Below are 72,089 nucleotides of genomic sequence, written 5' to 3'. Positions count from 1 at the left end.
TGTACTTTGAGTGAAGATCGAACGAGATTGAAGACCCCGGATCTAGTTTCATCCATCCGAGCTGCGATATATATTCAGGGAAATAAATACATTAAATGTACATCATTGCCGCACAGATAATCATCCACTCAAAAGGATGATGGCTCTATCAGAATCATCAGTCTACACTCAGACGATTGTCTGTCCTATGTACATGAAAATGAATTTATAAAGATGAGCATGGGAATGCTCGCCTCGGCTAGATCATGAAAATAGTATGAAGATAATGTATTGTATTGTATCTTATTACAGGTCTCCTCCCAGCATTGAAAGAACTTCAAATCCTCATAATAAAGCATTTCACCCGACACCAAAAGGTTAACGGCCTCATACTTTAGGGGGCAACTGTTATAGACATTTTTGTGCCCTACAACCCCAAGCATGAAATTTCCATAAACCAAGGGCTCCTAAGTCCCAAAAAGTGTTGTTCTAACCCCTAAGGGAACAAGGTCAACAGATTACAGCTTCTCCCAGAAGTTCTCCATGAAAAACTACTCAGAATTGGTCTAAACAGGATCATTGCAGCGGCTCCACTGGCTAAGTGCATTGCATCACACCTAAATACACTGTGAGGGTGTGTTGCATTTCAAAAGTCCCTTCTGTGGGGTGTGATGGGCGAGAAATGACAAATGGCAGTGTCATTCCTCGAGGTGGAGAGGAAATGGAAGCTTCCAGAATCTTCTCCTGTGACATTTGCCTCACTGAATTCGACCAAGGATGAGTAAGAGGTCGTTAGTCTCCAAGTGGAAGCAATAACTATCAGAGGGAAGACACTAATCAAATCACAAGCTGACTCATCCCCCTTACAGATATCTATATATGGATCCCTCATCCTAGAGATCCAGAGGCTAGAATTTTGCATATTGTGAGGAATTGTTGTTGGTTTCTAGAGACAAACATTAGATTGTTGGGTGATCTAAGCCTTGTTTGAGGTGAAGAGGGGCTTCTTTGCTGGGAGGTTGATGCTGGGTCAGAACAACCAGTTGTAACTCCTCCTGGATCTTTTCTTGTTTTATCAATAAAAGCTATTTGAGTTTTCCTCCATGCTTTTGTATCATTGATGCTTGTTACATTTGTATGGTCAATTTACATCTGATCCTAGATTGTTTATGATTATAGATCCATGTCTTTGTATAGTGCTATGCTTCTGTGATCTTACAGGTACTTTGTGAAGCTAGGCGTGCAAGGGAGCAGGTAGCTGGGGACTATCAATGAAGAGAGGGATCGAATCGAAGGACTAGCGCAAGACAGAGGTTGGTCTTTCTGTTCCTCTCTATCTATAATTCATAAAGGAAATACAAAAGTAGTTTTTCTCTGTTTGTTTCTAAGGCAAATGTCACACCTTAGTGGGATAGAGCAGTTCTAAATAGACACTTTTCCCTGTAACACACAAGACCCCCTATGTCTACTAAAATACAATGATATTATTGGGCTGAATGCTCCTGCATCACTTGGTCGTGTATTCATTATATTTTGAATATTTTAATTTTTAAGCCTTCCTGGGCCCTATTGGATCTTTGAGTGTCTCTAGAGAAACATGGATCACCAAAGATGGCCATGTCATTCTTGGAGATAACACACATGCAAAGGTGTTGGGACAAGGAAAGGCCAGTCTTAGTGATGAGAAGAATAATGTATTTGATGTATTGTTGGTTGAAGGATTGAAGCACAATATCTTGAGTGTGATTCATATGGTTTATGGAAGTAAGGAAGTGATGTTCAACTCCAAAGGGTGTTATATCATAAAAGAAAGGTCAAATAGAGTAGTTACAGGAGAAAACAGGACCCCAGATAATGTGTACATGTTGAAGGGAAGAGTGAGAAGAAGAAAGAGATTGAGGATAGTCTCTTCCTCTTTAAATTTTGAGTAGGCGAATATAGTCCCCACAGTAGTTTGTTGTTACTTGACATATCCATTCACAAGCAAGACTACAAACATTATGTGAGTCCTTCATAACCTCAGGTGGAGCACATGGAAGCAACATAAGAAGGAATTTGTATGATTTGTAGCAGCAACAATAAGGTGTGATTAATACCCTACTAGCATGATCAGGTCCACAAGATCAATGAGAATTTTGGATCAATAAGAAAGTATAAAGAGCTTAGGTGGATCTATGCATGCAACTAGGGATTCAAGGTTGTATGTCAATTTATCTTGCATTCACTCATTTTCATTTGTAGCAGCTTCATATTGTATTCATGATTGAAAAGGCATGTGAATCAGTCTCATTTTACTTTTTCATGATCATCATCTGTCAATATGGTTGAATAAACCTAGTATGAGTCATGTATGGGAAAGAGAGTCACTTGCATGCATGGTGGAAGCCATTTTGTTTCTTCCATGTAAACACTATTGAGTGCACTATATAGCCATGTATCATTCTTGTTTCATCATTGGGTCTATTGGTTAAGATTCATTTCTCTAGATCTACATACAAGGAAGAGTCACTTGGTGTAGGCATGCATTAAGTGAGTCATGTTTCAGCCATATATGGGTTGTTGAGTATCATTTTTATAGCCTTGTATTTCATTTTGAAGCTACCATGATCATCATTTCGTATTGGTATCTCATGGAGTCATTCATGTAGTGTGTAGGCTCTTGCATGTGCAAGGAGTCAATGGTAGCAAGAAAATTTATTATACAACAACATGAAGAAGTTGTTTGCAACCTAGCATATGTGCAGGGGGAGCGTGTTCATCAAGAGAAGTGCATGATGTTGGCCTAGAGGCATGTTGGTTGCAGTTAGCAATCATCTTCCTTGATTCTAATGACTATATTACAAGGATGTTATTGTTGATCTTTTTTCATTAGAAAAACAATTGGTATCAGCCTTGTCAGTGGTGTCAGCATGGTGTTTCAGCAAGATTAGACCACCCTTTCCCATTGATATCAAAGGGGAAGAGTGAGTCTGTCACCAGTAGAGAGTGAAGATCATCTCATCAGAGAAGATTGCAAATCATTATAGAAGATTAGTTTAGTGACATGGCTCAAGGTTGACTTAAATGCCAAAGGGGAGATTGTTGGCAACGTGGAGTTGGCATTGATGTTAACCATGGAGCCAATTATGTTGGCATTGATTTCAATAGTATGATGACCTTGTGCATGGTTCTGGTAAGTGGAAGTGTTCCTGGTGTTTGGAAAATGTGACTGGATGTTGTATAGGTCTTGGAGGTGTATGAGGAAGTAGGCTTGAAGTTGGAACCAATTCTAGGTATTGAGAAATTTGAGTTTTTTTCTAGTTTATTGAATTGGCATGGTCTTACTTGAGTCACAGAGTGGCATTGGATTATTGTTGCAGTCATGCAATGGCGTGAGCATCGAATTTGTTGCAATCTTGTATTTTATCCCTAGACACTCTCTTGTAGGTGTGCAAGCAAATACCACGAGACAATCCAAGGAATTGCCCAAGGTAAAGTGATGCAATGACTTGTTTGATTTTGTCTAAAAGAATTTTGTTGATTTGGTCATCAAGTTAATGGTTCAAGAGTATGAACACATTGAAAGTTGAGTGTGTTTGTCAATGGATCAATTTTGTTGAAGCCATAGTGGTTTTATTTGGTCCATGAGGTTAATGCATCGTTGATATGGTCCTAGTGGTTATGGAATTCATCGATCATCTTGATTTGGTCAATCTAGAAAATGTTGGGCTCATAATTGATATGTCAGCACTAGACGAAGTGTTAATTTTGCATAGTTGTTGTATGTTGGAAGGTTAGGTAGAGCCACATTTTTCTTCTTACCAATGTGTATGATAAAGAGATTTTTCAAATAGGGTGCATATGGAGTGAGGTTTAAATGATGATATAATGCACGTAGTGGGACTGGTGTGATGGTTGAAACATAGTACAGAGGTTAGATGATCATTGACATGGTGTGTGTTGATGTTTCTAGTAGAGGTTGAATGGCAGAGATCAACATACCTATAGTTGTGATTTGAACACCTGTAGAAGAGTGATTTGGTGAGAAGAATGCGCATGGATTTGCTGAGATTTTGATTGTGAATGTCGGGGGAAATGTGTATGACTGAGCAGAAGAGTTGGCGTTGGTGGGCTCATAGTGATCAGAGATACCTGTAGTAGAGTATCACTCATACATTGGCATAGACACTATTGCTTATGGTTAACAATGCTATTGTAGGGATCATTGTGCTATAAATTTTGTTTCCTTGCATCCAGATCAGTGATGTCCATGGTTAGAGCTCGAGCATGTTGATGTTGTTTTTGTAGTTTGTATATTATCATGTCATGAGGATTGAGTTTGTGAGTGAGTGAGTTGTATTGTTGGTGATTGTGCTTTAGTTTGCTGTTATATGTTGTATGTACTACCATGTATGATATGACCAATGTATTTTTTATGAGAGTTGAGCATGTATTCTTGTATATTGTGTATGAGTAAGAGTTGATGTTGCTAGGTTCTGAGACAAAGTGTATGTGATTTCAGATTGATTGTATGAGGATTTTTACTGTAGAGGTGTTTGTATTTAGTTGATGAGCTTAGGGTCATTAGTGGGTCCAATATGAAAATGGGATGAAAAGTGGTCTATAGTTTATTGAGTTGAATATTGGATCCTAGTTTGAAAATGTATGAAAATTGGTCCAATGAATCTTGAAGGTTGGGGTCTTCAACGGGCAAGTTGTGGATTGCCAGTAAGTGATGGCTTCCTGATTCATAGAGTGGCGGCTTCATTGGGTTGTGACATGAGAACTTGGAAGTGGTGACTGGAAAAAAATATTGGGTGTTGGGGAATCCAGGAGGTAGTATCCTACATAGTTGAGGGACTAGTGGCTTCCAACAAGTGGTGTTCTCTAAAGTACAAGTAGTGGCCTACAGTGAGTGCTTGTTCGCATGACTAGGAAATTGGGGCTTGCACACTAGTGGTGGCTAGTGAATATGTAAAATAAATTTCAATACTAAGAAAAAGAAAATGCAAAAACAAATGGTGGTTTTCTTCCAGAATGGTTTCCACCTTAGATCCTATGTTCTTTTGTGTGATGATGTTTTGATGTGCTTGTATCATGGTTATTTTCTCATGTGTATTGTTGCTCTTATGCATTGATCATATTTTTGTTTAGATTTGTTATTTATGTATGGCATTGTTAATGAATCAATCAATTTATCGGTCTTTTAGTGCCTTGGCACAGGGCAAATATCTAGGGTTTCAGGCATTTGCAGAGGTTGTTCTCCATGGAAGGTCGCAAAGGAGGGAGCTCCACCCCCTCCTATAAGAAGATTGTGGCCAGTAGGGGTAAAAAGCCAATGGAATATGATAGAGGCCCTTCAGAAGGAAGGAAAAGAAATAGTGAAGAGGAACAAGATGGTACTAAGTCAAGGGAGAATAATAGCACTAAGGAAAATGAGGAAGAAGACAAGGAACAGGGAACAAAAGACAAAGCACACATGGGACCATGTAAACCCAAAGCTGTGGTTACACCCAGATTCATTTTAAATGATCTTGCTCTACAGGCACAGGGACCACATGCAGACATATGCAATCATTTGTAAATTCATGGGTTTATGGCCCACTGAAAAAGCTTTACAAATGTGGATTAAATACCACTGGAAACCAAAAGAAATCATTGACCTACATCTTGGGTCAAAGGGTTTCTTCATTATGGTATTTGAAAAAATTAAAGATAAGGACAGAGTGTTTGAAGGAGGGCCCTACGTTTATGCTGCAACAGGCCTCTATATGCGACCATGGATTATGAATTTTGTTCCAGAGCGTGAGACCTTTACTTCAGTCCTGGTTTGGGTAAGACTCTATTCTCTACCTCTTGATTACTGGAAAACATAATCCTTATCTACCATAGGAAATAAGTTAGGACGTTTTGTCAAAGATTCTGAGGCCATTAGAAAGGGAAAGTATACTTCCTTTGCTAGAATATGTGTGGAGATGGATCTCTCTGGAGCTCTACCGGATGAGGTAATCTTGGAAGTATTTGATGAAGAATGGGTGAAAGCAGTAGATTATGAACATATTCCATTCAGATGTCGCAAATGCCATGAGCATGGGCACCTATTCAAAGACTTCCCTCTCAGTAAAATAGAGAATAAGAGTAAAGCTAACACAATGAAATATTCTGAAATCTTTCACAAAGTGACACATAAAGGAAGAGGAAGCAAAAGGGGGCCAAAGATAAAAAAATCAGAAGGGCAAAAAGCCAGTCATAATAGGTTCCAAGTTCTCGAAGAGGAAGAAGGGATAACAAATGCAGATCAGGCAAAAGGAGGAGGTCTAGTGGAGGAGGGGAAAGAAGAAGATAGGGAACAAACACATGATAATATTAAACAGAAAGAAACTATGACGAGTGATGCAGAACTGGAGATGGACCATTAAATGACCCAAAGTGAAATGGAAATGGAGAACCATGAACTACAAGAGATTCTTGAGAAAGAGAACCTAGATCTGGAAGGTTTCTTGAATCAAGGAACCAGGGAAGGGGTAGAATTGTTACCTCCAGAAGAGTTCAGCAGTTGTTTATATGGAAAACCCAAACCAAATGGCTAGAGAGACAAAGAAACAATGAAAGGTAGGGCAGCGAAGGTGTGAAAATGATGAAAACCACACCAGGATTAGCACCCAGAAACCCAGGAAAGAAAAGAGGCAGGAAAAATCAAAACGAGATCCTGATGGAATGTGGAAAGCTAATGATAGACTCAGGTAAGATGAAAAATCCTAACCAGCTACTCCTTTACAAATCTTTAAAAAGCAGCACCAGATGTGATCTTCATCCAAGATACTAAATGTTCCATTCAAAAAATAAAAGAGATTCATAGTAAATGGCTCAATCGATTTGAGCTTTTGGAATTCAAAGCAGAGAATATAGCAGGAGGCATGCTCACTCTTTGGAATCCCAAAAAAATTGGCATTTTAGATGCTGAGGCATCTAGGGAATATTTATTAGTGGTCATGCAGCCTGTGGGAGATAAGGAAACCTATCTTGTCACGAATGTGTATGGCCCCCAAAGAGTGGATGGAAAACTCAAGTTTCTAGATTCTCTGGAGGATCTCAAATACAGACATTCAGGCATACCATGGATCTTGGGGGGTGATTTCAACATGATCAAATCACTTTCAGAGAAAAAAGGGGGAACCAAAGTTCTCAGTAAATACTCTTTGGCATTTCAAACTTTTATAGATAATATGAAGCTAGTGGACATTGTAACGAGTAATGATATCTATACCTGGAACAATAAAAGAGGAGGAAAGTCTCAAGTGGCCTCAAAATTAGATAGATTCATAATCTCAGAGGACCTTATGTTGAATGACAAGGAAATAGTAGCAAGAGTTCTCCCCTTTGGAGGCTCAAATCATTGGCCGGTTCAACTGGAGGTTCAGGGCATTAGTACCCCTAGGAACAGACCTTTTCAATTTGAGAATATCTAGCTTTCCCACCAAGATTTCATCAGCAACATTGCCAAATCGTGGTCAAAATATTTGAACATGCAAGGTACAAGAATGTTCCTTCTTCAAAAAAGACTAAAACACATCAAGCTCGGGCTCAAATATTGGAACAAGAATGAATATGGCAATATTTTTGAAAAAAACAAATTGTTGAAGGTAAATGTAGGAACTCAACCAAGCCCTTATCACAGATGGCTTTGATGAAGTTAGAAGTGACCAAGCCACCAAATATCATCAAGACTGGGAGAATTTATGTAAACAAGAGGAAATATCTTGGAGACAAAAATCTAGAGTTCAATGGCTAAAAGAAGGAGAACGTAATACTAGATTTTTCCACAAATCCACTATGGCGAACAGAGCTCATAACAAAATTTCTTTGTTCAATGACGGGGAAGGTAATCTTCTCAATTCTCATGAAGAAATAGAAGCAGCACTTGTTCAGCACCTTCGAGGTATAGCAAAGCAAAGTTGTTATGACAGAGAACACTCCATCAGGGACTTCACTAGACATATACCTAGGCTGGTGTCTAGAGAGGAAAATTTCAACCTTAACAGGCCAGTGACTGAAGAGGAGGTTAGTGAGGTCCTCAAAGAAATGCAGAACGGTAAAGCGCCAGGCCCGGATGGTTTCAATGTAGATTTCTTTAAATCTTGCTGGAATATTGTCAAACAGGATATTCTGAATGTAGTAGAAGATTCCAGGATGAATAGAACTATTTTGAAGGCGCTGAATACCTCCTTCATCGCCCTGATCCCTAAACAGGAGTTAGCCCAAACTCCTGACAGGTTTAGACCAATAGCTTTGTGCAATGTGGTTTACAAGATAATATCAAAAGTTGTGGCCAATAGACTCAAACCTCTCCTTCCTACCCTAGTTTCTATGGAACAATCTAGATATGTGGAAGGAAGGCAAATTCTTAATAACATCATTCAAGCACATGAGGTGGTGCACTCTCTGACTAGCAACAGGAAGGCTGGAATGATCAAGCAATTGGATATAGCCAAGGCCTATGATAAGATGAATTGGACCCATATAAGGAAAGTTCTTATTGATTTTGGGCTTGATCACAACTAGGTGAGATGGGTCTTAGCCCTGGTTACTTCCTCTAACTTTTCCATTCTGGTCAATGGTTCTCCATCGGATACTTTTATTCCTTCTAGAGGCCTCAAACAGGGTGACCCACTCTCTCCCTTTCTCTTCATCCTCATGATGGAAGGACTGGTTCGGTCTATCAAGCATGCAAAAGAAGTGGGTAAGATCAAAGGTCTCCAACTTTCTGATAGTGGTCAGGCCTTGACTCATCAACAATTTGTTGATGATACCATGCTGCAAGGAATCCCCATAGTCAAAGAAGCTCTTGCTTATAAACAAATCCTAAGTGACTTTGCTATGGCTTCAAGTATGGAAGTTAATCTCTCCAAATCTAAGATTTGTTTCTTCAATACTAATATTGCTATTCAGAGGAATATCTCTAGAATTCTAGGATTTCAAAAGGAAATTCTCCCCTCAAAATATTTGGGAGCGCCTCTAACTACTAAACCATTACACAAGAGCATATGGGAGCCGGTGATTAATAAATTGCAAGATAAAAATCGAGAAATGGACCATGAGATCCTTAAACTTGGCTGGTAGGTTGGTGCTTACAAAGGTTGTTCTTAAATCAATCCCAGTCTTCATGCTATTAGCTCTCCCAACACCTAAAGGAGTCTTGCAACAATTCAGAACCATTCAAAGAGACTTTCTCTAGGGCAAGGGGGAAGAAAGGAAGAAATGGGCCTTGGTACCCTCGGAAAAAATCTGCAAACCTAAAAACCATGGGGGTCTTGGATTGGATGATCCTGAGATTCTTAACAAGGTTGTAGGGGCAAAATTATGGTGGTGCTGAGTAAAAGAACCAGAGGCTGAGTGGGCTATAATTTTGAAAGAAAAATACGTCAGCTCATGGCAAAATAATGATCACATAAGGATGAATGGAAAAATAAAGGGATCACACATTTCGAATAAGGCCTGGGAAAACAGGGGCTTAGTCCAAGATAACAGCTTCTGGGAAATTATAGAGGGAGACTTAGCTTTATTATGGGAGGATAGATAACAACAAGAACCTATTCTGTTAAAAGAGGACTTGGAGGACCTCAAGGTAGAGGCAAACACTAAAGGGCTATCCAAGGTAAAAGATTTTTGGGATCAAACCAAAAGTATAGGAAAATGGAGAACCTGGAGGAACTTTGATTTCAGGGATGACAACCCCCTGAAAACTAAATCTTAGACACTATTGAAAGAGTTAGAACAAAGGAAAATTTTAGTGTCAAGGGGACATGACCAGCTGAGATGGGGCAAAAACAATGAGGTTACCTTTAATCTTAAGGGAGCAAAACTCATTCTCCTTGAATTGGATTCCCATGCTCCGGATAGGGTTTGGCGAAACCTATGGAGGCATCAAGGTTGGATGAAAATTAAACTCTTCATGTGGTTGGTTCAACATTGGAAAATTTTGACCTTGGGATAAGATTCGGAAGAGGGGTGTCCTGGGGCCTTCCAGATGCCATCTCTGTGAAGCACACGAGGAAACAATGGAGCACCTTCTCAACAATTGCATTTTTACCTCCTGGTTGTGGGATTCTTTCGCCACCATTTTCAATAGTCTTAAAGGGACAAAGGAAGTGTTATCAACACCCTAAACAACTGGAGAAGAAACTTTTCAGATTATGAAGTTCTTGGCTCAGCTTGGTCTCTTATGCCAAGCATCATTATTTGGAATGTCTGGAAAGAAAGGAACAATATAATCTTCAAGAATGAAAAGAAGCCATCCCTTTGCCTTTTTGAACAGATCTTAAAATAGCTTAAGGAGACAATGGGAACTATAGTTCGAAATCTCTCTAAGAATCCACCTTCTGTAACAAAAGTGAGGATTCTCAGTCAGCTAGGGTTGCAGGGACTTATTCCTCAGGGCCTGGATAGGAAGGTTTTAATTTTGGATTCTGAGCTAGATTTCTGGCATCCTCCCCCTAATGATTTTTTGAAATTCAACCTTGATGGTGCTTCAAAAGGCAACCCAGACACGATTTGTCATGGAGGGGTTTTAAGGGATGAAAACGAAAGTATTCTTTTCATCTTCTATTTCCATTTAGGAAGAGCCACCAACAATATGGCGGAATTAATGGCTATGGAGCAATGTTTAGATTTCTTGGTTCAAGATAATCACCATAATGTGATTGTTGAAGCTAATTATGAGTTAATCATTAACTGGGTCAAGAGAATCAGTTGGGGCACAAAGCCGAAAAAAACCTCAAGAAACTGGAGGTTGATCCAAGTCTTTCAATGGATTCACAGTCACCTCTAGTGCCTTCGAACAGTCAGTTTTAAACATGTATGAAGAATGGCCAATAAATTGGCGAATCTTCTAGCCAATCAAGGAGTGATCTACACAGGAAATAAGGTTGCGATGAATTTGCAAGAGCTACCTCAAAACAGATTAAAGGTGAATTGTCACGACCAAGCAAATGAAGATAGGATGGTGTTTCGGAATAGAGCCATGGAGGTGGGGTTCAGATGACTCAACAACTTTATGATTAGCGGTTTGTTCACAGTCGAGTATTTAGAGGGTTGCAAGCAATGGTCAACCTTCACAACTTGGGTCAATACTTTCATAGAGGCTCCTAGAGGTAGCAGCCTGGGCGATTTGGTTTTTTGGATGATAGGCAGGATGGTGGGAGCTGCATCTCACAGTGGTTCAGGTAAAGTAGATGCAGTGAGAGGCCGAAAACCAGGAACTCTCAGCGGCCTCAAAACCCGGGGTTTTTCTTATTTGTTCGTAATACCGCGTTCAGGGCGGTTTTTCGGTGATCGCAAGCCTTGCAAGCGGGAAGTGGTTTTTCCTATTTGGGATCGATTCTGTTCAGCGAGCCCCACGTGGTAGTGGGGTCGGATGGAATACCACCCTCATCGCACGCTATTGTTCGGTGATGTAGACCGGTGCAATATGATCCTCAACCGTTGGATCTTGAATCGCAGATCTATGGATGGGATTGATCGAGCATGTTGGTGGGTCCATATGGGTCAACGTCGTGCTTCTAAGCACAACGATATTGGCCATAGACGTAGGATGGGGAGAGAAAATTCGACAGTTGAGATTAAAGATGCTATGGTTAAATTGAGGCTTTTGTGATCCATAACATTTATAAAAAAAAATCGGCGTAAATCACATGTAGAAAATATTTGTAGATGCTTTTCAAACCAACTAGTGTGGTTCATCATCAGGACAAGTTGAAGAAACATATCCAACTTAGCATGTTAAATAGTCTGAGTAGAGCCTCCAACGGCTAATTTTGACTTTAGGACCAAGATCATAAATTTATTTATTATTATTATTATTATTATTTATTTATTATTATTATTATTATTATTTATTTATTTTTAATTAAACTTTATGGAACTTAGTTATATTAGGTGACCAATAAAAATATATAAACATATAGAATAATTTTAATTGGTGTCAATGGTTAGTTAAAAAGGTATTGTTTAATAATTAAAAATTATAAGTTATTAAGTATTAAAATGGAAATTAGTTATATAAAGGACCTTACATGTAATATATGTATAAATTATATGTATATATAAATATATAAAGTAATATTAATAGGTTGTTAAGATAAAAGATAGTTAGAATTAATAAAAATACTGGAACGCGAAAAAAATAAAATAAATAAATAAATAAATAAAAATTAAACATAAAAATAATAATCATAATAATAATATATATAAATTAACTAAGAAAGTAGATGGTTATAACCATCTACTTTCTTAATTAATTTTTTATTATTATTATTATTATTATTATTATTATTATTTTGGCGTTCCAGTATTTTTATTAATTCTAACTATCTTTTATCTTAACAACCTATTAATATTATTTTAAAAACATACTATTCTTGGCATATATTCTTACTCTATATATTCTTCGCATATATTCTTCGGTGAAAGTGCTCTGAGGCTCGATGAAAAAGTTAAACACGTACTCTATAATTCTTTGGTGAAAGTGTTCTGAGGCTCGGTGAAAGAGTTAAAAACATACTCTATATATTCTTGGCATATATTCTTACTCTATCTGTTCTTTGCATATATTCTTCGGTGAAAGTGTTCTGAGGCTCGGTGAAAGAGTTAAAAACATACTCTATATATTCTTGGCATATATTCTTACTCTATATATTATTTTCATATATTCTTCGGTGAAAGAGTTCTGAGGCTCGGTGAAAGAGTTAAAAACATACTCTATATATTCTTCGGTGAAAGTGTTCTGAGGCTCGGTGAAAGAGTCTACGGGTTGCGGTGGGCACGGGCGATCCGCAGTCAGTTACCAAAGATTACCAAGGGCAGACGGGCGATCTGCAGTCAGGTTTTCTGATATCAGGTGCACACATTCCTTATCTTTTTCTTTTTCTAATACATATTTTCTCATATAACTTCAAGTATGAATATTTCACCACAATTACCAAAGATTACCAAGGGAAGACCTAGCACAGTTAATCTACAAGGCCTTTATGAGTATATAGAGACTTTAGAGAAATGTAGAGAAGATAGAGAAGCCAAGCTACAAAAAGAGTTAGAAGCCATGCTGGAAAATAAATTTGCATCTCTTGAAGACACGATCCAAAAACAAATAGAAAATAAAATAGAACTACTAGAGAATAAAATGGAGGCAATGGAGACTAGACTGCAGGTTATAGAAAAACTTAACCAAGATACTAACCAACCATCCCAGCAAGGAGATGTTGATACTTTAGAGAGTCTTAAAATGAAAGACATGATTAAAGAACTAGAAGAAAAAGTTAATAGCTGCCTCACCCTAAATAATGTGGTAGATAAGTTAGATATCAAACCAATTAAAGATGAAATGAAAAAATTAATAGAATTAGACCATGAACGTAACAAAAGGGCCTTAAACCTTATAATATTCGGTTTAAAAGAGGAAGTAGATGAGGATACTTTAGCCTTAGCCCAGACAAAACTACATAATAGATTACAAATTGAAACATTGTGTCTCATAGAAGCAACAAGGCTGGGGAAATTAACCGAGAATAAAGGAAGACTAATCTGCATAAAGGTGAGCTCCACTGATCATAAGCACGACATACTTAGTAAAACCTCAAGTCTAAAAGGAACGGGAATATTCATAAATGAAGATCTCATTCCAGAAGACCAAGCAGAATTAAGAAAGGAGGTTCAAAAGGTAAAAGAAGCTAGAAAGGAAGGAAAATGGGCAATAATCAGAAATAGAAAAGCCTTTATTCGAGATAGAAACCAAAAAGATAGTAATCAATAGCAATTAAACATGCTCGGGATCCTTTCTTGGAATTGTCAGGGCTTCCCATGGAACAAAGGCCCCAAGCTAAGTTGGATTTCAAATGATGTTAATATTATTTTGCTTGTTGAAACTTGGGAGCACGAAGAATCTAAGGTCCCTAACATAGATGGCTTTACGCTATGGTCTACCTGGAACAAGCGATACTCCCGTAGAGGCATTGGGGGAATAGCTTGTTACATTAAGAAGAACATCTCCCCCCATGTTAGGATTTATAAAAATGACCCTCACAACCAATATAGTTGGATAGAGATCAAAGACATTAACAATAAAAATTCCTACATAGCAATATGTTATTTCCCCCCCATTAATTCTAACTTCTATAAGAAGAAGAATCTAGATAAAACTAACCCTTACAATGGTTTAGAGAATGATATTTCTAGCCTAAGGAATGACGGTAATATCCTTTTAATAGGTGACTTTAATGCTCGAACTTCAAACAACCAAGTTATTATTCTAAGCAATCATTCCAACCCTAATCCTCTTTGGTTAGACGAAGACCCTACTCTGGCTAGCAGGTACAAAAGGAACTCTGAAGATCTCGGGGAAAATTTGTTTAGGTCGGAGCTAGTCAAGCTCTGTAGTGCTCAGGATCTCATAATTTGCAACGGTCTAAAGAAGTGGCCCAATTCTAGCAAGATGACCTGCATCCATGGACATGGTAGCAGCGTGGTAGACTACGTTATTTCTGATCTCCCATTATAGAACGAAATAATAAATTTTGACATCTTAAACGACCATGAACCTGACTCTGATCATAGGCCTTTACTTATAACTCTCAATTTTGTCATGCATAGAGTTCCCATAGAAAATAATACTTATAGCCAAAAGAACTTAATATTTGATAGAAATAAAAATGATCTCTTTCTAAATGAATTAAAAACTAATTTGCTTCCTTTATCTAATATAGACAACATATAATACCTCTATCATAATTTTACTACAACCCTTTCATATTCTATTAACAAGTTCTCAATTGAAGTTTCAAATAATAAAAGAAATAGCAAAACCAATCCATGGTATGACAAAGATTGTAAAAGTGCAAGGAGAGCAATTAAGGAAGCTGTTGATGAATCTCTTAAAATGGACAAGATAAAAATATACAAAGCCCTAACTAAAAGGAAAAAGAGGCAGTACATTCGTCAAAGATAGGAGGATCTATTACACCTCTCTAAGGTAGCTCCTAAGAAATTTTGGAGGCAGATTCTAACTAGGAAGACTAAGGATAATAATAAAATTGCTCTTCACGATTGGAATTCCTATCTTAAAAAGCTTTATGAATCTCCAAATGTCATGGATAATTTGGAAACCCTTCTCACAATGAAAGAAGTTTTCTCTCTAGAAGACATTAAGTTTGGGGTTAATCGCCTCGCTAATGGGAAAGCTAAGGACATTGAAGGTTACCAAGCGGAAATCTTAAAAATTGGAGGTCCTGTCCTCATCCCCCACATCCACAAGCTTTTCAATCAAGCAGTCAAGCAAGTGTTCCCTAAACCTTGGACTGAGAACCTCATTATCCCTATTTTTAAAAGTGGGGATACAAATAACCCCTCTAATTATCGAACAATTATGATCAGCCCTCTCTTAGACAAGTTATATGGTAGTATTTTGGAAAAGAAGTTAAGCATATGGCTTGAAAGAGAAGGTAAGCGGGCTAAAGGCCAAGCAGTTTTCAGAAGGCATCACTCAACAACAGACCACCTTGTTACGCTTAGGATCATTGTGGAGGAATGTCGTAATGATAAATCCAAATTATTTTGTTGCTTTGTGGACTTTAGAAAGGCTTTCAATACGGTTCCTAGATACAACCTTTGGAATAGATTAGAAGAGCTAAAGGTTCCTCTCGAGTTGAGAGCTGCCGCTATAAGGTTATACGAGAATTTAATTGCCAAGATAAAGAGCAATTAAGGGTGCTCGAAAGATATTAAGTGTAACATCGGAGTTAAACAAGGTTGCCCCCTCTCCCCTACCCTATTTGGCATTTACATCGATAAGCTCGAAGGCTATTTAGAGGAAGCAGGATGTGATGGCACGATCTTAGATGGGATAGTCATCATCCTTCTTCTTTATGTTGACGATATTGTTCTTTTGGCAAGGTGCCCATCTGATCTTAATAAGCAACTCAGGCTTCTTAAGTATTTTTACTCTACCATGGGTATGACTGTTAACACTGAGAAAACAAAAGTTATGATTATCAAATCCAAGAAGGACACTTACGCTAATTTTATGTATGACAATAATAACCTGGAGGAAGTGTATTCTTACAAGTACCTAGGAATTGATATTCATCACAAGCTCAACTGGAACCATAGCATTGAGAAAAGGATTAATGGGGGGTGGAAAGCTTACTTTGGTCTTGAAAATAATTGTAAAATCGCAAACCTTGTAATGTGGGATAAAAAGAAGTTCCTCTTTGAAACTTTAGTCACTCCTGTTATCTTATATGGCTGTGAGGTTTGGGGTTGCAGCATCTCCAAATTATCATGGAGAAATATTGAGCAAATCCAAAAGCGTTTTATAACTTATAACCTGAAAATTAAAAGTAATACACCCTATCCTATTCTCCTTATAGAAGCAGGTCTTTCCCCTATTGAGACCCTAGCTATGCTTAGGTTTCTGTTTTACAAGCACAAAATCAGCAACATAGACGATCATAGACTTCCTAAGCTAGATTTAAATTCTAGCCAAAACCACCTAAGGCTCAATCGAGAGTGGCATAAAGACACAAGGGCCTAGTTAAACTATTGGGAGATCAGCGAAAATGATGCTTTGCAAAACATAAATAACATTAAAGATATTGTTACTTCTAAGTTCAAAGAAAAAATGTGGTGTGAGAAAGACTTAGCGACTAAAAGAAAATTAAGTTATTGTAAGAAGGTCATCAACCCCACCCTAGAAGATCAAAAGTATATCTCTATTTTAACTAGCTCAAAGAAGAAAATTAATATAGCAAAGATTAGAACGAATTGTCATGAGCTCCATAGTGAAATAGGTCGTTGGGCAGTTCCTAAAATGCCATGGATGGAAAGGATCTGCCATATATGTGAGAATAGGAACATCGAGGATGAAAACCATTTCCTCTTAGAGTGCCCCACGCATAACCACATTAGATCTCAGTTTCACAATCTTTGTTACAATACTGACCTTCCTAGCCTTTTACAATGTCAAAATTATAGTGAGCTCGGGAGGCTTCTCTCCAAGCTTTTTGAGCATAGGAATAAAATCTTAAATCAAAATAGATAATTTGTTTCTTTAGGTCCGATAGACCATTATTTGGTCTCAGTGGACGTTAACCATCATCATCATCATCATCATCATTATATATACATATAATTTATACATATATTACATGTAAGGTCTTTTATATAACTAATTTCCATTTTAATACTTAATAAATTATAATTTTTAATTATTAAACAATACCTTTTTAACTAACCATTGACACCAATTAAAATTATTTTATATATTTATATATTTTTATTGGTCACCGAATATAACTAAGTTCCATAAAGTTTAAATAAAATAATAATAATAATAATAATAATAATAATAATAATAATAATAATAAATAAATAAATAAATAAATTTATGATGTCCTAAAGACAAAATTAGTCATTGGTCAAGATATCCGTTGGAGGCTCTGCTCAGACTATTTAACATGCTAAGCTGGATCTGTTTCTTCAACTTGTCTTGACGATGAACCACACTAGTTGGTTCGAAACACATCGACAGATATTTTCTACATGTGATTTACGCCGAATTTTTTTTTATAAATTAAAGATGCTAGTCAGGAAAATGGTGGGAGGAGTTAATGTTTAGTACTCTTGGCGGGAAGCAAATTTTTCTTGGCAGGAAGCGCCTTTCTTATCTGTTCCACAGATTCGTGAGTTGTGAGTTATGCGGACATGAAATCTTTACAGAATAGCACACTGTTTTGCTTCAAGTCCGACTCTAGATCTTGCTTGCTGGTTTCCAGAAAGTTTTGAGGTTTGGTTGCAGGGATCGAGGCCTTTGCCTCTAGCCCATTAACAGTTAGTGTTGGGTTTTCTCCTTGGTCCACAGAGTACCAAGGAATGTTGTATTTTATGTATTTTATTTACTAATTAATGAAGTAGAAGGTCCGACTCTTGCTTTAGCAAAAAAAAAAAGAATCAATCAATTAATCAATTGTAAAGAAAAGGGAAAAATTGGTATAAATTGATCAATTTGTACAATATTGATTCACCCCTCCTTTCTTAGTATTGTCAAGCCCCAACATTTGATATCATAACTTCCAACAATGACATAATTAACAACAATGTTAATGCAAACTTATCTAATACAACACCAAATACAATGCATTGTGATGCAAAAATGATGTGACTTGTTCCAATCCCTTTCTACCGATTATATTTAGAAATGTAGTATTATAGAAAATGTAATACAAGAAAATTATGCATGCCTGATAATGTCACTTAGACAACTTTAAATGGACATACGTGATGCAAATCAAAAACTCAAAATTCATATATTATAGGGGTGATGCTTAAAATAAGATTTTATTAGATAAGATTCATTCTATTAGACTAGATTCATTAGCTTAACCAAATTCATAGAGCTAAAATTTTTTTTTGTAACAATCCAAAAAAAATACCCCATTCAAACTTTGAATATATCAAAGTTGTCATCAAAGTTTGAATATATCAAAATTATATACATATATAGATTGATATCGACCCTAATAACATTTTCTAACAGTGGAAACCTATGGACCAACACAAGTTGTGGCCAGAGAACATAACAGAAACCTGCAACTATGGCCAGAGAACATACCATTTTCGTGAACACAATGGAAGTTGTTGTTCCATGCGAAACGCGTGATTTCATGTGTTGGCGTGGCTGAACATAACATTTTCATGAGAACCAAATAACAAATCTATTGGAAATAATACCGAGAGGGGGGGTGAATCAGTATTATCAAATTCTTTTCAATCTATCTTCCTTATTTATACTTTGAATAATTCATCAAATATTGATCATTACTTTGTATGTCAGTATCATAAAATAATGAGAAAGAACAAGAAAAGAAAATAGTCACACAAAAGAACACCAGATATAAGGTGGAAACCCAATGTGGGTGAAAACAACCTGCTGCAATATGTCTCTATCTTCTTTCAATTAGAAACTCTTTTTACAATGATTTTGTACTAGTGCAGTCCTTTACCAGTACGTAGGCTACAACCTGCAGAGAGCTACAACCCTCTCTCGTTCTCCAGCTTCTCCTGGAAGGGAGCTACAACCCCCTTAGCTCTTGTACTAGCCAAGATACTAGTACGTAGGTGCTGACCTACTGAAGGCTACAACCTTCTCTTTCTTCTAGGGACCACGTTTCATAAATTTTCAGACTGGATCCATGAACATCAATCAATCATCAAGTATATCTGCATCAAACAATATCCTTTTCCCAATTAGAACTGAATCAAGTAAACGCTTCTCTGACAGCTGTACCCAGAACACAGTAACAGTAACCACACACCAAATTCTGAACCCAGAATACTGCAGCAATAGACAGAGGCAGCTAGATCATAATTTAAAGATATACGCTACTTCAACAACCTGAAACCTGCATGCAGATCTATAAAGGATAATTCCTTCTTTCAAATATTCAGACACTAATTAACCCAGATTGTCAGTTTTATAGATCAAGCATGCGCCTCATATAACAGATCAAAATCATGCAAAGATACTATTATTCAAGCATAAAGATTATGACCCATCAATAGAACTTATCCTTCTTTATGCGCTAAGGTTCCTTCTTCATTCAGATCCAGATCTGCACCATAACCGAATCACAAATATTTTAGATCTAGCACTTATTAGATATTCAATTTATTCGATGATACTTTGCCAAATGATATCCTTCCTCTTTTATAGTCTTATGCCTTCCACAATACCACGGTCCAAAACCATAGGATCAAAAAAACTGTTGGACTAATACCATGAACCAACCATGAAAGTGCGTGAGATCAACACTTTTGGATGTAATACCATGGGCCAAAACCATAGGATCAAAAACTATAGGACTAATACCATGAACCAACCATGAAAGTGCGTGAGATCAACACTTTTGGATGCAATAGCTCGGACCAAAACCATAGGATCAAAAACTATCGGACTAATACCATGAGCCAACCATGAAAGTGCGTGAACTTTTCTCTTCATGAAAGGGACTTTTCTCTACATGAAAGTGCGTGAACTTTTCTCTACATGAAATAAACTTTTCTCTGCATAAAAGTGCGTGAACTTTCATCTACATGAAATAAACTTTTCTCTGCATAAAAGTGCGTGAACTTTTCTCGACATGAAATAAACTTTTCTATGCATAAAAGTGCATGAACTTTTCTCTGCATTAAAGTGCGTGAACTTTTCTCTACATGAAATAAACTTTTCTCTACATATAAGTGTGTGAACGTTTCTCTACATGAAAGAAACTTTTTATCTTCATGAAAGAAAATTTTATCTTCATGAAAGTGCATGAACTTTGCTACACTATAATTTATCATCTGAGATGAGTGGGTTGCCATCAAGTACAACATATGTATCATAATTCCAACAATCTCCCACTTTGGACTTGATGGAAACAACAACCAATCACTCTCCCCCTTTGACATCAAGGGCAAAGGGTTATGCTCCCCCTGACTATAAACCAGATCTGCAAAGAAGAACCATAATCCATCAAACACCATAAATGACCATGAAAGAGATAGAGACGTATTGCAGCAATATTCAAACCATCATCCATGATCTCCTTCTGTACTTCCTCCATAATGCCAACAATGCATGATATGCTCCCCCTGAACCTGTGCCATTCGATCTTTGACCAATCCGCAACCCAGCACATGTACGCATATACTTCAAATGAACCTTGCGTACAACCAACAATTAGAAGAGATTCAACAACAAGATGATGCATCAACAACCCCCAGCTTTTGCCTGAGGTATTCAAAGGTCTCCCTAGGCAATGGTTTGGTGAGTATATCAGCAACCTGTTACTTAGAAGGAACATACTCCAACTTGACCTTTTGTTCAAGCACTTGTTCCCGGAGAAAGTGATACTTGATTGGTATGTGCTTGGTTTTTGAATGCATGACTGGGTTCTTTGAAATGCTGATTGCACTTGTATTATCACATAAGAAGGAGATGGGTGTTGTACAAGTGATTTGAAAATCCTGCAAGGTCTGCATCATCCAAAGGAGTTGAGTGCAGCAAGATGCAACAGCAAAATATTCTGCTTCAGCTGTAGACAAGGAAATCGAACTCTGTTTCTTGCTTAACCAAGATACTAATCTGGAACCCATAAAGAATGCACCACCACTTTTGATCTTCCTGTCATCCACGATTCCGGCCCAATCTGCATCAGTATAAGCATGAAGTGTGAGATCTGTATCTCTAGGATACCATAAGCCATAATTTTGAGTCCCTTGAAGATATTTGAAGATTCTCTCTACTGCCTGAAGATGAGTTTCCTTTGGATTTGCCTGAAATCTTCCAACTATTCCCACTGCATGCATGATGTCTGGTCGGGTACCTGTCAAATAAAGTAGACTTCCAATCATAGATTTGTAGGTTGGTTGATGTACTGCTGCTGATTCATCATTTGCACTGAGGCTACATCTTGTGACCATGGGTGTACATACTAGTTTTGCATCTTCCATGCCATATTTCTTCAAAATCTGCTTGAGATACTTGGTTTGAGATAAGAAGATCCCTCCTTCCTTTTGTTGAATTTGCAGGCCAAGAAAATATGTCAATTCTCCAAGCAAGGACATTTTGAATTCTTTCTGCATCACCAAGGCAAAGCTTTGACTCATAGATTCTTCATTGCTGCCAAAGATAATGTCATCTACATACACAACAAGTATTAGCAATTTGTCATTTTCAATTTTTATATAAAGATTGCTATCTGCTGATCCTTTTGAAAAACCTTGCTGATGAAGATATTTGTCCAAATGATAGTACCAAGCCCTTGGAGCTTGTTTAAGACCATAGAGAGCCTTTTTCAGTCTGCATACAAGATTTGGACCATTTCCAAGAATGAAACCATCTGGCTACTCAATGTATACTTCTTCTTCTAAGTCTCCATTCAGAAAGGCTGATTTCACGTCCATTTGAAATACTTTGAACTTTTGAAAGCTTGAGAGAGCAAGGAACATTCGGATGGCCTCAAGTCTTGCAACAGGAGCAAAAGTTTCCTCAAAATCTATTCCTTCTTGCTGCGCATACCCTTTACAAACAAGTCTTGCCTTGTTTCTAATTACTTCCCCATTTTCATTCAACTTATTTTTGAAGACCCATTTTGTCCCTATAACATTCTTATCCTTTGGTCTAGGAACCAACTCCCAAGTGTTGTTCTTTTCGATCTGCTCAAGTTCTTCATCCATTGCTTTGACCCAACATTCACCTTTGCATGCCTCTTTTACATTTTGTGGTTCAGTGGAGGAGAGTAATTCCAAATAGCTTGAAGCTTCTGCAATTGTTCTTCTTGTTTGTACACCTGCTTCTTTCTGCCCCAAAATCTGAGATTCTCGATGATTCTTCTGAACGTACCAGGATGGAGTCTTCTCTTCTATCCTTATCTGTTCCTCTGGTGCTTCTTGAGGTTCTTCTTCTTCATCATTCTGTCTTTGAGGGTAGTCTTCATCTTCTTCGATATTTTCATGATTTACTTGCCTAGGAATGTATCCCTTTTCATCAACCACTACATCAATGCTGTGAACAATTCTTCCAAGTCTTTTATTGTAGCACTTATATGCTTTGCTGTGTGGAGAATAACCAAGAAGAATGCCTTCATCTGCTCTAGGTTCAAGTTTGCCAAGTTGCTCATCAATATTCTTAATATAGAATTTGCTCCCAAAGATTTTGAAGTGCTTTACCGAAGGAGTCTCACCATACCAGAGCTCATGAGGAGTTTGAGTGTTGTTCACTCGGACATTTGTTTTGTTGAGAATAACAACCGCAACATATGTGGCTTCACCCCAGAAAGTTGCCGGAGTTCCAGACTCATCCAGCATAGCACGAGCCATTTGTTGGACTGTTCTGTTCATCCTTTCCACCACTCCATTTTGCTGAGGAGTTCTAGCTGTAGAGAATTCTCTTCTTATCCCATGTTCTTCACAGAAATCGAAAAATTCATTTGAGGTAAACTCCCAACCTCTGTCAGACCTGAGGCACTTAATTTTGTAACCTGATTCATTTTCAACCAAGGCTTTGAATGATTTGAATTTCTCGAATGCTTCGTCTTTGTGCTTCATAAGTCCTAACCAAACAAACCTGGAGAAATGATCAATGAATAATATCAAGTATTCTTCTCCTCGAGGTGTCCTTTTTCTAAATGGACCACATACATCTGTATGGACTAGCTCAAGAGGCATGCTAGCTGATCCTTCCTTCTCTGGAAAGTTAGTTCTGGTTTGCTTTCCAAACTGACATGATTTGCATATGGTGGTCTGGAATTTTGATACCTGGAAGACCACAAATTGCCTGATATTTGCATGCTTTCCTTATTTCTGAAAAACTTAGATGCCCCAACCTCCGGTGCCATAACCAGTGTTCATCATCCTTGCTCAAATAGCATTGTTGTTGTCCTTCTTCAAATATGTATAGATTATTTGGAGTTCTTCTACCTTTGATCACTGTTTCACCTGTATCAAGATCACGAACACGACATCCGTTTGATCCAAATATCACCTCGGTTCCTTGATCACACATCTGTCTGACACTTAGAAGTTTATGCTTCAATCCATAAACATATAAAACATTTCCAGCTTTGACCTTTTCTTTAAACTGAGCGATGCCTTTTCCTTTTATAGCTGCAGGAGTATCATTTCCAAAAGAGACTTTCTTTCCCTTTTCTAAAGCAGAATATGATTCAAGTTTTTCTTTATCACCTGTCATATGTTTCAAACATCCACTGCCAACGTACCATAGATTTTCTTGTCCTTCTGCATAAAATGTTGTCCCACATCTTTCTGTTTGTGGTTCCTTTATTCTCCATGTTCTAGTGCTTAAGGCTTGTTCCTTTGTCTGCTGAACCCTGCTCCCGCATTTAGAATCTTCATGACCAAATTTATTGCAAATAGAACATTCAACTTCATTTTCAAGAGCCGAAAAGTTGTTATAGGTCCTTTTTGTAATCCTGATCATACTTCTTTGTTTTTGGGCTTCTCTAGTCATGATTGTTTTATATGCAACACATTGAGCTGCTTTGTGACCAAAGTTATGGCAAGAGAAACATTGCCCATTGAAGAAACTTTTGCGATTATCAAATCTACTGGCCAAATGATTGTAATCTCTATTGTCATCCATTCTTGAAGCAAATTGAGAAGATTTTACCTGTGGCTGGTTGTAGCTTTTGTTCATCCGTAAGACAGATTTCCCCTGGTTTAACTGATAGTCTTTGTTCGTTCTTGATGTAATTCGTCCATGCTTTACCTGGTGATCTCCATTGTGCTTTTTCTCATTCCTTCTTGCTGCATCAAGATAACTCTTTGAGGTGTACGCTTAAGATGTTTCTCCATTATACCCCAGACCTGTCTTGTTTAGCGGAGAACGTTGTACATTGATGACCTCATCCAGAGTTTCAGATCCTTTGACAAACTTAAGATTAATAGCCTTTGTTTTCTCAATTTCTTTTCTAAGGCCAACAATTTCACCTTCTAACTTTTCAAGATATTTTTCTTTTTCATCAATTTGAAATTGTAGAGTATCAATGATCATATTCTTTTCTTCTATACATGTCTTATGTCTAGAAATCTCTTCATAAAAACTATCCACATCTATAGCATCCATGTAATCATCATCTTCAAATTCCATTAAAAGTTTATAGTCATTACCTCTTTCATCTTCATCACTATTTGATAGACCATCACTGTCTTCATGAGTGTAGTAGCTTTTCTTATTTGCATTCTGTTTATTATTCCATCTGGCAGGTTCCTTTCCTTTGTCAAACTTATCCTTATGAGGACATTTGGCAGCAAAATGACCTACTCTTCCACAAGCAAAGCATTTAAAAGGTAGCTTACCTCTGAACCTTCCAGCACCCCATTGAAGATTTCTGACAAAATTTGATTCTTCTTCTTCTTATGGCACATGACTTGATTCATAGTAGTATCCTTTGCCTGAAGCCTTAAAAGTAGCTTCTCTCCTGTCTGATGGACCTCCTTTTCTCATTTCATAAGCAGTTATAATTCCGTGTAGCTGAGACATAGTAAGAGTTCGTAGATTTTCCTTTTCTTCTATTGCAGACACTTTAGATTCAAACTTGGGGGACAATGATCTTAGGACTTTTTCAACCACAACAACCTCTTTTATTTCTTCACCCAAGTTTTTCATACAATTAACAATCTCATCTACCCGAAGGAAATAGTTAGCCACACTTTCATCATTATACATTCTGAGATTCTCATACTGAATCCTGAGGGTTTGAAGTTTTGCATGTTTTACCTGTTCATCTCCTTCGTAGCTCAAAACAATCTTGTCCCATATTTCTTTTGCGGATTTATATTGCATAACCTTCATGAATTCAGATTGAGATAGACATCCTAGAAGAGTATTAACCACCTTTGCATTTGTTTCATATTTCTTCTTCTCAGCTGAATCTGTAGGAGTCGCTGATGGAAAAGTATACCCTGTTTCTATAATGTCCCATACTTATGTACCCAAAGATTGAAGATATGCATTAACTCTTACCTTCCAATATACAAAGTTTGTTCCATCAAAAATCGGTGGCCTGATTGATGCTTTCCTCTCGTAGTTGCTCATGATGTTAGATCTTCCTTCAAGCGATCAAGCTTCTTTAGAAGAACCTGCTCTGATACTAATTGTTGGAAATAATACAGAGAGGGTGGGGTGAATCAGTATTATCAAATTCTTTTCAATCTATTTTCCTTATTTATACTTTGAATAATTCTTCAAATATTGATCATTACTTTGTATGTCAGTATCATAAAATAATGAGCAGGAACAAGAAAAGCAAATAGTCACACAAAAGAACACCGGATATAAGGTGGAAACCCAATGTGGGTGAAAACCACCTACTGCAATATGTCTCTATCTTCTTTCAATTAGAAACTCTTTTTACAATGATTTTGTACTGGTGCAGTCCTTTACCAGTACGCAGGCTACAACCCGTAGAGAGCTACAACCCTCTCTCGTTATCCAGCTTCTCCTGGAAGGGAGCTACAACCCCCTTAGCTCTTGTACTAGCCAAGATACTAGTACGTAGGTGCTGGCCTACTGAAGGCTACAACCTTCTCTTTCTTCCAGGGACCACGTTTCATAAATTTTCTGACTGGATCCATGAACATCAATCAATCATCAAGTATATCTGCATCAAACAATCTCCTTTTCCCAATTAGCACTGAATCAAGTAAACACTTCTCTAACCGTTGTACCCAGAACACAGTAACAGTAACCACACCAAATTCTAAACCCAGAATACTGCAGTAATAGACAGAGGCAGCTAGATCATAATTTAAATATATACGCTACTTCAACAACCTAAAACCTGCGTGCAGATCTATAAAGGATAATTCCTTCTTTCAAATATTCAGATACTAATTAACCCAATTTGTCAGATTTATAGATCAAGCATGCACCTCATATAACCAATCAAAATCATGCAAAGATACTATTATTCAAGCATAAAGATTATGACCCATCAATAGAACTTATCCTTCTTTATGCGCTAAGGTTCCTTCTTCATTCAGATCCAGATCTGCACCATAACCCAATCACAAATATTTCAGATCTAGCACTTATTAGATATTCAATTTATTCGATGATACTTTGCCAAATGATCTCCTTCCTCTTTTATAGTCTTAGGCCTTCCACAATACCACGGTCCAAAACCATAGGATCAAAAAAATTGTTGGACTAATACCATGAACCAACCATGAAAGTGCGTGAGATCAACACTTTTGGATGTAATACCACGGTCCAAAACCATAGGATCAAAAACTATAGGACTAATACCATGAACCAACCATGAAAGTGTGTGAGATAAACACTTTTGGATGCAATACCGCGGACCAAAACCATAGGATCAAAAATTGTCGGACTAATACCATGAGCCAACCATGAAAGTGCGTGAACTTTGTTGCACTATAATTTATCATCTGAGATGAGTGGGTAGCCATCAAGTACAACATATGTATTATAATGCCAACAAAATTGACACTCTGATGTATATTATATAACACCTGAATGGTGCTCCTATGATTCGAAGTTTCATTTAGTGAGTGGATCTGTAGCCTAAGTTTATAGGGTCTTAATGCCTTTAATAACCGTTTAATTGTCATTATTTTGATTGAGCAGCATGTAAAGAAGTATATATATATATATATATATATATATATATATATATATATATATATATATATATATATATATATATATATATATATATATATATATATATATATATATATATCTGTGTGTGTGTGTGTGTGTGTGTGTGTGGGATTAATTGCATCACCAAACTCCGTAAATCCGAGTACACTAAAACTCCATACATCATATTTAGTGATAAGATTTACTTTCATATTTCTTGTTTATTTTTATGCTAGCGTATAAGTGATGCCTCCAAAAGCCAGAGTTGATATGTTCTTATGAAAAAATTATAACATGATTGGAGTGGGTATGACCAGAAAGAATTAAATTAAACTCTACATAAGGTGCACCAGTATTCTTGGCAAATGGGAATAGGCACTGGGAAATAGAGGCATTGGTAGTGTGCAAGAGTTTATTGGAAAATGGTAACATGCAATAGGAGATGGCAATAGTCGAGAGAACTGAAAAGGAGGTGAAGAGGTACAAAAAAGGCTGGCTTATCATATAACTCTCACATTATAAATCAGTTGAGTTAACAAGTAGGAAGAGAATTATAGAACTTTTGTAAGAGAAAGAAAAGATTAATAATCTACAAGACTATCATGGACAATTACATTATTGGTATTTCATACTGAAGTTTCTTTTAATTATTTCAGAAATATCAACAGCGACAACAACTACTGTGCTGAAGGGCATAGTTACCAAATTTGAATTCAAATTTGATTCATTAAAATAAATAAATATATAAATAATATATATATATATATATATATATATATATATATATATATATATTGACTATCTAAAAGTCAATACGGAAAATATTTGAGAGTATGCATCATAGAGACATTTTTTCATAATTTTAAAAATTGAAAGGATGAATACTTATATTCAAATCATTAAAGAAAAGTTACTAAAATCGTTTCTCACAAGAATAGTCATGTTTACTTATCTCTAACAATGACCTCTCTTGTCTAAGGTGTTACAACCCCTCTTATTTAGGATGATAAAAAACAAATGAGGGGCAAACTAAAACATGTAAAGTAAAATCTAGGAATAAAAACTCAAACTAAATCCTAAATAAAAGATGGAATACTAAATATTAAAAATAGGCTTAAGTGATCTCCACATACTAGTAAATTTATGTCTCTATCATTAAACAAATCCATATAAACTTTGAAAATGTAAAAAACATCCTCATTTCTGAAAAGAGAATGCATGCATTAGTTCAAAGTTTCAAATAGCCCTAAGTTTAATAGATGAAAGCTAAATTATCAACTAATAAATCATGTTCTAAATACAATGAAATATAAGAATATTAAATTCAAAGTTTAGATAATTACCTAAAAAATTGATACTAAAGTTATTAGATTTTCTAAAAAAATTTAAAATTTCAACTTCATTTAAGTAATCTTTATCAAAACCAAATTTATTCAACAATAATGAACAATAATATTAGCAAAATAATTTTTTATTATAAATTGTATAAAAGAACCTCTATTTGAATTCCATAACAGTAATTGTTCAGTTATATTTTTTTAAATATAGAATTTACCTTATTTCAAATTCTGTAATATAGAAATTTCTATTTTTTTCTACGTGTTTTACATATTTTTAATTTTTTTTAAATATAAATTTACTTTGGTCACTGTAATATACAAATTTTTGTTTTTTACCATATAGATCACTTTCTTTTTGGGTGGGACATCCTCAAAAGAAAGAGAGGATAAATATTGTTCATAGGGTAAGATACCTCCTCCCTAACTGATCCTTAACCCCTGGTTGGTAGTTGGTTTGGAAGAATTGCAAAAAGCAGCAAATCCAATCCTTTCAAGGTTCTCTTGATTCAATCCTTAATTGGTGGACCAAGAGGAATATTTGACCACTAAATCCTTATTTCCAAGATTGACAAAACTGAGGGATAGTGATCGGGTTTAGAACGATAGTGAGAGGAAGCTAAACTCGTACGAACTAGCAGATGAATCGAACCGAACCCACGAATATTTGGATTTTTTGGGCAATTCGCCCGAATTTGGTAACTATGGTGAAGGGGGAATTGAGTGGGGAGGGGAATTGTTATGAAACCAGCTCATAAAAAGATAGAAAAGCGAGATCCACGCCTTAGAATTCAGCCTCTTCGAGGGGGCAACCTCCTTTACATTACATAAATGAACAATTCTTGGATGATACAAATGACAAAACCTCCTTTCTATATATAGGAGTCTAAGGAGTCACAATATAATCCAACTGACCTAACAATAATAATATAAAGCCACAAAAATAACAATAGAGGGATTCTATGGGGCACAGAAATAACAATATGGGGGTAATAGGGGCACAACAATATAAATAAGGGGTATAACTACAATAGTAATGGGGTAATCACTAGTATTATAGGGACCCAACATGCCCCTCTCCTTTAAAAAAGTGTTGTCCTCAACGCTTGAGTAGTTCTGGATACTTCTGCATAAAATTCTCATCCTCCCATGTGGAATCTTCAGCGGATAAGTTCTTCCACTTGATAAGATACTCTGAAATTGATCGATTTCGTAGCTGTCGAGTTCTTGTTTCTGTGACTGCTTCCGGTTCCAATATAATTTTTCCTTCCTCGTCAATTTCTGGCAATATTATTTGAATTGGGATCTTGTCACCTATAACCTTCTTTAAACATGAAACATGGAAAACTGGATGCAATCGAGAAGCTGCAGGAAGCTCCAATTTGTATGCCATAGTACCAATCTTTTGCAACACCTTGTACGAACCATAATACTTTGGTGATAATTTATTATCCTTCTTAGCTTGCTTTAGGGACATTTGCCTATATGGTTGTAGCCGTAGGAATACCCAATCACCTACATCAAAACTTCTTTCACTGTGATGTTGATGTGCCTGTTGTTTCATTCTATTTTGTGCCAACACGAGGTTATCCTTTAAGAGTTGGAGGACTTGTTGTTGATGTTCGATGTGATGTTCCACTGCCTGAACCTTAGAATTTTCTCTTAAATATGATATGATGGATGGTGGTTGATACCCATAAAGTGCCATAAATGGGGTCATTTTTGTTGTTGTATGGAAGGAAGTGTTATACCACCATTCAGCCAGAGGCAACCATTTGACCCATTGTGTCTGTTTATCAGATACAAAGCAACGAATATATCCTTCCAAACATTTGTTTACTATCTCAGTTTGCATATCAGATTGAGGATGATAAGATGAGCTATGAGCTAACTGAGTACCAAGACAAGAAAATAATTATGTCCAAAAATTTCCAATGAAAATGGGATCTCTGTCACTTACAATAATCTTTGGGTTTCCATGCAGCTTTTGAACTGTTTCCATAAATGCAGTAGAAACTGTACTGGCTTTACATGGATGTGATAATGCACAAAAGTGTGCATACTTGGTAAGTCTGTCAACTACCACCATGATGACACTCTTTCCCTCAGACTTGGGTAAACCTGTGATAAAATCCATTGAAACCTCCTCCCAACGTTGGCTTTGAATGGATAAAGGTTGTAATAGACCCGGTGTCTTAATTGTTTCAACTTTATTTTGCTGGAAAACTAAACATTCTGCCACAAACTTTTGAATATCTGATTTAAGGCCATCCCAAAAAAATTCCTTCTTAACCCTGTGGTAAGTTTTTAAAAATCCTAAGTGCCCTCGTAAGGGAGAAGTGTGCAATTCCATAAGAATTTTTTGTTTTAGTTGGGAATTCTTACAGAGGTATAAGCGATATTTGTACCATAACGAATCATTTTGCCAGCTAAATGTATTAGAAGTACTGGAATCTTGTTGTAGATTTCGAATAAGTGCCCACACTTCTTCGTCATTCTTCCATTCCTCCCTTGCTTCGTTTATCCAATCTGGTTGGATAATAGAAATGGCACACAACAATGCTTCCACATCCTCATCCTTTCTTGAGAGTGCATCTGCCACCACATTTTGTTTCCCTTTTTTGTAGATGATTTCAAAGTCATAACCCAACATCTTTGTGACCCACTTTTGTTGCTCTTCAGAGGATAATCTTTGTTCTAAAAAGTATTTAAGGCTATCATGATCCGTTTTTACCTTGAAGTGTCTTCCCATTAGGTAGGGTCACCATTTCTTAAGTGCATGGAGTATTGCCAACATTTCCTTCTCATAAATAGCTTTGCTTAAAAACTTTCCCTTGATTGGACGACTTTCAAAAGCAATGGGTCTTTCATCTTGCATTAGAACAACACCAATTCCATTTCCTGAAGCATCACATTCCACAATAAAGGTTTTTGTGAAGTCCGGCGTAGCTAAGACCGGTGCTTGGCACATTGCCTCTTTAAGATGTTCAAAGGCCTTGTTGCTTCCGGAGTCCATGAAAATGAATCTTTCTTCAATAATGTTGTTAGAGGTGCTGCTATTCTCCCATAATTCTTAACAAACTTGCGATAATACCCTGTGAACCCAAGAAATCCTCGCAGGTGCTTTATGGATGTGGGGATTTTCCATTCCTTAATGGCTTTAATTTTTCTAGGGTCTACCTTAACTCCTTCATGAGATACAATATGACCCAAATATTCCACCTCCTGGACTCCAAAGAAACATTTGGATCTTTTTGCATATAATTGTTTCTCCTCCAATAGTTGTAGCACCCTGTCAACATGTTCAGCATGATCCTTCCAAGACTTGCTGTAGATTAGTATATCGTCAAAAAATACTAACACAAATTTTCTAAGGAATGGTTTGAAAATTGAATTCATCAAACCTTGAAATGTTGAAGGTGCATTGGTAAGGCCAAAAGGCATGACCAAAAAATCATAATGACCCTCATGAGTTCTAAATGTCATTTTTGGAATGTCTTCAATCTTCATTCTGATTTGATGATATCCTGAATGAAGATCGAACTTGGTGAAGTAAATTGATCCATGCAATTCATCCAATAATTCATCAATAACAGGAATGGGGAACTTATCCTTAATAGTGAGCTTGTTGAGCTCCCTATAATCCGGACACATGCACCATGATCCATCCTTCTTGTGCACCAATACTACTGGAGCTGAGAAAGAACTTTGACTTGGTTGAATTATACCAGCCTCTAGCATTTCTGCAACCATACGTTCAATTTCACTTTTTTGGGCATAGGGATATCTGTACGGCCTGATGTTTGGAGGAACACTTCCTGGAATCAGATGAATAGCATGATCATGATCACGCATAGGTGGGAGACCTTTGGGAGTCTCAAATACCTTGGAATGATTGTCCAGGACATTTTGGAGATCTGGAGAAATAGATGATTCCAATGTGGAAACATCTAGCGAACATAATTGTGCAATTACACTTCTTTGCTCCTTTTTAAAAAGCTTAGTCATGCCATTAGAGTTGATTATCTTTCCTGGTTTCCCTGCAATACCCCTTAATTCAACTTCCTTTCCTTCCGTAGAAAATTTGATGAAAAGTTCTTGAAAATTAAAAGCTATTGTACCCAAGGATTGTAACCATTGGACTCCTAGTACAACATCAGCACCTCCCATTGGAATGGAGAGCATTTGGCTAGTCAATACATATTCTCCCATGGATAGCTTGATATTATGGCACTTTCCAGAGCAATTTATTGTTCCTCCATTTGCAATCATCACTTGACACTCTGGTGCTGGATATAGGAAGAAATTTAATTCTTTTACTACCCTACAATGAATAAAATTGTGGGTGCTTCCTGAATCAATCAACACTATTACCTTTTTCTTCTTGATTTGTCCTTCTATCTTGATGGTTTGAGGAGTGGTAATTGCCGCCAATGCATTACAAGATATGGTCGGATTTATTTGTTCTTCATCTAGGCTTTGTTCCTGGAGTATATCTTCTTCTTTTGACCTTTCTTGCTCCGTTTCTTCTTCCTCTTCACAATCTATGTAGAATAATTTCTTCTCAGCACACTTATGACCTTTAGTGTATTTGCCATCACAACTGTAACAAAGCCCTTTTGCTCTTTTTTCTTACAATTGTTCTGGTGTCAACCTTATAGGTTGTGGAAGACTAGGGGAAACAACACTTCCGTCTTTATAGTTGTGAGTGGTATGCTTCCTGGTTGCCATAATTTTGCTTTCCATTTTTCTTGCTAACCTGAATGCCTTCTCTAATGAATCAGGTTCCCAAAGGCGAACATCATGTTGGATATTATCCTTTAAATACCCTATGAACACACCAATCCTATGCTCCTCTGGAATATCTTTTACCCTTATGTTCAATTTTTGGAACTCCTCAATGTGCTCCATTACTAAACCCTTTTGTTTGAGACTTATCAATTGGCTAAAAAAAGTGTTGCTTTTTATATCTTCATAATGTGCTATCAATTCTTCCGTAAAAATTGCCCAAGTGATAAATTGTTTACGAGAGCAAAGCCATTGATACAATACAAACTGATTTGGTTCCAAATATACAGTTATCATACGTACCTTTTGTGCGTTTTGCACATTATTGAGATCGAAGAATTGCTCCATCTGTAATATCCATGTGGCAGGATCCTTGCCATCAAACTTCCTCATATCGATTTTTGGAATATGGTGATTCTTTGATCCAACATTAGCGTCTATGGAATCATGATTAACATTTCTTTTGTTCTCATCATGAGTTTCCTTTACTACCTTTTCACCATTAGTGACCCTTTCTTGTAGCAACTTCTTCAATTCTTCCATGTCTGTCTTCAAATCTGTCTTCAAATCTGCCATCGAATCCTCCATCTTAGCTTCCATGCCCTTTATCTTAGATTCCACGCCATTTATCTTAGATTCCACGCCACTTATCTTAGCTTCTGTTAGCTTTTGTGAGCGTGACATTTGTTGCACTTGTTCTTGTAATTTTGATATATCATGTAGCATTTCTTCCTCTTCTTCATGAGTCATGCTAGAGCTTTCAGGTTCCTTACTAGGTGTTTGCATTTTCTTTCCTCAGGGCATCAGTTACCGATAATAATACTTTAGTATGCCCTTTGAATTCCGTTAAACCAAGCTTACACAAAAATTTAAAAAAAAACTACACACCTTTTTTCACTTTATAGAAGCCTGATATTGAATTTCATGTATCTCTGTAATTTTGAATCATCCAATTCTGAAATTACTACCTGTAGTAGCCTTCTGCGTCCTCTTTCCAATGCCACAAGTCTGAGCCAAATTGGATTCTCCAAGGAAGAGTTATGTGAAATATCCCACAGTGACTTGCTTTTAGATTGGTTCAGTAGAGCGAACTTGTACGACGTGCCACGAGTCACTGTTTCAACCTTTGAATCTAAAACATAGAGAAAAAAAACTAAAGTCCGTCCTCTTTCTGTACCTTCTTAGGTAATTTCAATCCGATCCTCAGAGAGAAAGTTATGATGATTTTCCCCAGGTCACCTGTTTTGAATGTAATTCAGGAGTCTGCAAAAAGACCCACTTCCTCAGATCATATCTCCGCAAGTATCGCACGAAAAACTCTGAAATTTGGACCCAAGGTTCAAAGCAATTTCTTCTCAAATGGGTTTTTGTTGCGACTTCTGAAACATCACAGAAAAAAATTTATAGCTAAAATTCCACGATGACCTGTTTGGAGCAGCGAAACCCTAGAATCCAAAGCTCTGATACCAAATGTTATGAAACCAGCTCACAAAAAGATAGAAAAGAGAGATCCACGCCTTAGAATTCAGCCTCTTCGAGGGGGCAACCTCATTTACATTACATAAATGAAAAATTCTTGGATGATACAAATGACAAAACCTCCTTTCTATATATAGGAGTCTAAGGAGTCACAATAGAATCCAGCCGACCTAACAATAATAATATAAAGCCACAAAAATAACAATAGAGGGATTCTATGGGGCACAGAAATAAAAATATGGGGGTAATAGGGGCAAACCAATATAAATAAGGGGTATAACTACAATAGTAATGGGGTAATCACTAGTATTATAGGGACCCAACAGGAATTAACAACTGGGAACCCTAGTCGTCGTTGCCCTATGTTTTGTGTTGCCCTTCCAATCTACCATGATCTTGATGAATTGTCCAGTTGCCTTCGCCTTTGTTGTCAATATCGAGCTCTCGTTGAGGTGCTTGTGTGACTCATTTTCGGGGGGGTTTGGTGGAATTTTACCATCAATGATCCCTGTCCCTAGCTCTCATTCTTGGATGCGTCTTTGTTGAGGGTTTCTCTCATTGGCTTGGTGCTGACCTTGTCTATTTTCCATCGTCGATGTCTTTTATGTTGGTCTGCACAGTACCTAAGGGTTTTCTTCGGAGGCATTTATTGTTCAACTATTTTCCAGGTTGTTTTTTGGTGATTGTTTTTGAATGATGTCGTCTTCCCATATACTTTACCTTGTTTGTTTGTTTGGCCTTGGTTGTTTGAGCTCCAGGATTTTGTTTGCAAAGTTTTCCTATTTCAAATGTGGGGTCAAATGATACTAATCTCGGCAGATCTTACTTAAATACATATTTAGTTTGTGCATTTATTTGGAGCTAGCTTTCTGTAGAGAGAAAAGATTCTTATTGCTCAATTAAGAACTAACTCACATAAACTTTGATGTGAAACGGGAGGGTGGAAGAGACCTAAAGAAGCTTGGGAAGAATGAGTGTGTGCTTTATGCACTTCTGGGGCAGTGGAATCAGAAAAGAATTTCATTTTAGAATGTGATCCTTTCATAGACATCAGGGAAAGTGATGGGAGTATGCTAGCATTAATTCCTTGGCTTTGTCTTTTCAAGAGTGGACTATTAGAAGGTTGGGTCAGCTCATCATCAATTTCAGTAAGAAAAGGATTGAATTGCAAAAAGAGTCCCATATACTATTTTTAGTCTCGTGGATACACACTTATTTTGTGCATTTACAAATTTTTTTTTTCTTATTTCTATAAATAAAATTACAATTTTTTACGAGGAAAAAAAGAAACAACATAATCATGGTGGAAGTTTTATATAAAAATAGTAAATGTATTAAATTTAAATGTGTAACAATACAATTTGCTAGAAGTTTCATGTGCCTCAAATTGTTGTATGAGATTCTCCTATTTACCAAATAAGGTACTCACTTATGCATAGCCATTTAACCTTTAAAATCTCTAAAGACATACATAAGTTTGTATGTATATATTATCCCTATCACTTTGAACATATGAATTTTCAAAAAGATATACATATGTTTATCCATTAAACCCATTCAAACTATATTAATGTTAAAAAAATACAATATAAACAATGAAATTACCTATTAAAAATTTATTCTACTCTAATTCAAACATAAATGAAAATCATTATGGATCAAAAATTTATTGGGATCAGAGAAGGGATGCAATTAGTTTGATTGTGGGAATGATGCTTAGATAGTAGGATTTATATAATGAAATAAAAAGAGAGTCATATTTTTTCTCAATCAGCAACATGTAAGTTCATGAGTTTGTTGCATCACTGTAAATAATATTGTGGGTGGAAATTTTATCTATTTTCTAAATATAAATACAGTAATCTCACAAGCATGTGAGGCATGGAAAATTTTAGGGGCTAATGTTCGCCCAGTGGGCTAATTTTCCATGATTTTTCCACAAAAAAGATTCGCCAATTTCCAATTTTATTAAAGACGATTCGCCCAAATTTTAGAATATAAAATTATTTTACCTTAAAAATCGCCAACATTATATAGAGACTATATATAAAATAATTATAAATTTGATTAATTTTACAAATATATCAATAAGCATTTATAATTTGCATATTAGGGATTAGTGAGATTCGCCAATGTTTTAAACTTCAAGAAAATTTTCCATCCTTAAAATTTTCCTTGATGTGAGGTGTATATATTTCGTAGAAAAACAAAAATATAAAGTTAATAAGGAATTGAAATCTTTGACCACAAAAATTAAGAATAATTAATTATAATGATAAATTTAAATTAAATCTTTGATAATATAAATTAAGAATAATTAACTATAATAATAAATTTAAACTCTTACCAATCAAAATAGAATTAGAAAAAAGAGTTTTCAGAATAAAAAATAATTTCTTAATTTTTAAACATTTAAAAATTTGAATAAAAGATAATGTTTTACATCATCACATTTACTGGGTTAATTATCAGCTTTATCATCTGAACTTGTTGTAACTCATTTTGTTAATTACATTGACGAACTTATGTTCATTTCGTTGACCACAATAATAAATTATTTAGTGGGCATTGTCATGAACTTTCCTCCACTATAGCTATCACAATTGGGTTCTTTTATTAGCATATTGTGCTGGAGTCAGATCTTTGAGGATTTGATTTAATGTGTATTAATGGATCAATCCACAAATTCACAAGATAAACCTATAGTTAACGAATATCACAAATACTAAACTAAATGGTAAATATAAAAATAGTTGCCCGGTATTTGGTGATTAACTTATTTCCATGAACCTTGGGTTTTCACTCAAGGATGACTAGAAGTTTTTTTTTACTAGATTTTAGGTGAGGTGAGGAACTATGGAATGAATGAATGAATGAAATTTTAATTTCCACGAGACTAAAAAAATAAACTATGGCATCACTAGCCTCTCTACTCTTCTCTTTTTGTAATTCAATCATTTTCTTACTCAAATTAATTATGAGATGACTCAACCTTCTGACAGTCCCCTCACTGAAAAGACAATCCCAAGGAATTGATGTTAACATATTGTTGTAACTGCCTCTGATGCTCTGACAGCATCACATTCCAAAATGAAATGTTTTTCTAATTGCACTACCCCATAATTGCAAAAAGAACACACCCATTCTTCCCAATCTTATTTAGGTCTTTTCTACCGACAGATTTTGCATTGAACTTGATGTGAGTTAGCTCTTAATTGAGAAATAATAATCTTTTCTCTCTATCGAATTCTAGATCCAATGTACTCTTTTTGTTGGATATCACAAGTGGGGTTGAATTCCTAGACATAGTACTTCTTCTTTCTACTCAACATTTTTCCCCATATATGCTTACGGAGCTTCTCCATAACAAAATTCTTTAACTCCTTGTTTTTTGTGGGACGGGAATTAAGGTACATATTCCATTTTTGCATCCTTTTGTTGTTTTGTCTCATACATGATTTGTTTCTTTCACTCATGCCTTCATTGTAAATAACTTTAGGCCATCTACCTACTCTCATTTGCTCAATTCTTTTTAAGTACCTTATGAGACGCACCATAGCAATTTCTTCGATGGGATCTACTCATTTTTCACTCAACATTTTCTCATAAGGAACCAAACTTTTTATTTTGAATTTGCCCATGATCAAGCATTTTTGGATTTTCCCAATTTGCTTCCATTTTGAGACAAGGATATTTCTAGCCCACAGTTTAACCCATATAATATCACTAGAAAAACTAGGAGCCCAAAGAGCACTTTGATAGTTTTCCAATCCCATAAATATGTCTCTTAGAGCATATAATGCTTTCCACCCTCCTAAATTGTTCTTCTTTTTGCAATCCTCCCAATTAAGATTGTGGATTATATCGAGGAAATATATGACCTCTAACTACTTTTTTTAAATATATTTTAATCTTATTTACAATTTCTCCTTAGTGTTATCATTGACCTATTAATTGTTCCATATTCTTTTTCTATTAAAATTTGTAATTTGATTTTTGACTTTTCATAATATTTCTGAACTATTTTAATTTTATTTACAATTTATTCCTAATTTAACCATTGGCCTATTAATTGTGTTGGCTACTTTGTGTCCTCATCTATTTAAGGCTCTCAAAACTTGTGTGATAATCATTAGACTTTCTAGTCTCTCATGATGAGTAAGGTGTTACCTGAAAAGTTAGACAAGCCAAATTTCTTACACAGTTTTATTCATAAATTTTCAAATAACAAAATTTAAGCCTCAACAATGACGACCATTCAAATTCAATAACCTTAATTTGATATTCAATCACTGAATTTCTAAAGCTACTTCTCATAATTTCCAATAAGATTTTACACATTAATTTACACTTACTTCAACAATTACGGCCATTGAAATTTAATAATCATTATCTAACATCAATTATGGGAACTGGCCATCATAATTTTAGAAATTTTAGAGCGTGTAAGACCTAAGACCTAAGATATAACATAGGAATGTTGCCATCAATGGGAAGAGGGGGTGCCATGATTCTCCTCAACCCCTCTCTAACTTTTCATTTCTATTGGTTTCGAGGCAAAAGCACTAACATGAGAGCGGAGTTCTTGGCCATTTGGAGCATTTTAGATTGTGCCTCTTAGCTCACCTTGGATGAGATTCACATTGATGGTGACTCAAAGGTGTTTATCGATTGGGCCTTGGGGAATATTTCCATTTCAGTGCCCTCCTTAGTCCACTGGATGGAGAAGATCTCTTACGTGAAGAATTGTTTTACTTGAATCACCTTTGATCACATTTTCGGGGAATAGAATAGTTAGGCTAGCCTAATTTCCAAATGCAGAGTCTCTACCACATCTGGATGGATACTTTTAAAGCTTCTTGCAGGGTAGGGTGATCTGATTTGGCTCCTTTTCCATCTCGTGAAGCATCCTTTGTGTCATTGTTTAATCCTTGTTTTGTTGTTGTACATGATATGGTTCCTAATGGATTCATTTTAGAGGCTTCTCCTATCCTCTCCTTAGTTTGCAAGATTTTTCTATTTATCAATTTTGAACATATTATGGTGGCTACACATGCAAAAGATGGAAACCTCCTATCTAGAATCATTATCTTAACGCTTTATTCCTTTTGGTGCATAGACGTTTCTGATATTTTTGAACTCTGATGAATGTAACCTCTTTTATTTTTTTATTAAATCTTACACAGGGCGAATCCGAAGTTTCATGATCGAAGCAAACATATTAATACCAAATACCACTTGATTCGACATTATGTAGAGGCCAAAGTTATTTATCTAACACATTGTCCTACTTTAGAGCATATTGCAAACATATTTACTAAGGAACTGGGATGTGAAAAGTTTGAAAAGTTATAAATGTTACTTGGCATGTCAAATGTTCCTTCGGATTAAGGGGGGAATGTTAACTAAACCTTTGGGATTATGTTTGTAAAATATTAATTAGTTTTTAGTTTTTTCTTTCAGCTAATAAGTTAACAAGACATAATTGTCTCGTACCTACCATATGTTTGTATAAATGAATGTATTCACAATCAATGCAATTTCTTTTTCATTATGGAGTTTATTCTGCCATGGAGTTGAAGCCTTTTGTTTCTTCTGCAAGTCTTCAAGTACTTTGCAAATCCAAATGATTTATTTTGTAGCTTGATTTGATGCAACATATTTGACTTTAGTGGTATAATCAACAGGAACATATTACTTGTGTTATCTCCAACTCATAGTTTTTGATCCAATATTCATCAAATAACCAGAAGTAGAGACCCCATTCTCCTTATCTCCGTCAAAATCACAATTTGAATAGCCAATGAGATGGAAATTTGAAACTTTGGAATATTTGATGCCCTATGTTCGTTCGATTTCCTTTCAAACACTTGACCACTCACTTTGTTGCATTCCAACGACCTTCACATTGCTAATGCATGAACCTATAAAGTATCCCTCTAGAAAAAGCTATGCCAGGTCGAGTAGTAGTTAAAAAATTCAAACTTCCAACAAATATTTTGTACTTTGTTGGATCTTCAAACATACTTCCTTTAGTGGAAGTAAGATTCAAATTTTTATCCATTGGAGTAGCAATGGGGTTACATTCCTACATCCCAAATATGTCCAATAGTTGTCAAATATGGTTCTTCTGAGAAATAAAAATATATTTTGGTTTATGATCAGCTTCAATCCCTAAATAATAATGTAATAAACCCAAATCTATCATGTTGAAAACTTCCAATAATTCTCTTTTAACATATGCTATATAGTCATCATTATTTCTTGTGATCATCAAATCATCTACATAGACAACCAAATATACAACTGAATTTCCAACTAGATCAAATAACTTATAATTCAACTAGAGAAGTTGTTCTGTTAATTTTTCATACCATGCGCAAGATGTCTATTTCAGTACATACAAGGCCTTCACCACCTTACATACCTTTTGTTCTTCTCCTTTGACAGAAAAACCTTATGGCTGAAACATTTTAACATCCTCCTTCAAATCGCCATTCAAAAAAGGTTTTTTTTTTCATCCATATGGTGTATCTTCCATCAATTTTGAGCTGCAAGAGAAAATAGAGTTCTAATTGTGCCCCATTTTTTTGTAGGAGAAAATGTCTTTGTGTAGTTTGCACCTTCCTTCTAAGCATAGTATTTTAAGTGAACCATCTACCTTATACTTGATCTTATACATCCATTTGTCACCAATAGGTTTGATACCAACATGAGGATCCATTAACCTCCAAGTTCCATTCTTAATAAGTTTTAATTTTTCTTAGGGTCATTAGGGAAATTTTTAGGTCTAAAATGGGCCTCCTATGAAAAATGTACAACCAAATAAACTTTATAAGAACCAATAGAATTCTATATGATGATGTCAACCATGGGAGATGATTCGCCATTTTTGGAGTAAAAAAGTAAAAAGATTAAAAAATAATAAAATAATAAATCTAATTTTTCAACCCATATTTTCAACTTATCTTCATAAGATTTTACTAAAATTTCGATTCGAGCAGGAGTACAAGTTGGACGTAAAATTTAATTCCTCATTCCAAGAGTAACCATGTTTCATACTTTAGATGGACCCTATTATACGAGCAATGAGAAATACATGAAAAAGCGTGATTGCAATCTCGTTTTTCATGTATTTCTCATTTTTCGCGTGGTAGGGTCCATTGAAAGTATGCAACATGGGTACTCCTTGGACGAGGAATAAAATTTTGCATCCAATGAGTGTTTCCTCTTGAAATTTGAGTAAAAACATAGGGAGATAATTGAAAATACGAGTTGAAAAAACAGTTTGTTCTTTTATCCCTCTAAACTTTAATGATGTAATCTAACATTATTTTATTTTTTCCACTATTATCTTATAATTTCCTTAGGAGGCCCATTTTAGACCTCAAAATTCCCCTAATGTATATTGTTCTTTGCTTTGATAATTGAATTTCTTTATTTACACATTAAATTCACCCCATAACAGCATAGAATTATTTAGATTTACAACATTGTTTAGTAGCATGTGCAACTATACAGAAAGAACAATATCATCATCATCAATGCAGTGGAACATAAAGAAAGAATAGAAGAAGATCATTCACACATAGAGACACCGGGATTGGTCGAAGACCAGGGAAAAACCTACTATAGCGAAAACCCTTTCAAATTCTTCTTTTTATTGTATTCTCATTCAATGGTTTAGCAAAAGAGAGTACAAACACTACGGTCAATGAGCGAAAACTTTGGATAATTGAAAAACCAACATTTAGTTGTCAATCGCATGGAGGAGGAATCATGCATGCAACTCGAGAGGTCCAGTCACTCCCTTGAGCTTGTAAGATAGTGATTGTGGTCGAATTCAACCTTTGGAGAGCTTGCGACTATGATTCTGAAACCCTAGATGCTAGTCGCATGGAGGGTGATTTGTGCATGTGACTGAGATGCTTTGGTCGCATGGATGAGCTACTCAACGAGTGACTATGGTGAAGTTATTCCTATGTCATGCCTACGACTAAGGTCCAAAACCCTAAAAAAAAGCTGCGAGCTTCGGACCCTACAATTTCATCTTCAAGCAAACTTGTTCCTCTGTGGACGTGCCTCAGACTTGTGTGAGCCAAAACAGAGAAAGAGAAATAGAAGAGTGTCTCACGATAATGTCCAAATGAGGTAGAGGTCACTTGTACTTATAGCCTTCCAAGGGTTTCCACTTTGCTTTAGGGTTGACCTGATCAAATATGCACATGTGGGCTTATAATTCAAAAATACAATTTCTCTTATCCAAATTAGATGACCGTTATATTGATTTTGGTCCTCTAGAAAAGAGGAATTTAATACAATTGTCGTCTCCATAAAATGAGCTATCCAAAGTGGAATTTGACCATAGTTGCATATTTTAACACTCTGTCTCAACTAGGGATAATTCCATTTGTATCATGTCATATGTATCTTGTCATTAAATCATATCAAATCTCAAGTATATCATCGTCACGTATCATCATTGTTCATCTTGGTTCATCTCTTTCTTATTTCTACTTTCCTCTTTATTTTCTCTACTCATATTTTGAACATTCTCGAATCTAACATAAGAATAATTTGACATTTAAGAGGAGTCTAAGCTATCACCCTCTATCCATCTGGGATCCATTGCTACCACCTAGAATCACTGTCAGCATGGAGCTCAATGCTACCACCTGAGAAACATTAGCGAGGAGCCAAATCTACGGTTTGCATCTACATCAAAGAGCACATCTCAAAATCACATCGAGGAGCATATCTCAACTTAGAATATAATGGGGGAGCTAAACATCTATGACCCCATATTGAGCAATAGGTGATATAGGGGAGCACATCTCAGCCCATCTTATTGCCTACCGATCTTCCCATCAATGACCCTCAAGGGTCATGTGGTAGAACACCTGCATCATAATCCAAGCTTGGGTTAGATACTCGACTTACCAAAAGGTAATGATAGCATCCCCTAAGCCTCCTCAACCTATTGGCCAGATGGGGAAGGACAATCTCAAAAAGCCCAGCTTGTGAGTATGATGCCAACTGGGGTATACTCTGTAAAGACCAAGATAGGGGAGCAACATCTCCAGCCCCATGTGTAACAAATAGGGGTGATACCCTATTTTCCAAATATCCCTCAACCCTAGGATCTCTCCATCTCAATTCTACACCCTGAGAGATCAAACAGAGGGGAAGAGTTGGCTCAATGTCCTCAACCAATGATGCTCTCTGTAGGTTAGCAGCATATCATCATGCTCATATCTAGTAATCATCATGTCACAATAGAAGTTGTCTCTCGTTCATACAGGTCATAAAAATCAAATTTCATATTACAACAAAAATATATATATATCACAAAAAGGATACCATAGTCATCCTCCCTCTCAAGGAGGTTCCAACCACAATCCTAAGCTCTCCTCGTACAACAACATTATCTTAATGAAGGTGTCCCAGCCCTAGCTATATGTGGGATTAGATTCCAATCGGTTCCCACTCTTTGTAATCACAATGTATCCATGTCATATCTATATCTTGCTCAAACAACTCTTCATAGATCTTCTTCATCCTACCTCACAGCTAGCCATGCTAGCAACATTGTACTCAACCATGGTCGTGCTATAGACCTCTCATCCAAGATATCATGGCAGATATCATACTAAGACTCACCTAGATGCACTCATCAATAATAATCCCAAAAATCATTAGTACATCCATGTAGTCATATATCAGAGGAAGACTTTCTGAGAACAAAAATATCTTGAAGGGTGCTCGATGGCAACACAATGTATATGAGGCAGATCAATCATGAATTCACTCAGGTTCTATGCATAACATATATGTATACAGATGAGCGTTCGAATGGAGCATTAATGCTTCAATCAATTATCAGTTGCCAAGTCAAGTTCAACAATATCTATTCACAACTTCTTGAAATTCAATCGGAGTGTCCAACAATTTTCATTTCCACATTCCAAAAAATTCTTCAATAGCTTCATGATATAGATTTTCTTTTCCCAACTTTAGGACATGATTCATCATGCCATGATTCATTATTTTGAGTTTTATAAGCCAGCTTCCACTTACTTTGATCATAAGAGGCTCATTACTTTTCAAGAATAGATTGTCAACATATAAAACCAAAATCAAAGTCATACCTTGAACCATTTTCGAAGGTGCAGTGGTTTTATTTGGTCTCTGAGGTTAATGCATCATTGATATGGTCCTAGTGGTTATGGAATGCATTGGTCATCTTGATTTGGTTGATCTGGAGGATGCTAGGCTCATAATTAAATATGAAAGTGCTACACAAAGTGTTAAGTTTTCATAGTTGGTGTGTGTTGGAAGATTAGACATAGTGCATTTTTCTTCTTACGAGTGTGTATGACAAAGAGAGTTTACAGAGAGGGTTTTTATGGACTGAGTGTTGAACGATGATCTAATGCAGATAGTGAGACTAGTGTGATGATTGAAGCATAGTGCAAAGGTTAGATTATCATTTACATGGTGTGTGCTAATGTTCTAGTAGAGGTAAAATGACAGAGATTAACATACCTATAGTTGTGATTTGCACACCTGTAGAAGAGTGATTTGGTGAGAAGAATGTGCATGGATTTGGTGAGTGTTTGATTGTGAATGTTAGGGGCAATGCATATCAATGAGCAGAAGAGTTGGTGTTGGTGGGCTCACAGTGATCAGATATACACGTAGTAGAATGGGGCTTTGACATTGGCATAGCTACTATTTTTTATGGATAGCATTGTTATTGTAAGGATTATTGTTATATAGATGTTGTTGCCTTGTATTTAGATGAGTGATGTGCATGGTTAGAGCTTGAGCATGATGATGTTGTTGTTGTAGTTTCTATATTGTCATGTCATGAGGACTAAGTTTGTGAGTGAGAAAGTTATATTGTTGGTGATTGTGCTTTAGTTTGTTTTCTTGTATTGTATGTACAACCATGTATGACATGGCTGATGTATTTTTCATGGGAGTTGAGCATGTCTCGGTTTAGATTGCGTATGAGTAAGAGTTGATGCTGTTATGGTTTGAGACAAAGTGTATGTGATGGTGGATTGATTGTATGAGTAGAGAGTTATATTACAGAGGTGCTTGTATTTAGTTGATGAGGTTAGAGTCATTAGTGGGCCCAGTATGAAAATGGGATGAAAAGTGGCCTATTATTTATTGAGTTGAGTAGTGGATCCTAGTTTGAAAATGTATGAAAACTAGTCCACAAGAGCTTAAAGGTTGGGACCTTCAATGGGTGAGTTGTGGCTTGTTGGCAAGTAGTGGATTGTTCATTCGAGTGGTGGCTTCCTTTAGGTTGTAGCTTGATAATTTGGGAGTGTTGGCCGGAAAAATTATTGGGTGTTGGGGCATCTAGTGGGTAGTGGCTTGCATAGTTGAGGGACTAGTCGCTTCTAACAAGTGGTTCCCTACAAAGTACAAGAAGTGGTGTATTTCGTCGAGTAGTGGCCTTGAACAAGTGTTTGCTCGCATGAATAGAAAATTGGAGCTTGCACACTATTGGTGGCTAGTGCATATGTAAAAGAAATATTTTCAATAATAAAAAGAAGAACAAAGTAGAAGCAAATGGTGGTTGTTCTCCCGGAAAAGGTTTGACCTTATATCCCATGTTCTCATGTGTGATAATGTTTTGATGTGTTGCGCTCATGGTTATTTGTTCATGTGTATTGTTGCTTATATGCATTGATCATATTTGTGTTTAGATCTACTATGTATGTATGGTGTTGCTAATGAGTGAATTAATTAGTTAATTGTAAAGAAAAATGACCAAATTTGATATAATTTTATCCATGTGTACAATATTGATTCACTTCCCCTCCCTTCTCAATATTGTCAAACTCCTAACATTTAATCTTAGAGCTTCCAACAATGACCTAATTAACAACAATGTTAATACAAACTTATCTATTAGCACAACTTCGGTAAAATACAACACCAAATACAATGCAAAAATTATGTGACTTGTTCCAATCCCCTTTTGCGCATTATATTTAGAAATGCAATATGATAGAAAATGTGATGCAAGGAGATGATGCATGCCTAAACATGTGCCACTTAAATATCTTTAAACAAACATGTGTGATGCAAATCAACAACTCAAAAGCCATATATTATAGTAAGGATGTTTAAAATAGGATTTTTTTAGATATGATTACTTAAATATCTTTAAACGAATATGTGTGATGCAAATCAACAACTCAAAAGCCATATATTGTAGTAAGGATGTTTAAAATAAGATTTTCTTAAATATGATTACTTAAATATCTTTAAACGATCATGTGTGATGCAAATCAACAACTCAAAAGCCATATATTGTAGTAAGAATGTTTTAAATAAAATTTTCTTAGATATATTCATTCTATTAGACAAGATTAGTCACTTTAACCAAACTCATAAGCTCAAGATTCATTAACTTAACCAAATTGATAAATCTCAAAATAAGTTTTTTTTTAAATCCAAAAATAAGTTCCCCATTCAAAGTTTGAATACATCAAAATTGTCACATTTTAAGCTATCATATTTATTTTAAAAAGTAGTTTCAACTTCTTAGTAAACCTTTTGTGATTAAACATAGCAAACACGAGAGATAAAGCACTACTATTTTATAACCAATAAATTAATACTATGCTTTAAAAAATGAGCTACCGCTATTTATAAGAAATAATTTACCAATCTGTCTCATAAAAAATTAAAATTAAAATTAAAGAGATGGCTTAGCAGAGATTTAAATTATATAAGATTCTCGTAGCTATCGACCCCCATTAAATTTTACTAACAGTGGCAACCTATGGACCAACACAAACCGTTTCAAAAACCGCTGTCCGTCCACACAGTCATGACTCCTTGGGAAACCTGCAACTGTGGCCAGAGAGCATGCCATTTTCGTGAACACAACGGAAGTTGTTGTTCCATGCGAAACGCGTGATTTGATGGGTTGGCGTGGCTGAACATAAGGTTTTCATGAGCACCAAATAGCAAACCGGCACTCCCATGTATATTATATAACACCTGAATGCTGCTCCTATGACTCGAAGCTTCATTTGGCGAGTAGATCTGTCGCCTAAGTTTACAGAGTAATAACCGCTTAACTGTCACTATGAGAATTATATTTTATGGACCATGCCAGATCTTACAAAAAGTTTGTAACATGAATGGAGTGGGTAGGACTGGAAAGAATTAGAAAAAACTCTGCATAATTGGTGCACTAGGAGCTAGAGGCACTAGGAGCTAGAGGCATTGGTAGTGCGCAGCAATATTATTGGCAAATGGGAACATGCAATAGGAGATGGCATTAGTCGACACAGCTGAAATGGAAGTGAAGAGTGGAAGTAAAGAGTTACCAACCAGGCTGGGTTATCATGTAACTCTCACATTATAAATGAGTCGAATTAACAAATAGGAAGAGAATTTTAGCATTGTTGTAATAGAAAAAAAGGATTAATAATCCACAAGAGTGTCATGGACAATGATAGTTGGTTGTGTCTCATTCAGAAATATCAACAGCAACAACACTAGCGTGGTGAAGGGGGAATTGAGGGAGGAGAGGAATCGACGGCTGGGAACCCTAGCCGCAGCTGCACTCTGTTTTGTGTTACTCTTCCCATCTGCGAAGATGTTGATGCATAGTCCAGTTGCATTCGCTTTTGTTTGTCATTGCCGAGCTGATGAGGCTGTCGTTGGGGGCGTTTGTGTGATTCATTTTGGAGAGTTTTTGGTGGTGTTTTACCATCATCCCTGTCCCGGTCTCTGACTCTCTCATTCTTGGGTGCTTCTTTGCTAGAGGGTTTCTCTGGTTGGCTTGGTGCTCACTTTGTCTACATCGCTCATGTCTTTTGTGTTGTTGATCACAGTACTTAACAGTTTTCTCCCAAGGCAATTTTTGTGGCAACTATTTGCCAGGTTGCTGTTTGGTTATTGTTTTCGAATGAAGTGGTCTTCCCATCTACTTTTCCTTGTTTGCTTGTTTGGCCTTGGTTGTTTGTGCTCCAGGTTTTTGTTTGCAGAGTTTTTCTGTTTCAAACGTGAATAGGTTTTTGTTTGCAGAGTTTTTCTGTACCTATTTGGGTAGAGCTTACTTGAATAGGTATTTAATTTGTGCATTTAATTGGAGAGCAAATATTTTTATTGTTTAATTAACAAGTGGAAGAGATTTTTTTGTATTTTTTGTGTAGCAGAATCGGAAAAGCATTTCATTTTTTTAATGTGATGCTTTCAGAGACATCCCAGCCAGTTATGGGACTGTTAAAAGGTTGAGTCAGCTCATCATCAATTTGAGTATGAAAATGATTATATTGCAAAAAGCAAAAAAAACAGAAAGACAAATAATCCTATAGACTATTTTTAATCTCATAAACTTTAAAATATCATTCAATTCAATTTATTCAAAATATGATTTTATTTATTTCTATAAATTACTAGCACTTAGTTCATACATGTATTTTTATTTATTTATATAAATAAAATTACAATTTTTTATACGAAAAAAAATAAACATGATTATGGTGGAAGTTTTATATACAAATAGTAAATATATTAAATTTAAATGTGTAACAGTATAATTTGCTAGCAGTTTTATGTACATTAAATTGTTGTATAAGATCTTGCTCACTTTTACATAGTTATTTAACCGTTAAAATCTTGAAAAACATACATAAATATATATATATATATATATATATATATATAATCTCTATCACTTTAAACTAGTCTTTTTTTTAAAACACATTTTTAATTATTAAACACATTTAAACTGTAAAATTTTAATGAAAATCGTTATCGCTCACAAATTTATTATGCGGCACATTTTAACAAAAAAATTTACATGTTTCCCTTTTGGCATCAGAGAAGGGATGCAATTTCGTTATGGCTCACAAATTTATTATGTCGCACATTTTAACAAAAATTTACATATTTCCCTTTTGGGATCAGAGAAGGGATGCAATTAGTTTAGATATTTGGATTTATATAATGAAAGAAAAAGAGGGTTACTATTTTATGTGAGTTCATGAATTCGCTGCATCACTGTAAATAATTTTGTGGGTGGAAATTTTATTTATTTTTTAAAGATAAATATAATAATTTTATAAGTATAGTGAAATTTTTTGATAATATAAATTAAAAATAATTAGTTATATAAATAAATTTAAATCTAATTTTTATTAATATAAATTAAAAATAATCAATTATAATAATAAATTTAAATTTTTATAAATAGAAATAAAAATAGAAATAGAAAAAGAAAATAAAAAAAAAATTCTGACTTTTTAAACATTAAAAAAATTATATAAAAAATAATGTTTTGCATCATCCCATTTACTTTATCAGCTTTATCATCTAAATATTGAGTTACTTATTAGCTTTGTCATCTAAACTTGTTGCAATTCATTTTGTTAATTACATTGAGGAGCTTATGTTAAACTCATTTCGTTCACCTCAATAATACATTTTTTAGCGTTCACCTCAATAATAAATTATTTAGTGGGCAATGTAGCTATGGCAACTCATGATGCGAGGTTCTTTTATTGGAAGATTGTGCTAGAGTTAGATTTTTGAGAATTTAATTTAATGTGTATGAGTGAATCAATCCACAAATTGATAAGATAAATTTGTGGTTAACGAAGATGATAAATACCAAATTCGTATTTGGTGATTAACTTACGTTCATGCATTTTGGGTTGTATTTTGGGTTTTGATTAGAGGATTACTAAAAGTAGGTGAGGCCAGGAATTATGGAATGAATGAATGAATGAAATTCTAATGTCTATGAGACTAAAAATAGTCTATGAGACCATGAGTCTCCGTACTTTTAGCCTTTTGCAATTCAATCTTTTTCTTATTCAAATTAATAATGAGCTGACCCAACCTTCTAACATTCCCCTTATTGAAAAGACAATGCCAAGCAAGTGATGTTAACATACGGTTGTAACTTTCTCTAGTGTATTTGAAAGCATCACATTCCAAAATGGAATGTTTTTTCAATTCCACTCACCCATAAGTGCAAAAAGTACACACTCTTTCTCCTTAAGCTTCTTTAGGTCTTTTCCATTGACACGTTTCCCACCAAATTTGATGCGAGTTAGTTCTTAATTGAGCAATAATAATCTTTGCTCTCCATGCAATGCTAGCTCCAATGTACTCTTTTTGATGGAGATCACAAGTGGGGTTGAATTCATGAACATAGTGATTCTTCTTTGTACCCAACTCTTTTCTCCATATACGCTTATGGAGCTTCTCCATAACAAAATTCTTTAACTCATTATTTGTGGTACATACATTGAGGTAAATATTCCATTTTTGCATTCATTTGTTGTTTTGTATCATCCATGATTTATTTCTTTCACTCATTCCTTCATTGTAAATAACTTTAGGCAATCTACCTACTTCCATTTTCTCAATTCTTTTTAAATAGCTTATGAGATGCACCATGGCAAGTACGTCAATGGGATCTGCTCTTGTTTCACTCAACATTATCTCATAAGGAACTAAACTTTTTATTTTGAACTTGCTCATCATCAAGCGTTTTTGGATTTTCTCAATTTGCTTCCATTTTAAGACAAGGATGTTGCCAACCCACACTTCACACTCATATAATATCACTTGACAAACTAGGACCCCAAAAACACTTTGATCATTTTCCAATCCCATAACTCTCCCTCTCTACATCTGTTTTGAAGAGCATATAATTCTTTCCACCCTTCCAAAATTCTCTTATTTCTGAAGTCCTCCCAATAAAGCTTGTGGATTATATCGAGGAAATATATGACCTCTAACTACTAATTTTTAATATATTTTAATTTTATTTACAATTTCTCCTTAGTGTTACCATTGACCTATTAATTGTACAGTAGACTTACATCTGTTTTGAAGAGCATATAATGCTTTCCACCCACCCAAAATTCTCTTCTTTCTGTAGTCCTCCCAATTAAGCTTGTGGATTATATCGAGGAAATATATGACCTCTAACTGCTAATTTTTAATATATTTTAACTTTATTTACAATTTCTCCTTAGTATTACCTATTAATTGTCCCATACTCTTTTTTTATTAAAAATTGTAACTTGATTTTTGACTTTTCACAAAATTTATGAACTATTCTAATTTTATTTACAATTTCTTCCTAATTTAACCATTGACTTATTAATTGTGTTTCTTACTTTGTTTCCTCATATATTTAAGGATCTCAAAACTTGTGTGATAATCATCAAACTTTATACTATCTCATGATGAGTAAGGTGTCACTTGAAAAGTTAGACAAGCCAAACTTCTTACACAGTTTTCTTCTTAAAGTTTCCATAATAAAATTTAAACTTCAACAATGACAACCATTCAACTTCAATAACCTTCGATTTGACATTCAATTACTAAATTTCTAAAGCTATTCGTCATAATTTCCAATCATATTTTACACACTAATTTACACTTCAACAATTAGAGCCATTGAAATTTAATAACCATTACTCTGACATTCAATTATTGGAACTAGCCATCAAAATTTTAGAAAGTTTAGAGTGTGTAAGAACTAATCCCTGATATATAACATAGGAATGTTTCCATCAATGGGCAGAGGGGGTGCCATGATTCTCCTCAACCCCTCTCCAGCTTTTCATTTCTATTGGTTTGGGGGCAGAGGCACTAACATGAGAGCAGAGTTCTTGGCCCTTTGGGGCATTTTAGGTTGTGCCTCTTGGCTCACCTTAGATGAGATTCACATTTCTGGTGACTCAAAGGTGGTTATTGATTGGACCTTGGGGCATATTTCCCTTTTAGTGCCCTCCTTATTCTACTGAATGGAGCAAATCTCTTTCGTGAAGGACTATTTTACTTCAGTCACCTTTGATCACATTTTTAGGGAATAGAACAACCACATTGACCTATTTTCCAAATGTGGAGTCTCTCCCACATTTGGACAAATATTTTTAAAAGCTTCTTGCAGAGTAGGGCAATCTGATTTGGCTCCTTTTCCATCTCATGAAGGATCCTTTGTGTCATTTTCTGATCCTTCTTTTGTTGTTGTACATGATATATCTCCTAACAGATTTATCTTAGAGGCTTCTCCTGGCCTATCCTTAGTCTGCAATCTTTTTTGACTTATCAATTTTGGACATGTTATGGTGGCTACACATGCAAAGGATGGAAGCCTCCCATCCAAAATTGTTATCTTGATGCTTTAGTCCTTCTCAGTGCATAGATGTTTCAGATATTTTTGAACTCTCATGAATGTAACCTATTTTATTTTTATAATGAAAATGTACGTTTGGCAGAAAAAACTCCACTACTTATTGACAACTCTTCTGAAATTAAGTAGTTCCATGATCAAAGCAAGCATATTAATACCAAATACCACTTGATTCGACATTATGTAGAGGCCAAACTTATTTATCTGACACATTGTCCTACTTCAGAGCAAATTGCAGACATATTTACTAAGGAACTAGGATGTGAAAAGTTTGAAACCTTCTGAATGTTACTTGGCATGTTAGGTGTCCCTTCAGATTAAGGGGGGAATGTTAACTAATCCGTACCCAAGGATTGTAGCCATTACACTCCTAGTACAACATCAACACCACCCATTGGAATGGAAAGCATTGGGCTATTCATTACATATTATCCCATGGATAGCTTGATATTATGGCACATTCTAGAGCAATTTATGGTTCCTCCACTTGTAAACATCACTTGATACTCTGGTGTTGGATATAGGAAGAAATTAAATTCCTCGGCTATCTTACAATGAATAAAATTATGGGTATTGCCCAAATCAATCAACACTATTACCTTTTTCTTCTTGATATTTCCTTCTATCTTGATAGTTTGAGGAGTGTAATTCCAGCCAAAGCATTACAAGATATGATCAGATTCATTTCTTCTCTCTCTAGGGTTTGTTCCTGGTGTATATCATCTTCTTTTGACATTTCTTGTTCCTTTTCTTCCTACTCTTCACAATCTATGAAAATAATTTCTTCTCAATACACTGATGACCTTTAGTGTATTTGATATCACAACTGTAACAAAGCCCTTTTGCTCTTTTTTCTTCCAATCGTTGTGGTGTCAAACTTGTAGGTTTTGGAAGGCTAGGGGAAATAACACTTCCATATTTATAGTTGTAAGTGGTAGGCTTCCTTGTTGCCATAATTTTTCTTTCCATTTTTCTTGCCAACCTGAATGCCTTCTCCAATGAATCAGGTTCCCAAAGGAGAACCTCATGTTGGATGTTATCATTTAAAGCCCATATGAACACATTAATACTATGCTCCTATGGAATATCTTTTACCCTTATATTCAATTTTTGGAAGTCCTCAATGTGCTCCATAATTGAACACTTTTTTTTGAGATTTATCAATTGGATAAAAAAGGTGTTGCTTTTTGTATCCTTATAATGTGTTATAATATCTTCCATAAAAATTGCCCAAGTGACAATTTGTTTACGAGAGCAAAGCCATCGATACCATACAAACTTATTTGGTTCCAAATATAAAGTTCCAATGCATACCTTTTGTGTGTTTTGCACATTATGGAGATTGAAATATTGCTCCATCTGTAGTATCCATGTTTCGGGATCCTTTCCATCAAACTTCCTCATATCGATATTTGGAACATGGTGGGTCTTCAATCCAATGTTAGAGTCTACCAAATCATGATTAACATTTTTTTTGTTCTCATCATGAGTTTCCTTTAATACCCTTTCGCCATTAGTAAATATTTCTTGTAGCAACTTTGTCAAATCTGTCTTCAAATCTTCCATGTTTCCTTTAAGTTTTTCTTCTATACCATCCATCTTAGCTTCCACGTCATTCATCTTAGCTTCCATGCCTTTATTTAAAACATCCATCTTAGCTTCCATGCCTTTCTTTAAACCATCCATCTTAGCTTCTGTTACTTTTTGTGAGAGTGCATTTTGTTGCACTTGGTCTCGTAATTTTGATACATCATGTTGCATTTCTTCCTATTCTTCATGAGTCATGCTAGATATTTCTAGTTTCTTACTATGTGTTTCCATTTCTTTTTTCAGGGCATCAATTAATGATAACTATGCTTCACTATGCCCTTTGAATTCCTTCAAACTATTTTTTCAAACCAAACTTATGCAAAATTTTAAAAAAAATACACACATCTTTTCACTTTGTAGGAGATCGATATTGAATCTGTGTTATATTTGTAATTTCGAATCTCCAAGGTTTGAAATTAAATCATGCGGTAGCCCTCTGATTCCTCTTTCCAACCCTGCATGTCTTATCAAGATTGGATTCTCCAAGGAAGAGTTATGTCGAATCTCCCATGATGACTGGATTATAGACTTGTTCAATAGAGCGAACTTGTACAAAGTTCAATGTGTCACTGTTTCAACCTTAGGACCTTAAACTGATCAAAAGAAAACTACATACCGTCCTCTTTCTGTAACATTTTACAGAATTTCTATCTGATGCTCAGAGAGAAAGTTAGGACGATTTTCCCGAGGTCACCTGTTTGAGATATAATTCCGGAGCATGCAAAAACCCTAACTTCCTTGGATACTATCTCTGAAAATATAGAAATTAAATATTGGAAATTCAGATCCAATGTTCATCGGGATTTCATATCAAATGGGTTTTAATTTTATCTTTTGAAACTTCGTAGAAAACAAGTTATAGTGAAAATTCCACGATGGCGTGTTTGGAGTAGCGAAACCCTAGAATCCAAAGCTCTCGTTCCAAATGTTATGTAACCAGCTCACAAAATAGAAGAAAAGATAGATCAATGACTTCAAAATCAACCTCTTTGAGGGGAAAACCTCCTTTACATTACACAAATGAACAATTCTTCAATGATACAAATGAAAAAACCTCCTTTCTATATATAGGAGTCTAAGGGGTTATAATATAATCAAAGCCGACATAACAATAATAATATAAGGGCACGAAAATAACAATAGTCAGCTTCTATGAGGCACAATAATAACAATATGGGAACAATTGGGGCACAATAATAACAATAAGAGCTACAATGACAATATTAATGGGGGAATAACTAGTGTTATAGGGACCTAACATTCAAACTGGAGCAAAAATTGAGGAAAAGGAATAAGCAGGAGTTTGGGTTTGCAAATCTATTGCAAAAAAATATTAGAAAATGAGGCCCTAACTCATAGAACAAGTGACAAAGTGAGGATATCAAAACTAAATATAACCATAAAAAGTCATAGGAAAATAAGTGTAATGGGAATTCAAAGAGGACACTAGAAAGTGAAATGAGTTCCATAAAATACCCTAACACAACACTGATGAATTATGCTTGATACAACCATTGTTGGTTAAGTTTAAAGAGAAAAAAAAGAATCTGGCTCATATTTTGATTCAAAATAGAATAAAGGAAATTTGATCATTGATGTAGAACATAGTGCTACCATCATGATCACAATTATCCAACCAAAAAATTCTGGGGAGACTAAGGAGGGGGAGTGCCTCCTCCATTCACAGATGTGGCTTAAGGGTAGCCCACTACATTTCATTGTTGATGGTGGGATCCAAAAATACCTTATCTCTACAAATATCATCAAGAGATTGAAGTTTCTGATAGTTCCACATCCCCAACCATACACCATTGGGTTCAGCCATAGATAAGAAATCTATGTTAGATAGCAATGCCTCTTATCCTACAACATCAACCCCTTCAAAGATGAGGTACCATGTGATGTTTCCCTACCTAACTTTGTGATGTTATTATAGGAAAACCTTATATGTAGAAATATTATGTTGTTTATGAGTCTCAACCCTGTAGTTTCATTGTTACTTTGGGGTATCAACTCTACAAGATATCAGCGGTAGTTTTTGCTAGTGTCAGTCTTTTCAGCCTTCCACCAATGATCAAGCATTCTCTTACAAAATGGTCTTAGCGTGTCAAAGTAAAAAATTTTCATTTCAGTGAGTCTTCAAGTAAAATTTGGTCACTAAGTATTAGGTCTAGGATTGTTTTCACTCCTTCCAAAGTTTTCCAAGTATTGGTCCATGTCACCATTCGACTGAGTGTACCATCATTCAAAGAGTTGTCATCATTATTTCAGGTTCCAATGGGCCATTTTACACCCTATTCATGCTTCTGTTGTGCTTAGGTAATGTTCATTTCCCTCTCCTAGGGTTTTCAAGGTAATTTTTCTTGGATGGTCAAATCATCAACAAAACTTGTATCCTGGTGCTCATACATCTTCCCCTATCCTTAATATACCTTCTTAAACACTTCGCATCACTGATATCCCTCAAATTCATCATTTTCCCACAAACCCTAGCCTATTGCTACAATTTGACACTTTTCTAGGTTAGGCCTATGTTTTTCCCTTTTGGACCCCTTCTCCTCACTCAATCCTTGAAATTACACTTTCCCCTGCTTCCTAACATCCCTCCCTACTTCCCAAAAGTTTCAAAAGAATTTATATGCCCCTCATCCCCTTCATTTCCCTTCATTTCTGCAAATCCCCTGTTCCACACATCGGGATAAGTTTTATTCAAATGATGTTTCTAAGCAGGAAAAGATGAATTTGAAAAATGTGAGTGAGGTTTTTTCCCATTATATACCCAAGAAGAAAAAACTCCTTCATCTCTTACAGAGGTCTTATAGTTTGGGAGAAATGTCCAAAACATCATTTTCCTTAGGAGAGTTGATGCACTTCTAGAGTGACCTTAGTAAAATCAATTTTTCTCCTAGATGGAATGTCCGAAAGACTTGCTTGATGAGTCAAATGATAACTAGACACAAAGACCTTTCCAATGAGGTATCATGAGCTCATGTTTGAGTTGAGGAAGACCTCCAAAAGTTGACTGAAACAACACTATGCATTTTGGTAGCCTCATTCTGCACATTTTGACCAGTCTTGGGAGATTGAGCTTTGGACAGGGAAAATGAGCTCCAAATTGAAAAATTCAAGATGTTTGGGAAAGTAGATGCGACACGCTTTCTAACAAACTATCCCATTCTCAATTGGGACATAGAGAAGGAATTCAAAAGTCATCTTGAAGTGGTGCTACACATTCAAGAGGTGGTGTTGCGCGTTCAGAAGGTGGCGCTGTGCGTCTGTGGTTGGTGCTGCGCGTTGAGCAGAAGGGCCAGAAAGCCCTCAAAACTTACAGAAACTTCAAAATTGCTCTCTATTACCTTCATTGCAAGTGATTTAACCTCCCTCACTATAGTTTTGGTTTTCATTTCAAACTTTTAAGCATCATTTCCCTTAGTTATTCCTAAACCCTTAATTTTCCCCTACTCATGCCTAAAACCCTAAACCCCCATTGTTCCTCCTATCACCAATCACTACAACGCTAAACTCTTTCCCACCCCTTTATCCCTATTTCCCTATCCGTTTATGCCTTTACCCCTTTATCCTTATTCCATAACATCCCTATCCCTTTATCCCTCTTCCCCCAAGGGTAATTTCTCAAACAAAACAAGCCCTCCCTCTCATTTTTATCATTCCTGCTCCCTCATTCATTTTCTAGCCCATAAGGTCATTGTTACACAAAAATATCATCACCATGATTATTTGCAGTCAATATGGGTCTATCATCACTTGTAATGTCCTCCTAAGCAAGTCTTAGACCTCAGCTCCTCAAGTCAAGCTTTGAAATTGAGAAAAAGACATTGAAAATCAATAAAACTCTGGTTCCGCACTTTCTCTCACTGTTACCTGAGGTCCCGCACCTTCTGTTTACAAAACCTGCGGACCTGCCCGCTCTGTCCCTAAAGGTGTGGGTGCGGACCACTGTGAAAGTCAAAAAGGCGCAAGTTTATTATAAAAAACTCACTTTGGGTTAATTCTAGATTATTCTAGAAGGAATTTTGACGTGGATTGGCCGCTCTTAGGTGGTTCATGCATCCCAAAAGAGAAGGAGCTAATCCCTTGATGAGAGGAGCTATCCCTTTGAAGGAGGGCTTTATCCCTTTGAAGGAGGACCTAGTAACTGCTCTCCATTGCACTATAAATTCAAGCATTGGGCTAGTTATAGGAGAGGTTAGAAGCTGAACATCTTTTAGGGTAAATGTTGGTGAAATCAAGACTTCCTAGTTAAGCTTGCGAGGAGAGATCACATACCTTTTTGGCTTCATTGGGAAGAGAGTGAAACTTGTCAAAGTAGAGGAGACTTCTTGCTGGACCCTGGGAGGATCTTGTACAGCGTCAAGGCACAGGTTGTAAAGTTCTTCTTTGATTTGAATTAATACAATCAAACTCATTTTTCTCAACAAATTGTCTCATGTCATTTGTTACATGAGTTCCTTGACTTTCATGTTAAATATGTTTTATGATATTGGCTTTTCAGGTGCTATTTAATTTGTTTTCTTGTTTGTGTTTGCAGATTCGCGACAAGGGAGCTCATTTGGATCGACAGAGCGAAGCTTCCACAAACTTGCATTGGACCCAAGGTAGGCCTAAAACACTTGTTTGCCTTTGTTTATAAAAGCATATTTAGAGAAAGATAGTGTCTGATTGGTTTGCTTGTCATTAGGTCTTCTTTAGATTCTAGGAAGGTCTATCTTGTCCGCAAGATCGACTTATTCCATGTGACAAAATGGCGACCATACTAGGGACTTGATTTTTCCTTGTTTTTACTTTGACCAGAGAAACTATGTTTTTGTTTCTGTTTTTGGCTTGTTGTGTGTGGAATTGGGTAGAAATTGTAGATCCAGGGTTATTTTTCGTTTTTCATAGCTTTGGGAGAGGACTGCACCCTAGCCTTTTGACACAGTGCGTACTTATCCACACTTTTTCTTTTAGCACAGAGCGGTACCGCACCTGTGTTAGTTGTAGGTCTGCGGACCCTGTCAAAATTTTGAAAAACCTAATATTTCCTCTGTTAGTCAGCTTAGTTTTTGTTTAGGAGTTATTATCCACTGGCCAGACCTGCATATAACCTGTCAGAAGCTTTCCTTAGGTTGATTTCATTGGTGTTAGGGTTTTAGGTGAAATTCTTAGGAGTTTTGTTTGTTGGGTTTGTTTTTCATCTTGGTCTTGTAGTAGCTCTGAGCTTAGAAGTTGTAGGGACCTCAGATCACCTTGGTTTCTACCAGTCTTCTTATGAGTCTGACCATTAATGAAATCTACCCTTGTTGAGGAATCCGCTTTGTGTTTTCTCTTTACAAAACTTCGAAAAGCTTGTGTTTAAAAGTTTGGATTTTCATTTTTAAACACGAAAACAACATTGGTTATTTTTGACTAATTTGTGATTCTGCATGAATTGGTCCTTAGTTTACATCTAGCTAAGTAAAACATCCTTAAAAAAGACATCTTGTAGGCTTTGACTTCAAATACGTTTTTATAATTTATAGATCTCAAAGTTAGTCATTTCCATAGTTTTGAGTGTTTTATAAAAAATATAAAAAAATCTCTTTTGGAAAAAGTTTGTTTTTTGTAGTGGTTGAGTGCTTTGAAACGAAAAGGGAAATTTTTTGTGAAAATAACTAGTTGCCTCGTTTTGAGTGCATTGGAAAGGACAAAAGCTCTTCTTTTAATTTGTTTGTTAAGAAAGATTTGTGTTTACAAAGTATTTGCATTCTCAAACTCTTCCTTAGCTAGAAGTTCATCGAAGGGAAAAGATAGTTTAAATCATCTTAGGTGCATTTTTAGTGATTTTGAGTCGAGTCTTCATACCACGGGTTTCATCTCCGCACCTTTTGACTTAAACAAAAACCAATAAAAATAACGCAAAGTAAAATTCATCTAGTAACATTTTTATTTCTAGGGCTCTGATACACCAACTTAGCTTAGGCTAGTGTCTTGGAGTAGGAGAGTAATTAACTCTCCAAGACAGTAAAAACAAACAAGTAGTTGTATCTTGTGGTAGGGAAGAAATCCAATTGTTGCTTTTATGCTCTAGGAAAGCTCCTCTTAAAGGAGAAGCACGAGATCGTGTTCAAACCAGTGTGGGAATCAATCATTCCTCATTAGGAATGACGCCAGATATTCACGTATTAAAAACGGTAAACCTCGGATTAACCATTGTCGAGGAGCCTGAGGTCACTTGTTGGTAAACCTTGGGTTATGTCAAGGAGCCTTCAAGGGGATTAAGCTTCCTACTCTGCCCTTGCGTGCGTATCGGATCGTAGACTGTTCCCCCAAGTATATTTGTTTCAGTTGGTAACCTTAGTGGCCATATTCTTTAGTATTCTTCCTAAGGTGACAGTGGTGGGAAGATCCCACTGTACCTGGAGTAGACGTCGGCTAGACTCACTTGGATTTTCTGGGGGGTTCTCTTCACTCGAGACGGTTAAGTTAAGGAACTTGTGCCAGTCTATTCAATAAGCAGGTTGCCGGGGTAACTATTCCAACCTCCATTTCTGTATTGGACTCTGCGACGTTGGATTTCATCACCAACTAGTGTTTTCAGTACGGAAAGTTACTGTTTGTGTGTGTTTGATCTCTTAGATTCTTTAGGTTTGTGATTCAAATTTGTTTGGTTCTTTAGAAGCTTTAGGTGGTTTTCATTGAGATTTTACTTTGTTTGCGTGTGAAGTAGTTAAAAGTTTTTAACTGTGGCTGAATTACCGAGGAAGTCTCGTAGACTTCGAGGCCAACCTCCTGAGTTTTCACCAAGCCATACTGAAGGGTTGAAAGTCCTCGTAACTCCTAGAGACAGTAGAGTTGGGTCACCTGAAGAAGGAGAGTCTTCTTTGGTGGTACATCCTGATTTTCAAGCTTTAGTAGCAGATTATAATCCACAATCAGTTTCTGTTTCCAAAGTTACTGGTAGCTTTTCATCTACTAGTGATATAGGTGAGGAACCTGAAATATCCGAACCTGAAAGTGAATTTGCTGCTACTCCGACATCGGGGTTTGCTTCTCCAGCTTCTAGTGGTCCTGGTTCACCTAGGGTAGAAAGAGTAATCACCCAAGATCTTCCTTCTAGACTTATAGCTATCGAAGAACTTGCTACTCCGGAAGAAGAAGTAGGCATCCCTATCCCTGAAAATCAACCTGTTATTGAGCTAAAGGAGCGTGAACCAATTTTTTACAGGCCACCTAGGAGCAGTGCTTGGTATCTTTCTTTGAATAATTTCTTAGAAAACCCAGGGTTAAGTTTTTCACCACCTCGTGTTTCTTATCACCCAACACCTAGAGGTTATTATCCTCCATTAAATATGTCAAGACAGTCGTCCATGTTTACTCAATCGCCCGAATCCTTTTTGTACGGCGGTCCTTCAGTTCCCTCTGGGTATCAATCGCTTTCTGGTACTTTTTCGGGAGCATCTCCTCAACCCATTGAACAAGGGTTATTAACTGGAAGCAATGGTACTAAGTCGTTGAGCGTAGAAGATATTATCATGATGTCAGGTTCTATTCCCAATCCTCAACCTCAAGGTGGCTAGTTACCGCCTAGGTGGCAGCCTCAATTATCGCCTGGGGGGCAGCCTCAAGGTACCCAATTTGCATCTAGGGGCAACCTCAAGGACAGTACATACCTACGGGATAGTGCGTTCCTCAGGGTCAACCCCAAACTCAATATGTACCCCAAGGTCAACCCCAGTATCAATTTATACCTCAAAGTCAACCCCAGTATCAATTTATACCTCAAGGTCAACCCCAGTATCAGTACGTGCCTCAAGGGTGTCAACCCCAAAGTCAGTACTCGAACCAAGGTTTCCAACCACCCTCCAATCAATCATATGTTCAAGGAATGGGAAATGTACCTTTGAATTATCAATCCTACTCTCAACCCGGTTATGGTCCTCAATATTCTCAACATGTTATGGGTCTGTACCCCGGAATGAATTTAGTGTGGGATCCATCGCAAACTTAACGGATGTTACAGCCAAATGTACAGTTGTCATCCCAAACTGGACAACCCTTAGTTTCTGGTACACCCCAGCAACCTGTCTAGTCTAATATTCAAACTTTTATACCTTCGGTAGTTTCTCAGCCTGGGCCTAGTACGCCTCGTACTCCGCCTCAAACGACTACTGCAACTTCCGCAACATCTGTTCAATCTACCCCACCTACTTCCAGAGTATCGACAACTCCGGTTTCTATTGTTCCTGTATCTACTCCTCAGACATCTTTACCACCGTCTGGACCCACGATTCAAACTTCGGTTCAGATGCCTGTAGGATAACCTGGTTCAAGTACGGTTGTCACAACTCAACCAAAATTTACTTATCAACCGTACTAGGGACAATACCAATTCGGTCTTGCTGTATAGCAGCCAGTCTATCAGTATCAACCGTACCCTAGGTACACATATCAACAACCTCAGCAACCCCAGTACGGTCCGGTTAATCCTAGTTTTCTAGGAGGATACAATATCCCAAATGCAATTCCTATTCCTAGTTATCCTGGATATCCTCCTCCTGGGGCTGGTCTCATGACCCAGAGTTTTAGGGACCCTAATCGTCAGTTACCATTTATCGCAACTTTGGACTTGCCTGACTTGTCGTGCCTAACGAATGATCCCATTAATTATCTTCCGTTTTGGCCGCCAATGTCGAATAAGTTGCCTAGTGATATTCCTAAGTTTGAAGGAAAATCAGGAGAGGACCCATCGAACCATGTGATGACTTATCACCTCTGGTGTGCGTCTAACTCCATTTCAAAGATGATTCAATCCGTCTAAGACTTTTCCAGCACACTCTAATTGGTCTTGCGGCCAAGTGGTACATTGAGTTACCGCGAGGAACTTTTTATAATTTTAGTCAGTTAGCTACCTCATTTTTAACTCATTTTCAGTTGCCGGTCAGATATGACAATGGCACGGAATTGTTAACTTCATTAAAGCAATCGACATCCACTTACATTTCAGATCATATTCATGAATGGAGACGTCGGCGGCGCTTAGTGAAGGTTTTTATTCTGGATCAGATTTTGGCTGAGTGGTTTGTAAAGTCTTTGTTGCCAAAGATCACTGAAGATGTAGCTAAAGCCGGAGTTGTTACTGAGGAGCAAGTAATTGCTCAAAAACAGTACCTTGACTTGGTCTACACTCAGTTATGTACGTTACACGAGAAAATCCCCGATCTTCCCAAGCAAAATCAAATCGCTGCAGCTCCTTTGGGATCTCATGCCGCCGATGGCATGATTGTTATGGTTAACACTAAGAGTAAGAAGAAGTCTTCCAAGAATTCTTCTCCTATCATAACCATGCCTAATTCCGAGATAGGAGATTCTTCCGCCGATATTTCCGCCGATATTCACGTTGTAGAGTCATCTACAGCCAAATCAAAATCAGGTGGGAAGAAGAAAGGGAAGAAGAAGAATAAAACAGACAAAAATTCAAAGGAGAAACCTGAAAAATCGGAATCCAATGATGAAAAATGCAAACCTCGTTATCCTTGTCTCATTTGTGACGATGAACATTTTACAAGAGACTGCCCTCATTGTGTAGAGGTTGCGAAGATTGTCAAAGGTTCCCAAACGCCTGCTGTTTTGAAGGATCCTTTTCCAAGTCAAGACAGTAAGATGATAGGTTCTTCCTCGAGTGCCAATGAAGAACCCATACTGATGATGTCCCATTTTAGGATTGCGACTCGATCGCATGATTATAGTAGTAAAATTCCTGTTGATGGTAAAGAAGCAGAATCTTCTCATTCTAATCCATCAACCTCAGCTCCGGTTCCGATCCACTACAGATCGAGAAACCTAATCCAGACTTGGTAATCAAACCGCCCGCCAAGGGTATACTTCGAAAGTCAGCTTTCAATCCACATGCGAGAGCGGCTCAGAACTATAACATTGTTGAGGATTTAGTTGTTTCACCCTCAGCAATGTCGGCTTTGGAAGTGCTGCAATCATGTCCAGCACAGCGTAAATTACTTTTGTCGGCTATAGGAGCTGTTGACGTTCAGGACTCGAACCTAATAATTTTCGATCTAGAAAATAGTACAGCATGCTTACCTCATCAAATGGATTTCTAGATTCCAGTGATAGTTAAAAATAGACCTATTCATCGGACTGTAATTGATGAGGGAGCCTCAACATGTATTATGTCGATACAGTTTTGGAGATCGCTTGGTTCTCCTTCACTAAATCAATCCCCGACGATTCTTAAGGCCTTTGATGGCCATGGGTTTCATCCTTTTGGCATTCTATAGGATTTGCTTATAGGGGTTGAAGGAAAAACCGTTAATCTAGATGTGGAGGTGGTTGATGCCCCTCTAGATTACAACCTTCTCTTGGGTCAAAGTTGGTCTTACACAATGACAGCTGTCGTTTCATCGGTCTTTCGGGTTATAAATTTTCCTCATAATGGAAAGATTGTAACGATAGACGAGCTGGCTTACTTTTCATCCGACCCAGCCTCTTCTGAAAGTATTCAGAATGTTGGTAAAACGACTGTCCCATATAAGGATGTTGGAGTAGGACTAGTTAAAGATGTCGGTTTACTGGGAACTTTTCCTTTTCCTTCGATCAACGCATCGTCTTCATTTGCAACCATTCATATGATTACGTTAGACACCATTGTTTATGATGATCCTTGGATCGTTCCTTCTGAATCTGAGATAGACTCATTTGGTGATGTCATGCCTTTGAGTCCATATGAAATTGCGTATGAGGCCGTGCAATCGTTTACCGACCCATCTTCAACCGAAATTGACTTAATGAATGTGGTCCATGAAGAATCACTTTTCACATCAAGCTCGGATTCAATCACGTTTTCTGAACTTGTTCACTCTGATGAGAAAATTCGTGAAATCCTATGTGTAGATGATTTACCATGGGAAGATCTCCATCATAGATCTTCATTTTTACCCGAGAATGATCATTTTGAAAATGATTTTTCATCAATTTTTACGACTGAATATGTCAAGGAACATTAGAATCCAATGAAACATCCTGATTCAGAGTTAAATTTGGGAAACATCTCTCGAACTATTCCTATTGACATTTCGGTTAAACCTGGAATTGTTGAAAACATTCATATAGGTGCCTCGTGCACAGATGACGAAATTCAAATATATAAGGCCCTATTCCAGGAATTGATCCCTCGATTGTTGTTCATGAAATAAAGACTTACCCAGACGCTAAACCCATCTGGCAACGTTTGCGTCAGATTCACCCAAGAAAAGCTGCTGCAATTAAAGCAGAAGTTGAAAAATTACTCAAAGCAGGTTTTATTTATCCGATCCCGTTAACGGATTGGGTATCGAATATTGTTCTGGTTAACAAAAAGCAAGGGACAATAAGAATATGTATCGATTATAGGGACATTAATCGAGCCTGTCCAAAGGACAATTACCCAACTCCCTATATCGATCAAATCATTGATGATTGTGCCGACAGCGAAATATTCTCCTTCATGGATGGTTTTTCTGGATACAATCAAATCAATATTCTACCTGCCGATCAACCAAAAACGGCTTTCATTTGTCCATGGGGGACATTTTCTTATTGCAAATTACCTTTTGGGCTCAAGAATGCCGGAGCAACTTTTCAAAGGGCCATGTCTTATGCGTTTCATGACATCAAGCACATTGTGCAACCCTATCTCGATGACTTGCCTGCTCATTCATTACATCGAGCAGATCACCTCGTCCATTTACAAGCAATCTTTATGAGGTGTAGGCATTATCGGATTCGGTTGAATCCACACAAGTGTGTCTTCTGTATAGAAATGGGTCGATTGCTAGGGTTTGTTGTTTTGAAAGCCGACATTCGCGTCGATCCCTCGAAGGTTGAAGCCATTGTCAAATTGCCTCCTCCTTCGAGTCTTCACCAACTCCAAAGTTTGCAAGGGAAAGCAAACTTTTTACGACGATTCATTCCTAACTACGCTGAGGTTACAAAGGGTTTTACCTGGTTGTTGAAACAAAATACTCCATTCTATTGGGATGAGATAGCTCAGAAATCTTTTGATGCACTCAAACACGCGTTGACCCATGCACCGTTATTGCATCCTCCCAACTACAACCAGGATTACTTCTTGTATCTCGCCGCCTCTCATTCCACCATTGGAATGGTCTTAGTTTAGGAAGATGAATTCGGAACTAAACATGTGATATATTACCTTAGTCGAACTTTAAATCAAACTGAGCTAAAATACTCACATGTGGATAAATTGGCATTGGCAACTGTTCAATCTGTCCAACATTTTCGTCACTACATTTTACCACATAAAACTACAGTAATTTCGGATTGCAACCCTATGATCTACATTTTGACCAAGAAATTGCTAGGGGCCAAGTACTCTAAATGGATTGTTATCCTGCAGGAGTTCGACTTGGAATTTGAGAAATCTAAGTCTAAGAAATCTTTAGTTTTTGCGGAGTTAATGTGTGATTTCCCGTGTACTGAAACGGAAACTGTGGCCGAGGAGCCCATTGCGGACGAATCCTTGTTTCTAATCAGCACTTTAGATCCATGGTATGGGGATATCATCGTTTATCTCCAGACCCAATCCTTTCGGCCAGAAATTTCAAGGTCAAAACGTCGGAAAATACGATTCCAGTCCCAACAATTCAGGATTATTGGGGATACTCTTTATCGCCATGGGGTGGACTCTGTTTTTCGACGTTGTTTAACTCACGAAGAAGCTGAAAGGGTTCTAAATGACTGTCACTCTGGAGCGTGTGGCGGTCATATGTCTGGGTATGCCACAGCCCAAAAGATATTGCGCGCTGGCTACTTCTGGCCGTCTTTGTTTAAAGATTGTATTACCGCGGTCCGAAAATGCCACAACTGCCAAATTTTTGATTGAAAGATGCGCGCTCCACCTGCTCCTCTCCACCTTATAATTGTCGTTGGTCCTTTTTCCAAATGGGGTATCGATTTTATTACATGTAACCCTCACTCGGCCGGGGGGCATGCGTATATCATCCTTGCGGTATATTATTTTACCAAGTGGGCCGAGGCGATGCCTACATTTGAGGCAGACGCAAGACAACTGCAATTTTCGTGTTCAATCATATAATTGCTAGGTTTGGTGTCCCACAAGCGATTATCACTGATCATGGGCGTCATTTTCGAAACGTTATGATGACCGAACTTACAGGCCAGCTTGGTTTGCGTCACGATAGTTCAACTCCTTATTATCCACAAGCTAATGGTCTAGTTGAATCCATCAACAAAGTCTTAGTCATCATGATCTGGTTAATTATTGGGATTCATCGGCCGAATTGGCATAACATGCTATTTTCAGCACTTTGGGCGTATCGAACTTCAGTAAAAACATCAACAGGGTTCACTCCTTTCCAACTAGTTTATGGTCTGGAAGCTGTGTTACCCATTGAATGCAAAATCCCATCATTGCAAATGGCCATCGAGTTACTTCCAGCCACTTCCGAAGAGGAAAAGCATTTGTTGTACTTGACTCAATTAGATGAGAATCGACGTGATGGTGCATTGGTGATCGAGACTCACGCAAAACATATGAAAGCTCAGTATGATCGAAATGTGACCCCTCGAAATTTTTCGGAAGGAGATCTAGTCTTAGTTTACGATCAAGCTAATGATAAATTAGGTGCTGGAAAATTCGTTCCTATGTGGCATGGTCCCTATGTTGTCAAGCGAAAGCTAGCAAAAGGGGCCTATGAATTGGTAGACTTTGACGGGGACTCTTTAGGTAAACCCATAAATGGTCTTTACCTGAAGAGGTATTATGCTTAAAGAATGGGTATGGAGATTTTTAGTTAGGATAGTTTTTTCTTTCTAGCTGGTGTGTTTTAGTTTAAACAATGTGCTTAGCTTAGAGAGTGTTTTTCGTCATTATTCCTGCTTATCTTGGTTTTACTCTTGATATTGCAGATGTCGATGCCTCTCCAAACATACATTGGTTTCGCTGATGGTGCTTGTCGTAATACACGGAACATTTCTTCTGCAGCTTGGGTTATCTATTCGGCCTCTGACGAGTTGGTATCTATGCATGGGGTAAGCCTTGGTCAAACAATGAACAACATTGCCGAGTATAGTGCAGTGATTGAGTTATTATCTGAATCTATTTCATTTGGGATTCAGAGTTTGATAGTGAGGTTAGATTCTGAACTCGTTGTATTACAGCTTAATAGAGTGTATGCCATTAGAAATCAAGTGTTATTGAGATTATTTTTGAGAGTGCGTCTCTTGGAACGTGAATTTGATTATATTGAATATCAGCATATTCCAAGATCTTTAAATACATTAGCAGATGCAATTGCTTCTCGAATGTTAAGTAGACATTTGCAATAATCATACATGTAAATTTATAACCATTCCATAACATGATTTTCAAGATAAGCCGGTAATAGTATATATATATATATATATATATATATATATATATATATATATATATATATATATATATATATATATATATATATATATAGAGTGTGTCAAAAAACATCGTCCTCGATCATAGGTTGAAAAAACCTTATGATCGGCAAAAATGATAAGTACAAAAAACAAAAATGTCATATATGCCCACAATAAGCAATCATCCTATCACTGGTGATGATCTCGATAAGAAACCACTGCATGGGCCACCTTGCAAAGGAACCTCCTAAAAGGTCCTGGGACCCCAATCACATAGCACTGAAGTCGACGAGGAATGTCATCTATGGTGGTCTCCGGAATATCTCCTGTCAAGTGCTCTAGATGACTCTCCAACTCGGCCAAAACCTCTAGTGATTCGTCCTGTGGGGCTGGCACGGCTGCAACTAGTTGTTTCCTCTCGTAAGGCCAGAGAGTGGCTAGTCGCTATGGACCCACATCTGCATTTGAAACTTTTATTATCAGTTTTGGGGCGATAGAAAAATAATAAAAAGTTAAAATAGGAAAAATGTTGAAAATGATTTTACCTGAGTCATCCCATTGCTCTCCTGGTGGAAGAGCCATGCCTGGGTCACCACGAAAATCTACCCCAGCGTAAGGGAAGTCCTGAATAGAAAAAACCTAGTTTTCCAACCACTGGAAATACTCAGGTTTGAATCGAACAACCTCTGTCCCCTCGTCCGGATGAAGGGCCATAACTGCGACCCATCGCATCAGTTTGGGCTCTCGAGGAAGCCCAGCTCCAACAGTAAGGTGCTGCGGGATCAACATGGGAACCCTCTCCAGACCAAAGCTCACAACCAAAGCCCCATAACCAAAGGTCTTTAGTTGTCCGTTCTTGGCTCTGGTCAGTTGGCCTTTCACATTGGCCAACACAGCATCACACCAGTTGAATATGGTGCCTCGAAAGTAGTCAACTGCCATCCGCATCTGGGATCCGGTGGCAACATGTAATGCGGCACTCCCGCAAAGTCTGGTGACAGTAAACGCGATCACCATGAGTTCAGGAAGGGATATGGTTTTTATGTCTATCCCTTTGTCTCTAGCCTGGTTGTTGCAGAACTCTAGCCGGAGGCTATCGACAGACTGGCCACCTGGCCTAGCCCCGAGAGTCAAGTCTTCACCTCTATTAGGAAAACCAGTCAAGAAATATATATCTGCCAGCTCGATTTTGAGATGGTAGCCGCCAATGAAGAAGCCCTGGTCCTATATGCTCCATCTGTCAACCAGCGACTATAAGAAATCCACCTGGGCCCTCATGCCAGGTATGGCCCAGAATTTGTACAAGCCGCACGCCTTCAAAGCATCGATCGAAGGTTGGTGATTCAACGCGGCTAGATCCACGTCCTCATGCTCTCGTTCACACCAATCTACCATGATTTACTCTCTGCATCAAGTAAAAAGATAAATTAGAATGCTAGAAATTAATTTGTTTGGGCCAAATTTGAGAATTTTTGGGTTAAAAACCCTTGTGGCGGGGACCGCACCCTCTAGGTTAGACACAGTGCGTGGGTCCGCACCTTGCCTACATGGAAGGTGCGGACCCCTGACTTTTTCCCCATTGAGAAAAAGTCGGGTCCGCAGGCTGGCAGTGTTACACCTTCGAGCCCCCACACGCGGGTTTTAAGCCTAAAAACCCTCCAAAAAATGAAATAAAAGCCTAAAACAAAAAATGAAACGGTTAAAAATGAAGAGTGGGACGATGTGGATTACCTGGAGAAGACGGTGTTCGATTCCGACGGTTGGATTTTCCGCAATCTTCACGGGAAGTTTTCTGAACAAAAGCACTATTTTCTCACCCAAAACTCAAACGGTAAAAATGAATTGACGAAAGCCTTTTTATAAGTTTTTTGAGTAAATAAATTGCAAATTTGTTTATGTTTCACTTTGGAAAGGTATTTTTGCAACATTTTTATCCATTTCAAACAGGTATGAGTAATGTTTGCATTTTTGTTCAGGATAACGGATTATTCAGGCAAAATCTATCATTTTCGACGAAAAAAACATTTAGAGTCACCTTTAAGCTCTTTTCTGACTCCTGAAACATGAAAAGATTGCCAAGTTTTTCTTTTAAACTCGTTCAAACGGAACTAAAAGACAGTCCACTTACAGCTCTTTTTTGACCGTAAAAACATGAAAATATTAGCGGATTTTTGTCGTTTCAAATTCGATATTGGTTATAAAACGACGTGTTGTTGATCGCTTTTTTACTCTTCCGGATCAGGGGCACTAATTAGAAAAGTACTCCTTGGTCGTAAAGATCAAGCGGTTCTCTCAAGTATTATTTTATACTTTTTCGGGCTTATGAGACACAAATTTACGAAAAAGATCAACCGTGGAGTCTTCTTAAGTTTTTCAAACTCTCTAAAATTGAAAAACGCCGAGTTTCTCCTATACTGGACTCGTTAAAATTTCACAGTAAAGGACCTGTTCAATTACAAACAGGAACGAACCACTCCTTGTTAGGGTTCGAATTTAAACTAAGTTGGACTCATCCGAAGGATGAGCTTATAATCAAGCAAATGTTATCCTCCTCAAGCTTGTCAAAAATAAAGAGGTACTTGCCAGAAATGGTGGGGGAAAAGAGAGAAAAATGAGCCTGTTTGTCATACTTTGTAACCACTCTTGAACACGACACTTTTATTCACCTGGGTTGGGAAATCCTTTGCCTAACAGTTGATCAAACCACATTGAAAGTCTTCAGCCAGTTTCTGGGTATTAACTTTGGGTCAATTGTCACCAAGCCATCTGTTGTGTCGTTATGTGTTCAAGAGGTCACTGCCAATAAGCCATTCATCTGCAAAATATCTGTAATCCATCTTGACCATCCCTGAGTCAGTCCTTGCAACTAAATTTCTTCAACTTGATCTATGATTTCGTGTTGTGGGCTTGCCTGCGACGGATCGCTTTCTATCGACTTCAGCTCATTATCTAGAAAGATGATCTAGAAATCGTCAGTACCTTGGGATCTGCATGCCTCAATGGCAGGTTTCTCGCCTTTGACGACAGGTTGCATCATTGATCTTCGATCAAAGGATTCCGTGACATGTTCGACATCAATACATTTATTCACATCTCATGGATTGTACTGGGTACTTTGAGA

The sequence above is a fragment of the Pinus tabuliformis genome, chromosome 6 (genome assembly GCF_031772625.1).
Source record: "Pinus tabuliformis cultivar Carrire ecotype Pingquan chromosome 6, CPIR1, whole genome shotgun sequence".
NCBI classification, from domain to species: Eukaryota; Viridiplantae; Streptophyta; class Pinopsida; order Pinales; family Pinaceae; genus Pinus; species Pinus tabuliformis.
The sequence above is the reverse complement of the archived record's forward strand: the minus strand, read 5'-3'. Positions refer to the sequence as shown.